Genomic DNA, 70,399 nt, shown 5'->3' with positions numbered 1-70,399 from the left:
GAGGTGATTCTGAAAAAAGCTGGTATCAAAAAAAAGCTGGGAGCTGTTTTTGTGTTTGGTAAACATTCAGCTTCAGCTTTTTTTCACAGTTTTGGGTGAAAAAAGCCAAAAACAAGAAGCTGCAAAACCCAGCTTTGAAAAACCGATTTTTTTTCACATCTCTTTTACATAAAAGTTTACCAAACACTATAATACTGCTTTTTTTTTTTTTTTTTCAAAAGCACTTTTACAAAAAAGTTTACCAAACACTCTGCTGCTTTATTTCACAGCTGCTTATTCTCACAGTACAGCAGAAGCAGTTTTTTTTCAAAGCACAGCAATATCAAACCAACTCTTAGTCTCATAATCGGCTAGTAATAATGTGGTTCAAACTCGTTTTTGGCAAAAACTAAACCTATGACCTCTTACTTACAAGTAAAGAGGAATACAATAGATTGTAGTACTAAATGACCTTGTATTGCAATTGTGTTATAGCAATTAAGCTCACATAAACCAATCTAAAATACCTTGTAAAAATAAGTGTTTGTTCAGATAGCATTCTCTAATGAAGTGCGTGATTATAATCACTGAAAAAAGTATATAAGTAAAGCTGAAGGAATAATCTCGGGAGGCTTAAAATTAATAAAAGCAAAGAAGACCCAGTAAAAGCGCGATCACCGAAACTGAATGCCGGAACTTTCTATAAAATTCACAGTTTGTGTATTTTGACTATTTTCTCTGCTGCAACAAAACGGAACGGGGAAAAGAAAAAAATGAAGAAGTAGGTAGTGGGGTTTTGAAATGGCGGGACGTGGGCTCTGGCAGCCGTGTCTGACCACGCGCGGACTGCCCATTAATGCAAAGTCCACATAAAACAGAATTGAGAATAGTATGTGGAACTGAACCTAACATGTATATGTGTATCTATTTCTGTTCTTATTCATATAGAGAAGATCCCTTTTCAACTTTTTTTTCTCCAATTTTTCTAATTTTGCCCTTCACTTTTCAATACACAATGTTGACATGTGGAGAGTAAAATAATAATTTTGTACATTTTGACAAAATGACAATCAAATCTCTATTTTTCCTGTTTTACCCTTTTTTATACTTATTTTTCCAATTTTACCCTCACTTTTGATACACAATATTTACATAAGAAAGATAAAACAGTAATTATGTAATATTAAAAAAATATGCACTTATTAAAAGAAATTGTTCACATACACACAAAATGTATGCTCTCTACTGGTAGATATTTATATACACATGCAAGCAAGGGTTTTCGTCATTTTTTGTACAAACAATAAATTATATTTACATGATTTTATTCATAACAAATTATCCAACCACTACCGAGCAACCTCATTAAAATATGTTTGTCTGACAATTTTTTATTCGACATATTAATACAATATGAATAATACAAAAATAAAATATTTCGGGTCAATCTTTTAACAAGTCATGTCGTTACCAGGTCATCTGTTAACGAGTTAGGTCGTTATCGGGTTAGTTATTAAAAAACTTGACAATATATCGTTTGTGAGATCTAAACATTAATTATGACAATTTCTTGCATGATTCATTAATCCAACACGAAACGACATGACCCGTAAACAAATCAAGTCGTTATCGGGTCACTTATTAAAATAACGGATTTGACACGACAAGACCCATTAAGATAACGAATATGATAAGAAGACGATACGAATACGACAAACACAACTTGTTTACCAAGCATAATAATATGGCAGTCACAATTATGTATCAATTCACACAAATATATATATATATATATATATGTTTGCATATTTTTTTTCTCTCGCTTTTGTATGATTCGAAGACTAGATAACAGATGCAAACAACTGATACAAGTTGGCTAATTGACCCCAAAAAAATACAAACAAGTTGATTATTAAATATATTATTCATGTACACATATATATCAGTAATATTAGGATGAGGCCACGAATTAGACTAAATTAATCTTTATATACACAATGTATTTATGACATATGACAGCAATTGAAGACTAATGAAGAGCAATTCGGTGGGTATGGTTACACATGAAGTTTATAAAGTTCAATGATTTTAAAAGTCAAACCATAATAATTAATATCATTATTCATGATCATTACAACCAAACCATGAAATTTTTCATTAATAAAACGGCAAAAGCACGCTTGATTAGGCTTAATTATGATATTTTTTCAACGTAATCACCTACATATCACTGTTGTACCATGTGGTAATTAATCAATAGGGGATTATAATATAAACCATATATCATGAATTCATGAGTGTAGGGCCATAGATATTATTTGAGAATTGATAGTCAAATTAATGAAAATTTCCAACTCTTACTATTAGTGTTGATTTTAATATGGAAAAATGCTAAAGAGACTCTCTTAAAGTTGGATTCTTTAAGGATTTTCTGTCACATCATAATTTAACGTCAATTCACGTACTAACGTTATAAAACATTGTGCAAAAAACATAAAGTAAAAAAGTATTCATTAGGCTATATGATGTTAGCTCTAGGTATGGATTCTTATCAAGCTACTTTATTTCATTTTATTACTCATGCTTATTCGAAGACATTGTTGTTCTTAGGATATGGATGTATTATCCATGCAAAGGAAGCTATTTTTAGATATTCTTCAAATAAAAGCCAAAATATGGTTCTTATGGGCGGTTTAAGAAAATAGGTACCGATACAAAAATTGCTTTTTTATTAGGTACACTTTCTAAAAATTTCAATTTTGAAAGAGCACCATTGACATTTCCCTTTAATATAATATAATATTAAGAATCAAATATCAACTCTTACAAAATTTAGACCCCAAGATGGATATAAATATAATTGAAGGTTTCAATTCTTTGAACTAAGAGAGAATGTTCAGAGTTTATTATTTTACTTCAAAACATAAATTAATTGTAATAAATTCTTACGAAATCCGATGAGAAGGTGAAATAGTGGACACAAACAAAAGGACGAGTTCGCATATAAGTAAGAGATCAGAGGACAGAGCGAATGTATTGGGGGGAGCTGCATGCCTGTTCCTCTACATTACTAAGCTACTATTAATAAATAAATCTAGTTAAACTGATTATGTACGTGTGTAATATGTTGAAAAATGATTTTTGCGCATTATTATTCTATGTTTATACACTAAGGTTATTTTTTACGTTTGATTTTTATTTGTTTTATTTAATTTAAAAGTTAAAAATAAACGAGACAGCGTGATAAGGAAATTAATGTGTGTGAAATTAATTTTTTTCATGATGTTGGAAGAAAGGTAGCAATATTATTGGTGCAAGGTAGCAATTAGGGTTTTGTGTGGTATATTATTGGTGTAAGGTAGAAGCGAGTTCACGAGATGGCTCAGGGCCTCAGACTCAAGGGTTTTGGGGGGCCGTTGGGGATATTGCAAGGTAGATCTGGTCACTCACTGGTGGGAGCTTTGACACCCAATATCGCTCGGATTTTTCCTGATTGTGGAATCTATTCTCTCAACTTTACCAGTCCTCCCTCCTCCTCCTGTCTCTGACACCATCTCAGAAGCAGCAATTCACCCCCCCCCCTCTCTCTCTCTCTCTCTCTCTCGCTCTCTGTGCATTAATATTCCCTCTGCTGCTGCGACCAGCGAAGGAGTCCTTGGGATGTTCCACTGCTTTTGTTTTTGTATGCAAATTCAGAAATCCATCACGGATATCATCGCTATCCAGTTTTCAAATTCATCCTTTTTAAAATAAAACAAGTTCTACATAATTCGTTTCAAATTTCTCCAAGTAAGATGAACATGACTTCACAGTTTTTGTGACAAAACGCATATCAAACTAAAGAAAGATAAATAACCCTAAAAAATCCAACTGATCCAAGCTCGATCTGGATTGGACAAACCTATATACACACATGTACATATACATACATATATATATATATGAAGTATTATTTCAGACTCATTGCGTACAACTGAGTGTCAATTGCCATACTGCATCTGCATGTGGTACGTATATATACGGTCAAACATGGTTTGGTTGTGTTGACCATGTGAGTACTTTAGCAAGGCAACGGCTAAATGCGTACACCACATGCAGTCACTCTCCGCAACATCACATGATTTTAATATGGTAAACGTAACTAGTTAATCGAGTGAAAAATGTTATTAATCAAGGTTAATTGCTTGGTTAAGTTCTTTAGGGTTTTATTTAACATTTCTAGCAACATGTATGTATGGAAGCCAAAAGGAAGATTATAAAATGATGATGGTATGTTTTATTGAGATTTCCAATTCATTCTCTGCACATATAGCGATGAGTTTTTGATCATGGGTAGTTGAGGGTGAAGGGAACATGCCCTAGTGCTAGTGGCCTTGGCCCATGGGCGTGCCCCTCGCTGCTGGTGGTGGTGGTGTTGGTGGGTGCACACGCACCACACAGTTTATTAATATATATTGTGGAACAGACCTTGTTTATTGGAACGGAAGCTCCATAAAGGTTCTTGCACGGCTCCTAAACTCCTCTTCTCTATAAATATGCTTTCTTAATCAATTTATATCTGACTACATTTGTATTACTATGAATTATTTTTAGTCTTTAGGCGGGTTTTAGGAATCATGGTTGAATCCAAAGTTGAACACGACGTACAATGGTGATAAAACATCAACAAATATTGAAAGAGTAATGCTAGAGAGATGAAATATATATATATATATCTACGTCGTCTTCTTCCTCCTCCTCCCTCTCTCTTATCCCCAACACATCTTCACCCTTCCTCTTTTTTGCTTAGCTCTTGTTTCATTTGTCTAGAACCTCATATCAATAGACAAAAATACAAAAAACATGCTTGACAAGGAGAATCCTTAAGGTCAAATTCATCTCCTCCAAAACTTCCATCATGTTTGACTCTAAAACCGACATTTGCACACCATACAAACATCAATCAATGTTTGATGTCGAACACATCATCTCCTCAAAAATTACTTCTCAAATTGAATATGAGCATAAAACGTTTATGGGACATCTTTCCGTCAGATGGCATGTGACCTTAATTAGTTTAGTATTTCTTAGTACGCAGTACATAATCTCACATTGCTTGGGCATTTGCCATTTTCGAATATTATACATTGACTCAATGAGTGAGGTTTTATGCCCGAGGCGGGGAATGCAAGATAGCCGTTCATGGCCGTTGGATTAAATCAAAGGACCAACCTAAATCTCCTCGTACATTACAATCAGGTTGCCATAACCCGTTTACTAAAACAAGGACTCTCGAATCTCGATCGACCCTTTCTTCTTTCTCCCTTCTATGCCATTCATGATGTCGGTCGGAGTTCATTGCCTAGACCAGGGCTCTCTCTCATGTTAGTGGTCGTGACTGTTGGTGGAAACCATTAGATCTGTAAACAGTAGAAAGATTTGGTGGAATTCATCATGAACAGAGAGATTGATACAGTTGAGAGAATGGGGACTAGGGACGAAGAGAGTCACAAAGCGTGGAATATGAAAAGAAAAAGAACAAATAACTTGCAATTGTTATAAATAGGTAAAAGTTAGAGAAATAATCTTTGCTAGAGACAGGAGCGAAATAAGTGCAAAATATCACACTATAACTTTAGTAGCTATAACACAAAAAGATGACAGATAAAAGAGGGAGGGAGATATGTTGATGTTATTGATCTTTTCTTTTCACATGTGTTTTGATTATAAATAGACAAAAGTTAGAGAAATAATCTTTGCTAGGGACAGGAGCGAAATGAGTGCAAAATATCACACTATAACTTTAGTAGCTATAACACAAAAGGATGATAGATAAAAGAGGGAGGGAGAGATGTTGATGTTATTGATCTTTTATTTTCACAGTGTGTTTTGATAACACACGGAGCGCTCTATTTATAGAGCAGCTCCAAACAAATATAATAATTACATCTTGAAAAGCATAACACACTTTTTTTGAAAGTATCACACAAATACAATCATCATTCTTTTCCCAAGTCCACACTAATGTGTGGGCATTCATTCATCTACCAATATTTACAACACTCCCCCTTGGATGCCCACATATCAACATCAGTTGCCTCGTTAAAACCTTGCTCGGAAAAACCAAGTGGGAAAAAACCATAGCAAAGGAAAAAGAGTACAACTTTACCTGGATTGTTGATATAGTGTTATGTATGCTTATGTTGCCTCGTTAAAACCTTGATAGGAAAAACCCAGTGGGAAAAATCCTAACCGAAGGAAAAAGAGTACAACATACATGTATCATGGATGCTCCCCCTGATATGTATCTCCCCATTATTCCGCATTCTCCAAATTTAGTTGATTGGTAAGTCGACGTAATCTGATACTCTACACTAACTTCTGAAATGCGTACTTTGGTAGAGATTTGGTGAATAAGTCTGCCAAATTTTCATTGGAACGGATTTGTCTGACTTCAATAACTTTAGCCTTCTGAAACTCATGTGCACTAAAAAACTTTGAAGATATATGTTTAGTCTTATCACCCTTGATGAATCCTTCTTTCATTTGGGCAACACAGGCTGCATTATCTTTATGGATGACAGTTGGAGTGTCTGTCTTTGAAGGTAAACCATATGAATTCTGGATATGATGGATCATTGATCTTAACCAAGAACATTCACGACTTGCTTCATGTAAAGCAAGTATTTCTGAATGATTTGAAGATGTAGCAACTAATGTTTGCTTTGTTGAGCGCCATGAGATTGTTGTATGTCCATTAATGAACACGTATCCAGTTTGTAAGCGGGCTTTATGCGAATCAAAGAGAAAACCAGTATCTGCATATCCAACAAGGATATGATCATTTGTGGATTTCTTTGAGTAGAAAAGACCCATATATGTTATCCCATGAAGGTATCACAAAACATCTTTGACTCATTTCCAATGAGGAATTGTTGAAGCAGAGTTATACCTTGCTAACAAGTTAATTGAAAGAGTTATATTTGGTCTAGTACGTTGTGCTAAATACAATAAAGCACCATTGCACTCAAATATGGTACTTCTGGACCAAGGACCATTTCATCATCGTCTTTTGGACGGAATGGATCTTTCTTAATGTCCAAAGAACGAATGACCATTGGCGTGCTGAGTGGATAAGCCTTATCCATGCCAAATCGCTTCAGGATTTTTTCAATGTAAGCTAATTGGTGGACCAAAATTCTACTAGAACAATGCTTGATCTGTAGGCTGAGACAATATTTTGCTTTTTTAAGATCTTTCATTTCAAATTCGCTTTTCAGATATTCAGCAATTTTATTGAGCTCTTCAGGAGTTCCAACTAGGTTCATGTCATCGACATATACTGCCATTATAGTAAATCCAAAATTGGATTTCTTAATGAACACATAAAGGCAAATAACATTGTTGGTATATCATTCTTTGATCAAATACACACTGAGACGATTATACCATATTCGTCCAAATTGTTTCAACCCATACAATGATCGCCTTAATTTGATTAAGAGTATATCTCGTGGTTTGTTAGTTGTTTCGGGCAACTTAAGTCATTATGGGACTTTCATATATATGTCAGTATCTAATTCTCTATATAAATACGCAGTGATAACATCCATAAGTCACATGTCAAGTTTTTCTGAAACCACTAAACTTATTAAGTAACGGAACGTAATTGCGTCCATTACAAGAGAGTATGTCTCCTCATAATCAATTCTAGTTCTTTGTGAAAAGCCTTGTGCAATGAGTCGTGCTTTATATCTCGCAATCTCGTTTTTCTCATTGCGCTTTCTTGTGAATACCCATTTGTAACCCACAAGGTTTACATTAGGCGGGGTTTAGACTACAAGTCCAAAAATATTTTGCCTTTCCAAGGAATTTAATTCTGCCTGGATTGTCACATCCCTGCCAGGGGGGGACCACTTCCCGGGCCTACTCCACCACCGTAGCACGATATTGTCCGCTTTGGGCTTACCATTCCCTCACGGTTTTGTTTCTGGGAACTCACGAGCAACTTCCCAATGGGTCATCCATCCTGGGATTGCTCTCGCGCGCTACTCGTTTAACTTCGGAGTTCCTACGGAACCCAAAGCCAGTGAGTTCCCAAAAGGCCTCGTGCTAGGTAAGGATGTGAATATACATTTAAGGATCACTCCCCTGGGCGATGTGGGATGTCACATGGATTGCATCTTTCCACTTAGGCCAATACTGTCTCTGTTTGCATTCATCAACAGAGCAGGGCTCAATGTCATCGCTTAATATGATTTCAGTGACTACTGTGAATGCGAACATGTCATCAATAATTATTTCACTTCGATCCCACAATTCATTAATACAAGCATAATTTATGAAGATTTCTTTGCTTTTATATACCTTTGTCTCTTCAGGGACATGTGTTTCATCAAGGAAATTTTCTTTTTTTAAAAGTACAGAATCATGAATTGTGGATTTGTCATTCATTTTCTCTTCCTGAATGATTTCATTTGGATTCAGTTGTGCCCTCATCTTTCTCTTTCGAGGGGCTAAATCTTTTGAACCTGGGGGTTTACCACACTTCAAGCGTTCAACAGATGAATCATTCGATGCCACTTTATTTTGTCTAACAAGGACATCAATTCTTGCAGGTGCATTTGCGGCTGGTATATGTGATTTTGTCACTTTCATAGCATCATTAAATGTATCTGGCATTTGATTAGCAATACTTTGAAGATGAACGATCCTTTTCACTTCATTTTCACATTGAGTGCTACGTGGATCAAAATGAGACAATGTGGGTACAACCCATGTTAGATCTTGCCGTTCTTCTGGAACGGTTTTTTCTCCCTCTAATGACGGGAAGATTGTCTCATCAAAGTGACAATCAACAAAACAAGCTGTAAACATATCAACTGTCAAGGGTTCCAAATATTTAATGATAGATGGTGAATCAAAACCCACATAAATTCCCAGTCTGCACTAAAGTCCCATTTTAGTGCGTTGTGGCGGTTCAATAGGCACATAAACAGCACAACCAAAAACTCGTAAATGTGAAATGTTTGGTTGATGCCCAAACACGAGTTGTATTGATGAGTATTGATGGTTGGCTATAGGTCTCAATCAAACCAATGATGCAGTATGCAAGATGGCATGTCCCCATGCAGAAATTGACAATTTTGTTTTCATAAGCAGAGTGCGACCTATTAATTGAAGTCGCTTGATAAATGTTTCTGCTAGACCATTTTGAGTATGGACATAAGGAACAAGGTGTTTAACATCAATGCCCAATGTCATGTAATAATCATCAAAGATTTGAGACGCAAATTTACCAGCGTTATCAAGTTAGATTGACTTAATGGGGGTAATCTGGGAATTGTGCTCGCAACTTAATTATCTGAGCAAGAAGTCTCGCAAATGCTACATTTCGAGTAGACAAGAGACAAACATGTGATCGTCGGGTAAATGTATCAACCAAAACCATAAAATATCGAAATGGTCCACAAGATGGTTGAATGGGCCCACAAATATCCCTTTGAATTCTTTGCAGAAATGATGGGGATTCAGCATCAACCTTTAGTTGTGATGGTTTAATTACCAACTTCCCTTGAGAACAAGCCTTGCAAAGGTTATCATTTGAGATAGCAATGTGTCTGCTCAATAATGGATCTCCATTAGAGTTGGTAATGATCCTATGCATCATGGTGGATCCTAGATAACCCAGACGGTCATGCCAAAACATGTAAATTTTTTAATCAATGAACTTCTGGTTCATGACAGTATGTGATTAATTGTCTTTGTGTATGTATAAAAAAACCATTCGACAAACAACGTAACTTCTTCAATATACACTTCTGGGTATCATTGGAGGTAATGCATATATACTCCACATTTTCTGCACTTTTAGTTTCAATGTGGTATCTATTTAAACGTATGTCTTTAAAACTCAACAAATTTCGAGTAGATCGAGTAGAGTACAACGCATTCTGTAAGGACAATATTGTTCCATTTGGTAACATGATCTGGGCTTTCCCTGAGCCTTCAATTATACGGATTGGCCTGATATTGTCGTTACCTTTACTTTTGTAAGCATCAAGCTTGAGAAATACTTTTGATCTTGAAGTATTACATACGTGGTTACGCTGTCTGCAAGACAAATATCTCTGTCATTGCTCTTGTTTTGAGAATGACCATAGTTTTTATCCATACTTTCTAAGTAAGGAAATCTTAGTTAATTTATGTATAATAAAAGGAAATTGACATGCCACTTTTATTGATGCAAGCATTTAGACTAAAAGTTCAAAATAATAAGAGTATATTAAACAGAAATGATTCAATCGAACCGATACACTTTATTCCCTCTTTCCATAGTGAAGTCCAAGACATCTAGGTATGTTGTGTTCAACTGCCCTTATAAGTCACACACTGGATTAGGTATATCCTTTGGTTTAACCTGGTCGAGGAAATTGGTCTTGACACCCTTCTCCTTGAGGGAGGCTTGATATAGATCCACCAGATGTTTTGGGGTACGACAGGTACACACCTAATGCCCATTACCACCACACCTATGGCAGGCTCTTTCAGAGTTTCTAGGAGCATTGTTCATATGAGCTTTGCCTTTGTGGCGATTTAAATTTTTGAAGTTCGGGCCTGAATTATACCTTGGAATCTGGTTGTGAAACTGAACACCATGATTCTTGCCTTTCCCGTTCTACCAACCTCGTATGTGGCCAAGTCCTCGTTTGTAATTGTTGCCATGAGAAGATGTGTTGTTCATTTCAAGGGAAACAACATTCACTTCTGGGAATGGTGCAGATCCAGTAGGTCAGAACTAATGATTCTTCATCAGACGCTCATTATTTTGTTCAGCTACCAGGAGCACAGATATCAGTTGGTTGTATTTAGTCTTTTCTAGCATATCTTCCTCAGTGATGTTTTCCTCACAGAGTTTCATCTGGGAGCTAACTCTGAACATTACAGAATTGTACTCAGCCACTGACTTGAAATCCTGGATCCTCATGTGAGTCTACTTATAACGAGCCCTTGGAAGAATCACCGTTTTGTGGTGATTACATCTATTTCTCAGTGCCTTCCATAGGGTTAATGGATCTTCAACCGTCAGGTATTCGCTCTTTAGTCCTTTATCAAGGTGGCGACGGATAAAGATCATGGTCTTCGCCCGATCTTGAGAAGATGCATTGTTCTCCTCCTTAATTGTTTCTCCAAGATTCCCTACCTCCAGATGGATCTTAGCTGTAACATCCCACATCGCCCAGGGGTGTGGATCTTATAAGCCTTATATATATATATATTCCCATCTCTATCTAGCACGAGACCTTTTGGGAGTTCACTAGTTTCGGGTTCCATTGGAACTTCGAAGTTAAGCGAGTAGCGCTCGAGGTCAATCCCATGATGGGTGACCCACTGGGAAATTCTCGTGTGACTTCCTAGAAACAAAATCGTGAGGGCGTGGTTGAGGCCCAAAGCCGACAATATCGTGCTACGGTAGAATCGAGCCAGGTATGTGGTGGGGGCTTGAGCCGGGATGTGACATTGGCATCCACTACCCAGGTAAGGTAGTTCTTCCCAGTAATGTCCAGAGCAACAAAATCAAGTTTTGCTAAGTTCGCCATTTTCTTTTCTAAAAGAAAAATGAGATGTGTAAAAACTTTCAATAATATGTATGCTGGAAGGATGTAGTGTTAGAACTTCTAGTTCTTACAAATTTTTCATTTTGATCTTCAGGCCAAAATGATAAGCACTCGAAACTTCAGGCTCGAGATTTACATGATTAATGAGGAGGGCGACTGTACCGAACCATTCTCATTGAAGCAAGCATAGGATGGGTGATTATTCCGCACCACTTAAATAACAGGAAAATTTAAATATACAGAGCAGGGTAGGCAACTATACCGCACCACCTAAAATTGTAATAAAATTAAATCTATAGCTCAAGATAGGCGATGATACCGCACCATCTTGGATTGCAGTAAGATTAAATTTGCAGTTCAAGATAGGCGATTGTACCGCACCATCTTTGATTGCAGTAAAATTAACATAAATAAACACCTGGTTAGTAATAAGGAACTACACCAAACAAGAAATCAAAGATATATGTAATCGTTATATTGAGAACTAGAAGTAGGCATGGTGCTAGCAAATCTTCACAAGGGTATATCAGGAAGATGAGGCAGATGAGGAAGAAAAACAGTAAAATCCTTGAAGGAAGTATTTTTCGGTGAACGGAGATGAGAACTGGTTAGAAAGTCATGCTGATAACATGTTATAAATAAGTAAAAGTTAGAGAAATAACCTTTGCTAGGGACATGAGCGAAACTGGTGCAAAATATCACATTATAACTTTAGTAGCTATAACACAAAAAGATGACAGATAAAAGAGGGAGGGAGAGATGTTGATGTTATTGATCTTTTCTTTTCGCAGTGTGTTTTGATAGCACACGAAGCACTCTATTTATAGAGCAACTCCAAACAAACATAATAATTACATCTTGAAAAGCATAGCACACACTTTTCGAAAGTATCACACAAATACAATCATCATTCTTTACCCAAATCCACATTATTGTGTGGGCATTCATTCATCTACCAATATTTAAAACATCAATCATATTTTGTGGATGTTATTGCTATGTCATCCATATTTGATAGATATTGATGATATGACGTTGATGTGGTACCAATACATCAATATAACATTGTTATTATGAGATTGTTCAAAGGGAGTTTTAACGAAAAGCCTACGGTACTGTTTTCTTTAACGAAAAATCACATTTTTACACTAAAAAGTCAATCCTGGTACTATTCACTTTACCCTTTATTTTGTCCTTATCATTAAAAATCAAAGTTTTCAAGCCCTTTTCATTAGTTTTCCTTTGTTCAAATAGCTCCGTATGTAACTATTTTTATTTGATGTTTGAGCTTTTTAATTTCAATTAAATAACACTTGCACAACCCGCATCTTACCTCCCCACAAAATTCACTTCTGTGAGATTATGTTTGGGCCTTCCTTTTTTCAGACCGGCATTGTCCTTGTGCAATTACTCTTGGGCTTGCATACTGTAAAGCCTGCATTCACGTAAATTTCCTATATCTAAGAAAGTCATCCAGAAAATAAGTTAATAAAACATAAAGATATTACGTTCCAATCTCTCATTTTCATATTACATTGATTAAAATTTTATTAAAAAATCTGACCCTAAAAATTAAACTTTGATGGAAACCTGTTCGGGCCTAACATGATAACTTGGGCCAAAAGTAACAAAATGGGCCAAGATTCTTGTTCCAACGATTTTCCGTGGGTATCATGGACCGGCTAGGTTCCAGGAGTTGTCTAGTCGGTTTTTCGGTCAAGTCCTTTTGCGAAAATGATTGATTCGGATAAGGGCAAAGGTTGAATCCTTGTACCACCAGGGGTGTTAAAAGCTGAAGGCATTGAAAATCAGGGAATGAATCTGGTTCATTATGGAGGTGGGTTCAAAGTCCCAATTGAATTAGGACTAGCCGAGTCCTAGTTAGATCAGGATAAGGAGTCCGAGTCCGGGTATGGTTCTAACTCGGTTAGGAGCAAGTTCATTACTATAAATAGAAAAGGGATCACACCATTCAAAGCCTCTCTAATTCAACACACAAACTGCCCTGCGCAAACTCTCGCTCTACGCGAAACCTCTCAACAACCTTGAGATTTTTATTTTCCTTTTTCGCCAACACATCTTTAGTTTGGATAAACAGCACTGTGAAGGCAACCGATGACATCTTCAGTTTGGATAAACAGCACTGTTGCCGTAGAATCAGCCGACCACGGAGCACCTTCAGTTTGGATAAACAACACTGCATCGAGGCCGACTGGTTATCTATCTAAGTCTCGGTCAAGAAGGATTTTCGAATCCTTATTGGCACAGGTCATCTCATTAGCCTTCTCGGTGAAGTGAAGTGTTACAGGTTACTACATTCAGCACATTGAAAGCCGAATTTGATATTGAACTTCGCAAAACTAGCAGCGTTGTCTTCGGCTCTAGAACCTGAAAACCGAGACGTGTTCCTTCTTCGGTCGTAGTCGCAAGATCAAGAAGTCAATATCGCGCTCAACGCAACATCAACACATTTTACTCCTTGGCCGACGAGTTAACACGCCCCACACACAACCAAAGGACGTAGTTAGCTTATTAATTACTCGACATGTGCGCTACATAGGCTTGGTAGTTTTTAGGGTCAACAAAACTTAATTTCTCTATTTTATAAAATTTTAATCTAACAATTAAGATGACTAAAGGCCGAACCAAATTGACCCTAAAAACTATATTCAAGGTTATGTGATTGGAAGGTAATTTAGATACGTGTGATAAGATTCCTAAGTGTAGACACATTAGTAAGAGCGAATTTCTTATGCAGCGACTTTGAATTTTCTTTTTGTAATTCAAATTATTTTATTAATCAATAAAGAAAAGAAGAAGACAAAAATAATAAAACTTTCATAATGTCAAGATTGTCTTCCTCTCATTAGAATTTCAAAAGAAAACGCGTGATGTCACGTAGAGGCAAGGCAATCAATGGAAAAAAACTTGGAAATTCATGTTTGGTGTCTACCTTCTAGAAGATATAAAAGTAATCCCTTTTGATAAAACAGCCCAATGGACATCCTGGTCTCGACACAGCTTTCCCTTGATTCCCTTCTCTTATAAGATCAGCCCGTTCCTATTCCAATCACCAGACCAGACCACTCACAAGATCGCGGGATTTCATCGCGCTCAAAACTCACCTGCAGAAGCAGAGATGTCGAAGGTCGAAGAACCGGCTATGGGAGTTCCAGTATACACGGTACAGAATCCGTACCAAGCCGGAATGATCCCGCCAAACGCTGTCTACGGCGACCCCAAGGGCGTCCCTATCCACCAGACCATTTACAGAGACACTCCCGCTCCCTTCAACTGCGCTTACTGCGGCGATACCGGACTAACCCAAGTCAAGTAAATTACAAATTTTGATCCTTTTGGGGATTTGGGATTTTGGGATTGATGTTATTATTCTTGATTGTTTGAAGTTTGGAACTTGAGATTGGTTTGTTGAATTGACAGATCAAAGCCGAGTGCGGCAGCTGTTGTGGCTTGTATGATGCCTATGATGCTTGGATGTTGTTTTCTTCTGCCTTCCTGTGACTGCCTCTGGCATAAGTATCATTACTGCCCAAACTGCCAAGAGAAGGTAACATCACTCTCTATATTCAGGAGAATCAGAAACCGTTTTGGGAAATGCTTCTGTAGGAATCACTTTTGCTAGACGTGCTTTTATTAGAAACATGTTAGAATATTTTACTCATAAGGACCTCTGCTAGGTGAGATTTTCTGGTAGAGCAGTGGCGCTTCTCCTGAAAACGCTTCTATGAACCATAAGCACTTTTAATTTTTGTACCAAACACAGTTGAAAACTCTTTTAGCCTATTTAGAAGCAGTTGTAAACAGGCCCTATGACTACTCTGTGTACACTCAATTATTTTTGTTTTCCTTATCATTGTTGCTTAGACATTTAACATGGATTTGTATTGTAGGTTGCTGATTTTGAGAAGTCGGACCCTTGTCTTGTTGTGGATCCTCCAAGCTGGACAGAGCGTAGCTATGCACTGCCTGCGTGATGATCTGTATTTCACACTTTGTATGCGGCTTCTTCTCTGTTTATTATACATTTTAAGATTTGTTAGTACATATATATTAGTTTTAAGATGTTGTGTTGAACCATATACGAGTTTGGAAAAATGGTGGCTTGGCTGCATAATAATACGGAGTGATAGTATTTTTCAGTATGTTCAAGCTTTTAATAAAATGCATTTACCAATCTCAAACGTGCATTTGATTGTATTGCAAGTACCTACGCTTTAGATGTTGCAAATGCACCTATATACACTATGTGAGAGTTGTGAGCTGTTTGAGGGGCCATGCTATACTGGGTTGATCAAATAAGGAATCAGTATTTAGTTATCTGGTTCCTAACCAAAGCATGGACACCTTTAAAAGTGTGGAATTACTTTTAACATTGGGCACCCTTTAGACGTGCATATGCTAATTTCATACGTATGTGCGATTGTACTGCAAATGTTTTTGTGGGAGTTGTGAGTTGTTTGAGGGGGCATGCTAGGTTCATCAATAAGGTTCCGAAATTTCCGTCATTAGGTTCCTAATCAAAAGTTTGGATGAAAACCCTTTTCCAGTGTGGTGCTTGTTTTGGTCTAGAACCAGGCCTCTGAGGTCTACTGTTGAGGGTCTAGTTCTCAGCAAGGTTCTGTTACACTTTTTGTTCAACCGTGTCGGCTCTCGTTTTTCAAAATGGTTAGGTTCCTCTTCGTATGAACTCTTTCAAACTGTTCTCTAGATTGGACGAGAAAATTTTAGTTGGGACTTATAGAATTGTTTGAAATTAGGCATACATGAAAAGCAATATTGTTTTTGGGATTTAGATTGCAATCATCATGAGTAGTGTCTAGTTCACGTTTGGATGCAATTTGTGATGCTGGATTATGTGAAACTTCCTGCCTCGTTCTGATGATTTGACTGCTGGATAAGCTATATTACCAAATTATGCAGCACCTTGTGCCAAAAAGATTCTCAATCATCAAAAGATATGTCTTGTTATGGCGTGAGTTCTGAATGTACATCAGTTGTGATTCAAGTGTTTATCATTTTTGCCCATGAATGTCTTGTTGAAACTTGCGTTTCATATCTTCATTGCAAACCGCCTGACAAAAGGGATTGCACTTGCAGGCATGCAGTGTAGGTGCTTAAACCCAATGAAATGTGTGGATGAACTTAGGGGCCGATAACATTTCGTTTTCAGTTAAAAAAAAAATGAAAATTCAAAACAAAATGGTTATCAAACGGTCCCTTAGAGTTTTAGGAAATATGACACACCCCGACCCGGGATGTCTACTAGGACTCCGAATCAAGCTGTGCTGGCCGATAGTTGGAAGGTGATGAAGCCATAAAGTGCACGTGATGTTATAGCATAAGTACAGTACAGTAAAGTAGGGTGAGAATTATATTATCGATGGTAATCATTTACACCAAGATTTGCCAATATTCCTCGTCGGTACAAAAACTCTGCTACTAGAACCTAGAGGGGCGCAAAAACAAGGGTGAGTGAGCCTGAAAATAAAGTTTTAATGAAAACCTTTTGAAAACGTTATAATCCCTCGCCGTAAAACTTGTATAGTTTCCAGAAAATAATACTACGTATATACATACGAAAACCAATGCACAAGGTCAGTAAAAACTGAAGTATGCCATGTCATACGTTTCAGCACTAAAAGATGTAAGTCAGGTGAAATCAATATAAAATAATATGCCAGTCGGAGCCACCTAATGTGACCTGTATGATTGGACCTATAGCTCATCAATACATGCTAGCACACCAGTCGGAACCACCTATTGTGGTCTATACGACAGGGCTGGGTGTAAATATATATGCTTAAGTGCTACGATCATGTGAAGGCTGTGCGAATAATCGCGGGTCACCAACGAGTCGGAATCACCTATTGTGGTTTGTACGACAAGGCTGGCACCAAACTTGGATCCAAGGTGAGCGTGCGGTGCGGGAGGTGAAGATCATGTGAAGGATTATACCCTGGCCTCGGGCGGGAGCACTAACACCAGGGTGCAGCAATGATGAGCTCTAAATGCATCCATGCATAACAATGTGCAATGCAACCAATATCATCACAATATACTCACCTAGAGCTGACCTGAACCTTCGCGGCATCGTTCAATATAAACATAATTCATACTAATGCAACATTTAAAGTATCACACATTTTAGACATGAAGTGCACAAATCAATTCACGAACATTTGTGGAAGCTATCATTTATGCGCACGCGCGAGCACACACACACACTAACTATAAAAAGGAAAAAACCCATTCACCTGGAGTCCGCGCTACAACTCTCTAGCACGAATATCGAGACATCACAAACGATCGACGCCTAGAACAATGATCAAATCACGTCTCAGACTTCTTATCAATAAAATACGTAACTTACATATCCTATTCGGGAAGATCCTTACATCAAATTCCCGATCCGTGAGTTTCTTATATCCTTAAATATTACGTACTATAACGTATCAAGGTTTGGTGACGATCCAACGGTCAGATCGTCGATTACTATAATAATCAAGTGGCAGACCTTAATGGAACTAGGTTCAAACGACGAAAATTCATCTATCAGACTTCACATACGGAATTGGAGAATTGGAGAATCAAATTTAGCCTAGGAAGGTCAAGGGATGCCTCGGCCCACATGCCGCCGTACACGGCGGTCGGCCGCCCCGACTCGTCGGAAAAAAATCAACTATTTCTAAAAATTACCAAATTTTACAGGAATGTATCTCAATGAGGGGAGTAATTTTCATACCTATGACTAAGGCCAATTTGGCCGGGAAAAGCTCCAATTTCCCTCAAACCCGCCAGAACCTTAGAATTTGGGTGTTCTTCAATCCGTCCTTAAGTCGAACTCCGACGCCTCAACCAATGCATGGGCTTTGTTCCTGACCTCAAGGAGAATCGACCCATGATGGTGATCGACTGAATTTGATTCGGGAACAGCGGAATTGCCGTTGTATACATCGGAAACCCTACAAGCTCACTCTTTGACAAAACGAAAACCAAAACCCATCAAATTTGGGTGAAGATACAAGCCAGAAGGTTACCAAGTTGTATGCAAATGATAGATGGAGGTGGTTCACCGAAAAAGCACTGTGAAAGGCGTCGGAAAGGTTGCGGAAAACCGGGTCAGAGAACGAGTCTCAGTTGTGAACGGGTTAGGGTCCGGGTTGACTAAACCTTCCATCCCTCCTTTCTCTTCCTTCTCTTCCTTCTGATTGGCCAGTCTCTTCTTTCTCCTCTTCTAAATGGGCGTCCCGCCCCTCATTTCTCTCCTTTATCTCTTCTCCCCAATCGTCCATTTCTTCTTTCTTTAAATCTGGGCCACACACGTGGCTTTCCAGATTAAGCTCCAAAAATCTAGAGCTTTTTAGAAAATAACCAATTTACTAAAATGCCCCCAACTTTAAACGTTAATATCTCCTTCGTTATAACTCCAAATCACATTCCGTTTTCACCCACGCATTCATAGCGACGAGTACTACTAGGATATGCCAAGAAAACAAGTCTTACGTGACACAACACGGCAGTTAGCAAAATTCAACACTTTGCCTCAAAGGGCATTTTCGTAAATTCACTTATTAAAATTATATAAACAGTAAAATTGGGAACGGGTTGTTACAAAATATTTTACGTGGGAACTACGAAAATGTTGCATGACCTTTGGATGTGATTGTACTGTTTATTAGGTCTCAGAACTATTTTTTTTATTGATTTTTAAAGTTGAAAAAATAGAAAAATAATATAAATCAATAGTGTGGCCCTCAAAGATATTTGTAGGTGTCGAAAGCCTTTGGAACGTCCTAAATTAATTTTAGAAAACATGTGGTGCGACTAAAATGACTCAAATTTTGGCTTATAATGAATCTTGTAAAAGAACTCAATATCGATTGGAAAACGTGGGTTATACAGTTTTTATGAAAATTTTGAAATTTTTAGTTTTAGGAAATATTTTGTGATGGAATTAACGTAAACGTTGCAAAAGCTTTTGGATATGATTTTATCCTTTATTAGGTCCCAAAACTATTTTTCATGGATTTTTAAAGTTGAAAAATAGAAAAATAATATAAACTAATAGCGAGGCCCCTAAAGAGATTTGTAAGTGTCGAAAATCTTTGGAATGTCCTAAATTAATTTTAGAAAACATGTGGTGCAACTAGAATGACTCAAATTTTGGCTTATAATGAATATTGTATAAGTTCTCAAAATCGATTAGAAAACGTGGGTTACTCACAATTTTTGTGAAAATTTTGAAATTTTTAGTTTTAGAAAATATTTTGTTTGGGAATTAACGAAAACGCTGCAAGATCTTGGATGTGATTTTATCCTTTTTTAGGTCTCGAAACTATTTTCATTGATTTTTAAAGTTGAAAAATAGAAAAAAATAAGGAAAACTAATAGCGGAGCCCCCAAAGAGATTTGTAGGTGTCTGAAATTTTGAGAATATCCTAAATTAATGTTAGGAAACATGTGGCGCGAATAGAATGACTCTAACTTTGACTTATACAAATGTTGAGTTCTCAAAATCGATTGGAAAACTGTGGGTTTATAACTCACAACTTTTCTGAAAAATTTTGACCTTTTAGCTTTAGGAAAAATTTTGTGTCGGAGTTAAGACAAATGTTGCAAGACCCTTGGACATGATTCTAATGTTTATTAGGTCTCGAAACTATTTTTTATTGATTTTTAAAATTGAAAAATAGAAAAAAAAATCTTTAAATTTGGGTTTTAAATCGTTGATTTCACATATTTAAATATGAATTATAGTTGAACTCAAAAAAAAAAAAAGAATTATAATATATTTTGCAAGGAAAAATATATGTTGAAGAACATGATTATGATAGTTTGTTGTTATGGTAAGAGAAATAAAAGAAAAATTAACAAAAAATAAAAAAAAATCGAACAGGGGTGGATCAATATAAAGCTAGTGACTCCCCCGAGAGGATTGCTATCAAAGTATCGATCGTATAATTTTCTATTGTTTTTCCTTTTTTCTTTTTCCATTTTTTTTTCTACTTACTTTATTTAGTTTCAAATACCCTTAGATTTAGATTTATATCCTTGTTTTCGAATTTTTTGACATGGATTATAATAAGGTTTTCGCTAAAAATGCATTTTGTAGAACATGAAGATGATAGTTTGGTCTGTACGGGAAAAATGAAAAGTTAACAAAATAAATAAAACATAAAATAAATAAAATTAATGGTTTAAGCAGAGATAGACGCACCCCAAACTCATGCCCTCGAGAAAGCCCTGTGGATGTGATACTAATTTTTAGTAATAGGAAATATTTGTGGAGGAATTAAAGAAAATGTTGCAAGACATTTGAATGTGATCCTACCATTTATTAGATCTCGAAACTATTTTTTATTAATTTTAAATTTGAAAAAAATAGAAAAATAATATAAACTAATAGTGAGACCCCCAAAGAGATTTGTAGGCGTCGAAAATCTTTGGAATGTCCTTAATTCGTTTTAGAAAACATGTAGTGCGACAACAATGACTCAAATTTTGGATTATAATGAATCTTGTAAAAGTTCTCAAAATCGATTGGAAAACGTGGGTTATATAATTCATATTTTTTGTGAAAAAAAATTGAAATTTTTAGTTTTAAAAAATATTTTACGTGGGAATTAACGAAATTGTTTCAAGACCTTTGGATATGATTTTATTCTTTGTTAGGTTCCTAAACTATTTTTCATTGATTTTTAAATTTAAAAAATAGAAAAAATAATGAAAACTAATAGCGTGGCCCTTAAATAGATTTGTAGGTGTCCAAAACCTTAGGAATGTCCTAAATTAATTTTAGGAAACATGTGCTGCGAGTAGAATGGCTCTAACATTGACTTATAATAAATGTTATAAAAGTTCTAAAAACCAATTGGAAAACTGTGGATTATAAATCACAATTTTTGTAAAAAAAAAAATAAAAATTGAATTTTTAGCTTTAGGAAAAATTTTGCATCGGAGTTCAGAAAAGTATCGTAAGACCTTTAAACGTGATTCCTAATCAAGTTACAAACTCTTTACATAAGTTCTTCACACTCAAAGCTTATTCGTTTATGTTTATCTTGAACCAAGAATTTTGGAATCAAAGAGTTCTTTGACACATGACGGATGGAATTAGGCCATGGGCGTTGTTGAAGGCCGTCAACTTCTGATGATGGAGTTCCAATGGACTTTCATAAACTTCACGTGAATTCTTAATCAATTTCTTCTTGCAGGGAGAGAGGCTGGATTTGTTAGGACCTAAAATGCACTATCAAATCTTCCGAACTCACCAAACTTCATGACTTTTTAAAAGCCTCCAAAATCATGCGTTGAATACATATATGAACTTGAATCCTTTAAATTTCTGATTAAAACCTATTAACTTTTTTTTATGTACAATGAGATATTTACACTAAGGAGTAGGATAACAAATTGGTTATGAACTTATCATCTACGAAATTCGAACTTGGGACCCCTCTCTTATAAATAAAGAGAAATATTACTGAACTGTAATATTAAGTAATCATATAAACTTTTAATATATGATATTGAGGTTTATATTTTAGTTCATCATATAAAGAATATTCTTTTAATAAATGGACAAATGTGAAACCAGTAGTAAGACATCTAGCTTTAGCAAAAATCTAACATGGTATTTCAAAAAAACTTTAAAATGACAACTATTGAATTTAGTGGTTAAATGGTTTTGTATTAGAGTGTTTTTGCAACAATAATCTATGAAGGAAGACCTAAAAACTTGTTATTTTGAATAATTGATATATGATGGACTTGATCCGACAAAAGTGTCCGTCAAATAAGCTTATTTACAGGAGGAGATGCTCAGTTGAAGCTTCCTCTAAGTTCGGCCTCTTAAATGAAGAAGGGGCATAGTTTAGTTTTTCCAAGGATCCATTTGGATGGAGTAATTTCCAATTGTAAGGAGCTCGATAACATTACATGGTAAATTTTTTATTTAAATCATTACAATTCATGTTTATCAAGATCTAGACTAGAAGAAAAGGAAGTAAATAAATGAATTTCAAATGATCCCGAGTTTGACTACAAGATCTTAAGAAGAGTAAGCCTTCCCTCTTGTCTTCACTGACTCTGATCGGCTCTTCGCCATCTAGGGTTGTACCGTTGTAGTATGTTCCACCGGTTGGATTGTTTGGCCATCATGACTTTTCATATACGTTGAACACAATGTTTTCAAGGTTTTTTTTAGACAATTTAATTAGACCTTTGATCAGATTTAAATCCTTTCTTTCAAATATCTCCAGTCAAAAGGAACACAGCTGAAGTAGAACAAAACTTGGATTTCTCAAAATTTAGTTTTTTGTATACCGCCTCGAATCTATAATCTATGCAAAATGGACCATATATCGGATACCACATTGCTGCTGTGGATCAAAAAATCACAAAACATTCGATAAGTCACCACACAAACAAAACAAGAATTTAAGCAATTTCTTTCTGAAAAATACTGGGAAATTAAGGTTGTGTTGCAGATTACAGCGACCCATGCTCACCATGGCTGTAGGAATGCAACGAATCTGTACGACCTGACCGAGTCTTAAACACAAAACAGTGATTAGAAACATAAATTCCTCCTACATTAGTTTTCAACAAATCAACAAAAATGTTCTCATTAACGTAAGAGTTTGAAATATTATAGAGACAAATTATTAAGAGAAATCGTTTTGAATTAAGAGGTGGTTAAAACCTCTTAGGACTCTATAATAGGAGGAGTTTGCGTGCACGATAGTTCTATTGAGAACAAGAACTGTAAGGAACTGAGAGAAGTGAAGATTGAAACAACACCTCATTCATGATGAGTTCTTCAGCAGGTACGAACTGACATTAATTAGGATTTACTTCTGATCAGACGTTCTGATAGTAATTAAAGTATAGTTTAATGGCCTTATTGATTTCGATAGTTGCTTAGTGACATCTATATATATAACGCTTTTAATTAATTGTCACAAAATATTAAGAAAAACAATCAAATACGTACCTTCTTCTTCCTGGAGAGTTCCTTAATTAAGAACCTCTTATCCTGGTGGAAAATGGCGTGAGATCCCATGGAAGAAAAGGTCCAGCGTGAGAGAAAAGAACCTGTCTCGATAGCCAAGGAGACTGCCTGTATACCACACAAGGATTCTTAATTAAACCTTAGGAAGCTAGCTAGATTGGCTAACCAAGCACCAGGATTCTTAAACCCTAGTTATCCTAGCAAGCTTGCTAGCTCTGCCTGTATATATATGTTGCATAGGCCTTTGGGAGGCTGCAGGCAAGTCATCCTTGGCTACAAAACACGGCTCTTTATCCTCATGTAGGACCTTTCTTCCCTCATCAGTCATCATATTATATAATTAAGCATATATCTATTCGTCTTGTCCAGTGCAAATGCTCCTGAGTGATGAGCCCTCTATTTATAGCCAATGAGCGTCTACTGCGGGATTCTTTTTTTTTTTTTTTTTTTTTTTTTTGGAGAAACACTGCAGGATTCATACATCACTATATCTACAGGTAAAAGTAGTATTCTGCATGATCCAACCTTCAAAGTTATACTGTCGTGGAATATATTCTCGTGGGGGGAAGGGGATTTGCATGGCCCAACGTAGGCCGCCCATGATGGGTCACATATATCTCTCTATCTGTTGATGATATGCAGATAATGGGATTCATCATTATTTCATGCCTCCTAAAAATGCTCTCCCCATCAAGTTCCACTCAATATCTCCGAAATAAAAAAGCACGGCTCACATGTCACTCTGCTATTGCTCAGACTACGCACTCTGCCTGCCTCTTGGCCATTTCCAAAGGCGCATGGGAAATTGATGTCATGTAATTTTGTGTTTAGTTGTACATCTTAATTTTTTTATATAAGCGATATTTTATATTGAATTTATCTAAATTATAATGAAGAAAATTTAAATTTACATGCACAAGAGGAACGATGTACTCTAATCAACTTAATTAATTAACATGAGTCTGCCACGAATTAATTTTAGATAATTTTAACGAAAAGCTCTCGATACTGTTCATTTTAACAAAAAACTACATTTTTACACTAAAAAGTCAATCCTGACCATTTATTTTGTTCTTATCGTTAAAACTCAAAGTTTTCAAGTCATTTTCATTAATTTTCCTTTAAATTTATGCATGCATATTTAACACTTTCTTTACCTTTTTAAATCTTCATTGTTCATGGTTGGAGCTTTTGAGTGAGAATGGCTTTGACCTTACTTTGAAGGGTTGGACTTAGGAGACGGGAATTTGAGATTATGAGGAACAAAATCTCGTTTTTTGGGGTTGCCAAGTTGATTCAAGTCCTAACATAAAATGTTGTTGGACTGAGTTACTTCTTCTTCCTTTCTTTTTCTCTTCCACTATTTGGTCACATTATTCCAAATTCCGACATTCAGTGTCAACCCAAAGCACGAAGCCACATGTCCACCCCATGAAAATTCAACCAGTCCATGTCTTTCCACTAAAGCAAACATGAAAGCACATCTCAATACCCTAATCTTTTGTGGGGTTGCAGCAAAGGGGCATGTGCAATGTTGTGATTGGTTTTGAGGCATGAGAAGCTTTTTGACTTGTATAGGTGTCACCGTCACATATTTGATATACGAATCCTTTTTGAAGTTCTTCTGGATTTCAACGCTTAAAGCTGGAACACAAGCTAAGTATATATATACCAAGCTTCCTCTATAAAGAAAGAACCCCATAATTCACATGATGTTCGTCTTTTAATCTTTCTGGCAGTCCTTTCCATGGAATAAAAGAAAAGTACAGTTCATGGAGCCTTGACGTGTCAAGCATATATCTTGTTGGCGTTTACAAGGCCAACTTGATTAGTTGCATTTTGGTTTTTTTTTTTTTTTAATTTTATTTTAATAATACTTGCATTCTCCTTAGGGAGGAATGTTTACAAATAATATATCTTTACTGCTGAAATTTCATAATCTTTATTTGAAGGTCATACTTACAAAAAAATTATTTAAAATAAAAATCGTTTAATCATCCAAATGTATCAAATAAATAGAAGGTTCATTACTAATATGTTTTTGGGTACCCACCGGTTAATTTATTTGATACATTTCACTAAGTAAATGATTTATGTTTCGAATAATCTTTCGTAAGGATGATCTTCAAACAAAGCTTAAAAAAGTGAACGGTCCATGCTATTAAATTTTTACGGTGATGAATGTTATTTACAAATGGAGAAATAGAGAAACACTTGTATGAGGCTTGACTTGCCACTGAATTTTGCTGAGTCGCATTACAATTCACTCAAAAATCGTCACGTGGCAAGTCCTAAATATAATCTTTTTCTATTCTTTTATATTTAAGATTCTCATAATCATTTTCCCTAATGATTAATATACATCAGTCTAATGGCTATTTTTTTGTTCGTTTCCCCTTTTCTTCCCAAATATTCCCTCTAGTAGTCCCCTTTATGTTTTGCTGGACTCTTCACTTTCTTCTTAGTAAGGCGGCTTAAAGTGTACAGATACGCACACTTTGTTCAGTTGCTAATCATATCTCAACATATCAGGCTATCTGCTGCTATTGCTTTAAAATGTGCGGGGCATGCCTGCCTTCTTTAACGTGCAGAGCTCTTGATCCAACCAAGAAAGAGGGAGGTTGGGACTAATGCGTAAGAACTATAGACAATACTATTAGACTAACCTAATAATCCTAATACGCCTATATACATGGGTTATTCATGTTAAGGTCACATGATTAAATCAACTACTGTATAAATAACGAAAAACGGTTCCAGTTCTTGATTGCTTCTCATTACAAAAGTTGGAGAAAGTGATTTTGTTTAGGGTGTAGATTTTTTTTTTTTTTGAAGAAAAGCAGGAGAAAAAAACATTGGAGAGAGAAAGAAGTGGGAGAGAGAAGAAAGTGAAAGAGTCCGGTGAAACAGAAACTGGAGGGAATATTTGGGAGTTAAAAAGGGGGGAAATAAACAAAAAAAATAGCCATTAGATTATATTAATTAGGAGAAAAAATAATTATGAGAATTTTAAATATAACAGAATAGAAAAAGATTATATTTAAGACTTGTTACATGGTAATTTTTGAGTGGATTGTAGTGCCACTCAGCAAAATTCAGTGTCAAGCCAAGCTCGCACAATTTTTTCTCGAAGAGATGAGCTTAACGTTTCATAAAAAGAATGCAAGTATTATTATTATTTTTTCTTTCCTGGATTTCCTTTTTGAGCCGAAGAATGGTGGGAGAAAAGCTATCGGTCCCTATACATTTGGAATTACAAGTAAAACAATTAGCCGCTTATCAAGATCTATGGTGGGAGAAAAGCCATCGTGATACTCACACTTCACTTAGAAGCTTCTTCTTTCCTTCTAAACTTTCTTTGATTGCGGCTTATCAAGATCTATTTTGTCGCCTAAATCATTTATGCCACATTTATGAAATTCCCCCAAAACTAGATTTTCTTCACTAACAAGCAAGTCTTCTCTACTTTCAAAATCTCCTGAGTACTACGACAATTGACATGATCATTAGACAAATCTCGTTAAATTTTGATTTCTTGAACCGATTTACCATAACATGTTCTTCAATCACAATTCACAATCACATTCTCCTCCTTTGATTTTTTGTCTAAGCGCACTTGTTGCCTCATTGATTGCTAAAACAACCCAATTGACACTTGGGAGCGTTTCATGAAAAAGTACATAGCATATGTTTCTTCTCACAAAAAACTTCAAGTGCCTTTTAATTTATTAGTATTTTAACTTTTTATTATTATTAAATATTGTCAAAAGTGTTGGAAATTTTGAGTAGAAATTTCATTGTTCCACATTGGTCATTCCCAAAAGGTTTCCTCACTTTATAAGGCTTTGTCCTTTATAAATAGTGATTGGAGTCAGTGGCGAAGCCACGTAGGGGCAAGGAGGGGTGGCCGCCCCTTCGGTTGCCGAAAATCAACACTGAAATTGAGGAACCGCCCCTTTGGTTCGTCTTTGCTCGTCGGAGAATCTAGTTCTGCAGCGGCTGCACTACTCTGTGCGGGGCTGCTAGGGTTCTTTTTTTTTTTAAGGTTTAAAATTAATTTGAAACGATGTCGTTTTACTGAATAAAAGCCTGAGACTTCGCTTCCTTCTTGGGTTGCAAACTTGGAAGCGTTTCCGTATCTTTCTATTTCTCAGACATTCCCTGCCTTCTTTCCTCTCTCTCTAGGATTGTTTACTTAGTCTATGACATTCTTTCTGCATCCTAAATCAGTTGTGATCAAGCAGATCAGAATCCATTGAAGGCGGTGCAGACATTGCTTATTTTGTATTTTGTAATTTATGTTTTATTAATTTTTCCTTCAAAAGAATTTGAATGAATACCAGACCCCTTCGTCTTCTTCTCCGCAATCTAGTGTAATGAGAACTATCATGGAGTTTTAATTGTTTTGTGTTTTCGTATTATACACTGTCACATATGTAATGGATAAGGAACCTGAAAGTAGTATGGATCCTACTAATTCTTGTTCATTGTTTTGGCTAAAATGCAGTACATAACACATAATTAAAATGAAAAACATTTACTCTTTTATATTTCGCCCCTCCTCCTGGTAATTTCTGGCTTCACCACTGATTGGAGTGATGGACCATAGAGAATGAAATTGGGTAATTAACATATAATTAATTATTAAAAGATGGGCCTTGGGCTCTGAAAATTAAATTCTTTAATTATTCATTTTTAATTAATTTTGAATTTAATTAATTAATTAATTTTTTATCAACAGACTCATCTTTTCAGATGAAGTCTATTGAGATGAAAGAACGCAAAGCAAAGCACCCCTCTGTGAAAGATGACTTCCAACAGACGTACCTCATTCTCATACCTGTTGAGAACAGGTATAAACTTATTATATATACATTCATCTGCATGGCATTTAGAATGCATAAAATATCAAATTCTTCTTATACAATCCTAAACCTTCTTATTGAGAGAACCACATAGAAACTCACCAGAAGTCAGTTTTCCAATGCTGGAATTCTAACTTAGATCGTTGAATCCTGGTGAGGCAGACGTTCGTAGAACTACAAGCACTGAGTATGGACGAAATATCTGTTTCAAGAATATTGCGGTACGCAAGCCTCAATCTTTAATCTGTTTGTTCAATATTAGTTCGCATTGTTAATACTCTGTTATTTATTTATTCGCATTTATTATTTATTAGCATATATAAAATTATCATTGATTGTTGATTTTTATCCAACAAAAAAAACGTTCTTAATTACTTTAAAAGTACTTCTAAACAGAAGGGACGAGCTTTGGGCAAAACTTGTTGCATGCACCCCGTCAATGTAAGGTCATCTGTGTCTCTCACAAGCAATCATAGCACCAACACCTTTTTGCAGTATCGCTACTGGTTTGAGATTTCTTGATTTTGTATTTTTGCGCTCTAGCGTTCCAAGATAAACCCTTTCCTACGACCATCATCGACGATATTGTTACCATTTGTGTATTTCTCATCGTTGCTTGTTATTAAGCGAGGAGGAAAATCCGAACAAACTGCGATCTTGAATACCACTTGACGCAGCACAAAGGAAAGGATTGTCAAATACAATAACATACACCACGAAAAGTGAGAAAATCTCAATTATTGTTTAATAATATGTAAATTGTCAAATACAATAACATAACTTTTTCTTATATAGCAATCAACTCCTATTCCAACCTAACGATTCTAAAACACACCAAACATTGTACCGAATTCTTACTAGGACACTACAAAAAATTTGGGCACTGCACGTAATAAATTATTTGTGCCCTTTGAGGCTAAAAGGCACCAACATATGTGCCCATAGACCAATGACAATAGTGCAACAACTATTATATTATGTGTGCCCTCTATAGGCGTGGCCTTTGACCATTGGGCACAATATGCAACAACCAGCCAAATTGAGTAAAAGAGCAAAGAATAAGTAAAAAAAACAAATAACCAGACAAGCACAAGCTAATAAATAAGTTTTTTGAAATCTAACCTGCTTATAATCAAGTAGTTTTCAGCTTTGATAATGTCTTTCGTGCTTCCACTCAGTAGGGAACTATACAACAATATGAAAAATTATTATAATTTATCAATTTATTATAAGTCAGAAGAGAGGAAAGGTAACTTATCAATTCTAATACAAAAAAAAAAAAAAAAAAAAATAAAATTTGTCGTTACTCTCCAATGATTTGAATAACTTCATAATATCACCTAAACAAAAGGAATCACCAAAGGGAAATAATAATGCACTTAGTGTAGCATATACAGAAAAAGTAAACTTTTATAATCCAATGCAACAGAGGAGAAAACATATGCCCTTAAAAGAATAAAATTTACCGGAAGACGAAAACCTAACCTGTTATGGGATGGAAAAATCTGAATCTCAGCGTAGTCTCAAGGTGCACTGGCATCAATTTCCCCTCCATTTTCAATGCGCTTAAAAATGAACCCAAGCAGAGCAACCTGTATGGGAAAAGAGGGAAACAGAGTTTAGGTTAAAAAAAATTCAGCATTTGAAAATGCAGATTTACAAAAATTCAGCACCTAAACAAACTAAAAGCCTACGAATTCAATGTAGTAGATACACATACATACATACATACATACATATACATATAAATATAAATATAAATTCAAAGATAAAGAAAAACCAAACAATTTACAAGAGCAAAGAAAATGAAGGGATAAAGAATGAAAGACATATCTATGTCATCTGTGGGAAGACTCATATTTGCTTTAGGGGCCTTTCCAACACCTACTTAAAGATGATTCTTATATAACAACTCCACCGTCCAAAACAACCAACAATGGAAACATACGATTAATAGGGGAAACAACAAGTACTCCTCAAAAAAAAAATACATTTACAAGTGTTCAAGATACAAAACAAACAAACAAAATTTCTAAGATTTTCCATAACACAATTCACACAACCAACAAGAGGGAAACTGCCACATATTTCCGGTGATATTCAAGGACCAAAAAACTTTCAAACATTAAAAACTTAAAAATGCATTACTAGGTTGTTCAGTCTCATAAGACTGCACAAGGTTACATGGCTAGTTGCTTAAGGTTTAGATTCGTTATAGATAAATATTATCATCTTTATTTTGATTCCAGTATTCAAGCATATAGTGTGAAATCCCATCCCCGAAATTTCACTATTCATTACGTATCTCATTATTTAAATTCGTATTTCATGTTTACATTCTCTTTATTAGTTAATATTAATTCCATTAATTTTAAATTAAATCATCGGATTTGAATTTTCGTAATTAATCTTTAAAATTCATTGACCTTTCGAGATCACAATCAATGTTTTCGATTAGATCTCAAAACCATAAGCGCATAGGCGAAAGCTGTTTGCAAGTCTGGATTATAACAGTATAGTTACAGACATTTGGAATCGTTTTACTAAACTTTTTAAATTAAATAAACTCCCACCTTGTGGGAATGAGGCCCAATCAGGTAAGAGTAATTGTGGACCAATCAGACTAAAGGCAAGGGACCAATCAGATAAAGGAAGGAGAACCAATTAGGAGAGGAGAGAGAGAAGGACCCTTCCTGTCTACCCATTCCCGCGCAGCAACCCGATTTCGACCCAGAGTGAATTCCGACCACTTCCACCATTTTTCCAGGCGATTTTTCCCCAGCCTTCACCTGCTAACAACACCTAACCTCTATGAAACCCTTTTCCCTTCCAAAAACAGAGCATTTTGGCTCCTAAATCATGAGGACGACGCACAGCGTCGTGGGGGTTCTCGACGGCGATTCACCAATCCGGCGAGTTACACCACCCAAAACCACCCTTAATCAACTCCCCTTGGACCCAGGAACAAGACCCAACCAGTTGTAGGGGCGTCGGAACACCGAGGAAGGAGAATCGAAGCTCACCCATTCTAAGGTTTTCGATGGGTGCGAGCCAATTTGGGGCCTTTCCCAGGAAAATTGGACTTGGTCACAGATATAAAACTTGCTCTACTTACTGAGATCTACTTGCCTATAAAATTTGGTAATTTTTTGAAATAGTTGAATTTTCCAATGAGTTGAGATGGCCGACCGCCACCAGCGGTGGCGGATGGGCCGAGACCCCACCTGCTCTTCCTAAATTAATTTGGATACCCTGATTCTATATGTGACGTCTGATTGACGAAATCTTGTCGTATGACTATAATTTTGATAGAGACTGCCACTTGGTCATTATACAAATTGACGATCCGATCGTTAGATCGGCACCAAACTTTGATATGTTATAGTACGTAATATTTGATACGCTCTAAGTTTGTAAAACCAAACGTTGACCGCCACTTGAATTTGTGATTGGCAGAGATCTGACTGTCAAATCACGATGAGATTTTAGTATGTTGTTCTATGAGCATAATGAGGACTTAGGAAGTTATGGATCCAAAATCCAATATGCGGATCTTCTGAATTGGATTACAAGGGTTATGGACTCGACAATTGACTTTTGATCAATGGATCCCAAATCCATCTAGCATGTCCTAGATGACGTGTACAAGCTACGATTACATGTTCTATCGATATAAATTCTGAGATGTGATATGATATTTGTTCTAGACGACGATCGTTCGTGACGCCTCGATATTCGAGCTAGGGATTCGTAGTGCGAGCTTCAGGTGGGTGACTTTAATATATGTGATATTGATGATTACCCTGTTTTCATAACTATTATCTTGTGTGGATATGAGTTGGTTTTATAATTATCTCTGTCAAAATCAACTAAAACTAAGATAGTTTATTCAATTAACTATAGCAAATAGATAAACAGTTTGTAATGCTTACAAAGTAAATTATAATATGAACGATTCTGACCATAAGCACAAAGTTTTATAAATTGATTACAAAATTTTAAGTTAGAATTTCTATTCATATTTAGGTAACCAGATATCATTCTTATTTATTTCGCAACCCCTCGATATTTGATCTGGACGGTGAAGATTAGTCTTCGTAGAATTGGACTGGTCAGCGAGAAGGCAAAATCGCTGTTATTACGATTTGAGATGGAAAAGCACGTGACTACGTTGTGCGCAGAATGAGGGACCAGGGTCCTCTCCTAATCTAAGGATGAGGATCCTTATGACCAAGAGATGTAGACCGTTGGATAAAAATCCAACGGTTATAATTATTATAACTTTAAAGGGATCCCCCTATTTGTAGCCGTTAGATAAAAATTCAACAGCCCACATCCCTTAGTCATGAGGATCCTCATCCTTAGATTAGGAGAGGATCCTGGTCCCAGAACGAGGACCCCCCCCTCTTAATTTAAGATTATTTCCCCTTTAATATAGGGTGCTTTTCCTATATGAGATTTTTTTTTTCGATAATTATTTTTTTGGAACAAATTCGATAATTATAAGTTTGATATAAACAATTTAAGAGTTAGTTTTTTTTTTTTTTTTTTTTAACTGTGATTTATTTTTTTGTGTGTACCCTATTTCCATTACAAAGTCACCTGAGTAACTTTTTTCTAAAATATTGGTTTTGATGTGTTTTATTTTTTGAATTACTAATACAATATAAATACTTATTAAGCTGCTCATGTAAGACATGTAAAAAGAGTTTATAACTCACTTATTAAGACAATTTCTCTTATACGTAATGTCTCAGGTTTGCATTCTCTCACCTCACTATCTCTTATAACTAGAAACTCATGTCATGCATGATAGACATTTTATGTATTGTCAGCCATATAGAATAGGAAATTGTTATTAGCACTCCAAAAATCTCATTTTACACTCCAAATTTTCTATATTAGAAAAGAAAATTACACATGTGAGGAGTGTAGAATGAGATTTTTAGAATGCCAATAACACTTCCCTATGGGATATGGCCATATTTCAAACATGAAAAATGCTACTGAAACTTTCTCAAAGTGAGACTCTTCATGAACTTTCTAACGTCTTACTGTTTAACGTTAATTTTCGAAAAAACTTTATAAAACCTTGTGCTCAAAACATAAGATAACAGAAAGTCTATAAAAAATCGTACTTTTGAAAAATCTCCTTAGCATTTCTCTTCCAAACGTACACAACATGATTATGTAATATCAACATTTTAACGTTCTTTCCAATTGTATTGCATGTAAGTTTTATATACCGATCAAATCATGAATGACGGTGATTGAGGATTCGGATTTAGATCCTCTCCTGAGCTAATAGAGAAAATCCTCCTCATCAATCATCGTGGGCTGTTGGATTTTTATCTAACGGCTACAATCATTATAACTTTAAAAGGACCTCCCTGTTTGTAGCCGTTGGATAAAAATCCAACAGCCCACGATAATTGATGAGGAGGATTCTCTCTACCAAATCCTTTTCTTGAGTCACTCTGCGGCGGTCATCACATCAACCCCACTGTCTTTGAGTCGCCACGTTGCAGTGCTACCCCGGAAAATTCACTTCGTTTGTAATTATCTTTGCTCCAAATATTATCACTTGCTTTTTAATTTATGAAGATAACATCGATTACATCATTTTTGGGTGACGATGTTCAACTTCACTCTTCAATTTAAGATTTGGACCCCTTTGTTTTTTTTTTTTTTTTAATATTCTTTTATATGAATTGAAAGTTCCCAAGTTTTTTTTTTCTTCTCTTGAATAGAAGTCCCGAGTATTTGTAAAAGGATAATATTTCCCCATGTGGGGATTCACATTTTTTTGGGTCTATTAGCGAATAATGTATCTTGGTCGCATAAAATTAACGATAAAAAGCATTCGATTTATTAATCTTTGTTGGAGATATATCAACAATTTGTAATAAATTTATTTATGCTAATAGATAATAAATGTGAATAAATAAATTAACAGAGTATGATCAAATGAAATAATATTAAACAGACAAATTGAAGATTGAGGCTTGCATACTACAATGTCTTTGAAACAGAACTTTCGTCCTTACTCAGTGCTTGTAATTCTACAGATGTCTGCTTCACCAGGATTCAACGACGTAAGTTAGAATTCCAGCACTCAAAAACTTTACTTCTGGAGAATTTCTTTGTGGTTATCTCAGTAAGAATGTTTGGGATTGTAGAAGAAGAATTTGATTTTTTTTGTATTCTAAATGTCATGCAAATGAATATATATATATATATATATATATAATAGGTTTATGCATGTTCGCAACAAGTATGAGAATGGGATGCGTCTGTTGGGAGACATGTTCTTAGAGGGGTGCTTTGCTCTCTAGCGTTCTTTCATTACTTCAAAGATGAGTCTGTTGTTATAAAAATTAATTAATTAATTAAATTCAAAATTAATTAAAAATAATTATTAAAGAATTTAATTATTAGAGCCCGAGCCCAAGACTCATCTTTTGATAATTAATTATATATTAATTATCAATTAATTAGTACATCCCAAAGCCCAACCCCAAGGTTGAGCCCAATTTTATTCTCTATGGTCCATCACTCTAATCATTTTTTATGAGGGACAAAGTCTTACAAAGTCAGGGAACTTTTTGGTAGTGACCAATGTGGGACAATGAAATTTCTACTCAAAATTTCCAACAATCTTCATTTGAAGATCATTCCTACAAAAAATCGTTCGAATTGAAAATCATTTAATTGTCCAAACCTATCAAATAAAGAGATGGTTAATAATAAATATGTTACTTGATACCTATGTCGTCAGTTTATTCTATACATTTGTATGCATGATGATCTCTGACTAATATGATTTTTTATGAGTGATCTTCAAGTAGAAATTAAGAAGTTAAACACTCCTGATTATGAAATTTGTATGATCAAGATACATTATTACTTATTTAAAGGAGAAAATGAGTTCATCCAAAAAAAAAAAAAAATGCAAGTATTATTTTGTTTTTCGTGTTTTAAAATTGGTGAAGGTAACATTCACATGTGTAATTATTACAATGTTAACCTCTCGATCAATCTCTCAAAACTATCCAATTTACGGAGAACAAAGGGGACATATATATATATATATATATATATATTGTTCTTATAAGGCCTACCACAATGGTTTATCGAAAAATTTGTTTGCCATTGTAGTGTGAGAATAATAAGGGTAAGCTTTATAATTACCCGAATCAAAGTCATGGTACTTAATTCTTATATATAAACATCAAACCACATAAATCACCGTGGAAGGCTGAAAGACCTCAATTCATGTATGCAAGCCTGCCCTCTGTATAATTACAACTCCAAATAACAAGAGCTAAGATTTTATTAGGCAAACGCACTGATATGTTTGGATAAGGAACTTCCAACTTTAAGATAGTCATTTGCAAATCCCTCTCACATGCTGTTTATAATGCTCATATGGTGCATTTTCTAATTACTCAAATCTCAATTTCTTCATCACCATTTACGTAAATCCTTTGAAATTTAGAAGTTTCTTTGCCAAACACACCTTCAGTTACACGAGTGAAGAGAAAATGAAAAAAATGTTCAGCATTATTGAGCACTCTCTATATGGTTAAGAGAAAAATTACATTAGTATATAAACAGGTGTGCCTCTGAATCTGTTGGAGTACTGAGTTTGTTTTATGTGTTTACATGTTTGGCGTTAGAAAATCTTGAATAGGTACGTATATGAGAACTCGGCAAGTGAGAATGCAGATGTTACTTAACATTAGAAGAAAAAAGCTCATCTATCACAGTGGATGCCCGTGATAAATTGCAATCTACCACGGGCATTGTGCCCGTTAGTATTCTGGATGTGATAGAAAGTCTTTGTTTCTACCACGGACTATGCACGTTGTTAAATGGATGCCCGTGATAAATTGCAATCTACCACGGGCATTGTGCCCGTTAGTATTCTGGATGTGATAGAAAGTCTTTGTTTCTACCACGGACTATGCACGTTGTTAAATGCAATGTAACCACTGATTGTGCCCGTAGTAAATTGAGATCTAACACCACATGCTATGGCCATTGTGAATTACAAATTGATCACGGCTAATGCTCATTATAAAAAAATTTCCAAAAGTTAAAAAAAAAAAAAATATATATATATATATATATAAAGATATTTATATACAAAATTGCAAATTTGACTTTATTAAAATTCATATATTCAAATATTAAACTAAAATTAACAACAAAATGAGTAGTTATATTAAGAAATATACCAAATCACCAAAATATGTAGAGACTTTGCTTAACACTCTAAAACAAAACTCAAGTCTTAGTTCCAACCTTAGTCCTCCAATGATATTCGTCTTCTCTGCAATCGTTTCTTCAAGAAGACACACATCTCCTGCAAGTCAATCACACTTTAAATTTGTAGGTGGCTGTAAATGTAGTTGATATTTGAGTTATAAACCCTCATGAATTAGACCCACCAACCACCTATGAGACAAACAAGGAAAAATATAAAGCTTAGAAATCAAGACCACCTACACCAAATGAGGACATTTTAATTCCTTCAAATTGTTCATGTAAAAAAAACACAAAATTAAATGAGGGGATCCATACCATAAGACAACGGAAAAACAAAGGGAAAGACTCTTTGTCAATTACTGCAGATCTCCCCATTCTCCCTCGTCCTCGTTCTTCTTTATCTGTGCATAACTACATAAAAACTGTAAATTAGTGGATAAAATAAAAATAGAATGAGCACCTATTTATCCAAACTTGAAAGTAAATGAACCAAAAACCTAACACAACTTTTAGGAAGGCTCGGTGGAGGGATAGTCTATAGTTTGCATGCTTTTGTACTTGCAGGGATAAGTAGCATATGAGAAAATATCAAACTTGTAGTGCCACAACTTATCATGATCAATAACCGAACTAAAAAGAATATATATGAAATTATTCTTATAAGATTACAGACTGAATAAGCAACATATGAAATTATTATGAGCGAGAGTGATAGAAAAGCAACACGTACGGAGAGAGAAGGGGAGGAAGAATATACCTTTTTGAGAGATATTTGTCATGTTCACGCAACACAATTTTGATTCTAAAAAACTGTCATGATTCATAAACAAAAAATAAAATCTGAGAATAATTTCAAAAGCACATAAAATTTGTGTAAACAAATTTACTCTCTTGATGACTTTGCTTGCTTTATGTTTCTGCAATGAACAACAATAAAAAAAATTATAAATAACTTGAGAGAAAAACCCAAAAGAAAATTAAACAATACCAGCAGTACTCCCTGCATGCGTTTTCAATCCCTCTACCCTGTTCTTGGATTGCTATGTGGACCATAATTGGGAGAGATAGTAATGGGTATCATTCACTCCTGATAATTTGAGTAAGAAAAGAACCTGAATTGATGGAAAACTTTGTAGAATGTGGAGGTAGTTTTGGATTTGAATCCCACGATTGGCGGTTATCTCTTTTCTGCAAAACTCCTTCCCTTTACACGCTTAACCGACATGGCTTTAATTCATTTTATTTAGTCTCTTTTTAAAAAATAAAAAAAAAATTTGTTTTTATTTTTTATTTTTTATTTTTTATGACAAAATTACCCATGAGAATTTGATTCTATTATTTTCAGCCAGTTTTGGGTTTTTTTTTTGTTTAAGGGGCTTTTTAGTCTAATTATTTTTGGTGAAGTCTTGAGACACCAAACTTGATTTCTAGCTTTCTAATATATATATATATATATATATTAGAGATTAGAGATACTAGTTGATTAAAAAATAAAAAAATTAAATTACATAGATAACAATTACAGTCTGTCATAAAATTAAAAAGGCATTGTTGTTAAAACTTTTTGCAACCACGGACTTTCCTCGTGGTTATATTTAGCTAAATTACAACGGGCTTTAAACACGCGTAGTTATTTTAACCATTTCAACCACAAGTTTGTTTATACCCATTGTTATAATAATTATTTACCACGAACTTCAAATGTCCGTGGTTAAATTTGACTTTTTATAACAGACTTTATATGTCCATGGTCAATTAGCCGTGGTAGATGTAGTGTTGTGGTGTAGGTATTAGGTAAACGTAAGACAAACCCGATGTGATGACAACTAACCCAATGGGGGCACATGCCCTTCACAAGTCCCCACGTAACTTCCTCTTTGTCTATATACACTACGATATACTACATTAAAGGGTGGAAAAGATAAAGCTAGGCCACATAATATGCGATTCATAATAATGAAGTATTAAATTTCTTATTTAAGTAAGTCGAACTTAAAACTTTTCATTATTAAAAAGAGGGAAGTGTTAGTGGTTAAGACTTCATAAATTCAAGAGTTTTTTTTTTTGTCGTGGACTAAGAGTTCTTTTCACTAAATTTCAAAACACAAGGACCAAATTTTTATGATTCATTAAGAGCAAAATTTATGGCTTGAAAGTGACTCTTCTAGTGTAATTATTGCTTTATTTCTGGTTCTTTTTCTCCTCCTTGGTCGCTCCAGATTCGTTGCAAAAATTGTATTTCTCGATTGCAGCACATGATTTTCTTTTGTTTTCATATATTTTGAGAATAGAATACTGACAAATTAGTTAATTTAGGGCTTCTCTTGTCTTCATTTGTTTAGCGTGCCGCTCCTCCTATAGGGATCCTTTCTTTTCAGCATTCAGATTTCTTAAGCATGCTAGCTTACATGTTTGTCTTCCTTTTTAATCTATATTCCCCGTCTTTTTCTCGTATTTAGAAGGAGTAGCTGGACATTTCTTTCAGTGATTTTTGGCCCCTAAGAGGCCTTATTAACTCTATTTGGTCTATCGAAGAAAATAGAAGAAACTATGGTCACATGTAAGAAGCAAAGTTGAGAACAACGTTAAGTGAGTAACCTACCTACCACCTAGGGAAGTTGGTCCAACTAAAACAGCAGTGGCTAACAAGCGAGCAAGTAACTTCCTCATTCACTCACACTAAGATATAAACAAAATATCCTCATTTTCAAGAGGATAAGGTTTATGAAAAAAAATCACACTTTGAAAGGAATGTATCCAACCTAAACGTAAAGACGGGCATATAGGCAGAAGCTGTTAACCTAGTAGAAAGCGTGAGGAGGAAGACTTCCATTCGGCCCACTGAATTTGACTATGTCTCCCTCTTTTTATATATTTTGTTTTTTTACTTTATGACGGTATCGTTTATGTCTTTTGACTATGTGCAAATTTTCTCACACCATCGATATTCTTTAAAATTAAAAAAAAAAATACCTAAAAAAAATACATTAAAATAATAATTTACCAAATTATTCATGCGACGTGTGAAACTTATGTCATTTTATCATCCGAAGCACAACGATAGTGTTCTGGGTAAATAAGTTAGTTGTTTTACTAAATCACAATGGTGCAAAACTTAATTACCAAAACAGAAAGATAACAGTAATTAACATGCTAATGCAGACGTCAGCACAGCAAAAAGGTTGACGATGGTGATGCTGATCACTAGTTTAATCGGATAAGCTGCATCCTTTACGATATTTTCTCCGAGACCTTTTAATAATAATTGAGCGTGTCAGCAACTTCCCAAGATAGTAAGAAAGATTTGCTCATACTCATACATACACTCCGCTTACCATTTACACCCCTTTCCATTTTAGCAACAAAAATAATATAAAAAGGTAAAAAAAATCAGCATCGCGATCAGAAGCCAAAATTGAAAAGCGCAAAACACACTCTTCCTTTTGTCATTTCTTGCTCTCATAATTTTCTGCTCCGGAACCTTCAAACTATTTTTTTTCAGATTCTTAAAAGGGTTTTGAAAATCTCTCTCAAAGTGAAACCTTGAATTTTTCTGCAAAATTTGGAATAGTTTGATACTGGTAGGTAGGAAATTAGGGATTTTGGAAATGGTGAACCCCAAATCTGGAGGTGTAGAGGGGGTGCCCTGCGATTTCTGCAGTGACCAGCCGGCGGTTCTCTACTGCCGGGCAGACTCCGCCAAGCTCTGCTTGTTCTGCGACCAGCACGTGCACTCCGCCAACTTGCTCTCCCGGAAGCACGTGCGCTCTCAGATCTGTGATAATTGCGCTTCCGAGGCCGTCTCCGTACGCTGCTCCACCGACAACCTCGTTCTCTGCCAGGAGTGTGATTGGGACGCCCACGGCAGCTGCTCTGTCACCGCCGCGCACGATCGCACCCCTCTCGAAGGATTCTCCGGCTGCCCCTCGGCGCTCGAGCTCGCGTCTCTTTTGGGTCTGGATCTCCAGGATAAGAGTCTACTGGCTCGATCCGACCCGCAGCTCCAGAACTGGGATATGGGTTTGCCGTCCATGGATTCGTCTTGGAATAGGTTTGGGATGCAGGACTTGATGGTGCCCATCCAGAACGGCGTCGTTGACCTGACTGGTGATATGAAGAGGCAGAATAGTGGGGGCATAAGCGGGAAGCAGAAGCAGGGGATACAGAAGCAGCTGTTGGACTTGCTTAAGAGGGACTTGGATGGCAGCGGTGACGGCCGCGGCGGAGGTGGTAGTGGCAGTGAGAATTTAGTGCCAGGGACGCAGACGAAGAATGGTTGGCAGGAGGAGAATGGGAATGGAAATGGGGATGTGGAAGGGCTTGCTTCGATTGATGTGAGGAATGAGAGAGGAGGTGTTGGTGGGGTTGCAGCTCGTGCTGCCTCTTTGGAGACGGTGTTGCAGCAACAAACGCCCTTTTCGACTCTGCTCAAGATGCCAGAAGAGAATCGTGACGGTGACATGTTGTGGGATAGCAACCCCCATGGTCAGAACACTCAGGTGCTGTCCTGAATTTGCTTTTGGTTTGTTGTCTATTTTACTTCATTACCGAATTGAACTTGGTTAAAACACATCGATAACGAATCAACATTGTTTATTTCATGACAATGGGAACAATGTTTAACCGAGATTTCACCTCTGCGTATTAATATGTGTTACGCGTTTCTCTTCCAGCTTATCACATTCTTCCTTTTATATTGAACAACTCTCATTCTTACAAGTTCCACTACTATAGACCACACAGTGTTCCTTATAATTCCTGCATCTATCTACTTCTAACTCGAGAACTTCGTATAGTGGGAATATGAGAGCAAAGAGCAAAGAAAGTATTTCCTTTCGTTGATAGGATTTCAGTTGTGAGCTTGTGCCACTCTGGTTCCCAGTTTGTTTTTGTTTACTTCCTCTGCAAGTTATCTTTAAGCTTTGATAGGGCAGAATTCTTTTCCAGTGTCAAGGGTTTGATATGCTAACTTGCTACTGGCTCGCAGATATGGGATTTTAATTTAGGACGGTTGAGGGATCATGAAGAGTCAGGTCCATTGGAAGTCACATATGGTTCAAACGTTTCGGGATTTATGATTAAAGATTTCAGCGAGCTTATGAAAGAACCATCTTTGACTGATACAAAAATGTTAAGAGATATCTACCAGATGAACTGCCCTGTTGGACAAGATGATACAAAATTCAATGTAAGTCCTTTTTGTATTCATTTTTTGTTAAATCAGTTCTTGTTTAAGTTCTCTGAGGCATTGTATATACACCAGTACCATTTTGTCCTTGTATGAAACCTGTTGTCATGTTCACGTATTTTGTATGTCAATCAATCTCGACAGTAGTGGTTGTGATTGGAAAATGTTACAAAATCAACATCCTCTAGAACCCCCGTATGCGATTTTTTGAACCTCACTTTCCGTTTAGAGATGTATAAATTCCATATGTGGTAATTCCTCTTACTTTTCATGCATTGTAACTAGAAATTTAAAATATTAATGTAGCAAGTGCTAAACCAACGTTCTATTACTGTGGCACAAAACGTTTGATGTTTAATGTAACAAGATGTTTGAGTCTTAACAAAATGGTCAAGATTGTAAACAAAACGCTGTTTGAGTGCTTTGCAAGTGGTTTTTTGATGATTGGAACTCGCATATTTGAGACATGGATATCAAAGCATCTGTGACAAGTTTTATGAATAACTTCTTGTATGTAAACTTTGGTTCTTGAACTGTGAGGCGGCAGTTGAATATTGTGATTTTTTTAACTCAAAAATGCAGATCACCTCTAATAACCCAGCAGGCAGTCTGGGTCCAGCAACATCCGAAAGCAACAACGTCCCTATTGGACAGCCTTCATCAGGGTCGGTGTTTGGCGATGACAAAGGTTCTGGTGCCTCTAATGACATCAATTTTATGGAACAATCTTTTCTTATGAGGGGTGACGGTATCAGTATGAGAACGTTAGGAACAAAAGCGGACATGGAGTTGCTTGCACAAAATAGAGGCAACGCCATGCTTCGTTACAAAGAGAAGAAGAAAACTCGAAGGTATGTTTCCTTTTTATCTTCTTTTACTTACCCCACCCCACCTTCACTGTATAACAAAACTTGTACCATTTTGTGGATAGATACGATAAGCACATAAGGTACGAGTCGAGGAAGGCAAGAGCTGATACTAGGAAGCGAGTCAAGGGTCGATTTGTGAAGGCTACTACCGAGGCTCCCGATGGTTAGATCCGCGTCGAGTTAGGCTTCTCGTAGCTCTATGTCTGTAAATATTTGTTACTTTCGTCGCAAGGCAAATTTATACTTATGCACTCTCCATGGAATCAGATATTATTATTTGGTCTATCTGTCTGGGACGTGCATGCGTGCATATGAACAGCTCCGCTGTTCTCCCAAAACAAAAACAATAAGTGGAAAATAATCAAAGCTATCCAATAAAACAAAACTTTCTGCAAGGTCAACACTTTGATTCTTGACAAGGAATCGAATGAGAAGGCGGACAATCCAAGTTGTCATGCTAAAGACAGAGACTTCCATTGAACTGGTAAACACATTCGGAATGTTTACCATATTTACATATTTTGGTCACACTTTCTGTTGAAAAACAAATTATTGGTTTACGGTTTATATCTGGGGGTTTGGCGGCTTCACTCTAACAAGTCGAAAACTCACGATGCATTATTTCAGAATTATTTAACATTTCTTCGTTCTAAGAATTAATTGAAACGGGGGCATGAGGTGATGGCGTCCAAAACCTATTGTGGGTCGCCAATCGGGAAAATTAAAAGATATGGTGACATGTTTTTTTATTTTTTGAACAAAAGATATTATCTATACGAAGAGGTGGGGGAGTAGGCTAAGCCTCGCAATGGGTCAATCAGAATAATGTGGTTCAAAATTGTCTTTGTGAGAATCGAACCTTAAACCTTTCACTTACAAGCGAAAAAAAATATCACTAAACCGTAGTAATAAGTGATGACGTTATATTTTGAATATCTCCACCTTTAAGTCTCGTTTCATGTACATCTCTCCCCTTACCCTTAGACTTCAGATTGATTGTGGACTTTCCCTCCGGTCAACCTTCACTCCCGAAGCATCCCGCTGGTCATTTATATAATAATCCTATCAACATCCGGTGTTGTTATATAATCCCTCATCATTACCATATTATCAATGTCAATGCTGGTTCATCTTCTGTATAAAATCTCAGTTCCTCAGCAAAAAAATAATGATTCAGGCTCTACTCTAACCTTATCGTTTAGACTCAACTGATTTGTGCGTAATGAGTTCTCGAGTTCTGCTTGGTTTGTTTCTTGCAGTAGTAGCAATTGCATCAGTGGATTGCAACTCGGAAAGTATGCATATTGACTTTCTATATTCAGGCAAATTCAAGCAAATTCATGCTGGCTAAGGCTTAATTATTTTCAATGATTTAATTCATGAACAGGAGATGCTCTGAATGTCTGGAAACATAGCTTGGTCGACCCAAACAATGCCCTCCAGAGCTGGAATTCAACGTTGCCAAGTCCATGCACCTGGTACCACGTTACTTGCAATTCCGAAAACAGCGTTATAAGGGTGTAAGCAGTTTAAACTCAGTTAGTTCATTACTTGTTGCTCCAATTCCTTCCACTAATTAGCCCCCGCTTGGAAGTTTGGTAACTAAATAAGATTCGTCTATATGCATCTGTATATATGAAGGGACCTCGGCGATAATAACCTGTCAGGAATTCTTGTCCCTGAGCTGGGAATCTTGGCCAACCTTGAGTACTTGTAAAACCATCTTCCCCAATTCTCAAACTACAAACTAGAGTAGTTTTTTTAGTAGAATAAAATAAGTAGGTAAATATGTTTGTTTTAATTAAATATTTTCACTGCAGGGAGGTATATGGCAATAACCTCTTTGGAACTATTCCAGAGGAAATTGGTAACTTGAAAAAACTCGTCAGCTTGGATCTTTACCAGAATAATCTCACAGGGACAATTCCGACATCTTTGGGACAGCTTAGTTCCTTGAGGTTTATGTAAGTACATATTCCCTCTATAAACAATGTTCTCTGAGTTGTTTGAATTCCATCAAGCCATTTGAATTGAATTTTTAAATGAGCTTTTTCTATGTAAATTATGTATCACTAAACCTGTTAACAACAATTCTGGCACTGTTGGTTCTACTGATGCATGGCTGTATGTTATTTATACTGACAGGAGGTTCTACAGCAATCGTCTGACCGGATCTATTCCTCCTAGTCTTGGCAATTTGACATCTTTACAGATCCTGTAAGTTTAAAAATGTCCATCTCATCCATAAGCCTGTGAAATTAAATAGAGCTGAGTGATTAGAAGCATTTTTATCGGATAATATGTTTTCTTACTCAGTCGTCCATGCTTGATTTCATTTTTAGGGAATTAAACAGTAACTTGCTTACTGGCACTGTACCAGTAGAGGTCATTAATCTCGTTCAGTCTGGCTCGTATCTGTGAGTTCACCTGGTCCTTGACTACATTTTAAAGTCTTAAAATTGTGCTTGTTTCCTCATTGATCTAACGATTAAAGATTACATGATTTATCATTTATCAGCAGTAATGTATCGGACAATATGTTGCAGGGGACTGCAGACCGTTCCAATTCAACAAGTAATCGAGCAAACTACTGTTGCGAGTTGTTATTATTTAGGATTAATTTGTTTGTTGCGCTAATATATATTAGCCTGTTTTAGTCTTACTGTAATTAGGTTCCCAGTAATTACTTGTAAAGCACTCATGTAAACCTTATATATACTCCACTTTGGAGAAGAGTAGTACAATGAATAAAAAATTCTCCGTATTCAATTTAACTTAGAATCAGAGCAGTTCGCTCTTGGTGACCTATGTGACGTGACGTGTCGTGTCGTGCCCTAATTTGTTGAACAATACTGTTTATGCTACATTTGTGCGATTTGTGATGTACCGGACTTGTGAACAATGTTTCTGCTACAGTACACGTGAACAATGTCTCTCGTGAGTGTTCTTTATATGCAATTTTGTTGTGTATTTCTTGAAATGGCACCAAGTGCGAGATTTGGTCAAGAAAAGGAAATTGTTCAAATATATTTACTAAATAGAAAAGAAGTATTCTATAACCTATACTAACTCATATTTATATTTTCATTGAAATACTAACCTATATATATAACCTAATTTGTATTCGGAAACCGACGTATATATATAACCTATATGTTGTGTTGGTTTCCGAAAACTTGACCCCAGGATCTAAAACGAACAGCCAGCATAATCGTTGAACTCCGAAGGAAAACTTAATTAAATTGCAGTACTCACAGAGTCATCACATGCATGTCTTATGATCTTAACGTATGATTTATATATGAAGGGACCTTGGTAAGCTGGACTATGGATCGGGAATTACTGTCCCTGACCCTGGAAACTTTTATGGCCATGAAAATGCATTTGCGTTCATCTTTCTCTCTATTTCTATTTCTGTTTCTGACATGAAATTGAGTACTGCTCAAAATTTCACTGACCGGACCAATTCCTTCGTCTGTCGGCAAATAAAAAAAATTACAGATCATTTAAGTAGTGTCTACACCTGTTTAGGATAGGTTCTAGAATAACTAAAAGTGTTTTTTTGAGAACCAAATAACGCTTTTAACTACACTTGACACAATAGTTCAGAAACGCTTACGTTATGGTTACGTGAAGGATTTATTGACTAATCTCAATTTGAATTCTAGTGCCTTGTTTGCTATACAGGTAAACAAACAATACCTTCTACATAGTCAACATTCTGGATGAATTGAAAGAGAGGACAATCCTGCTAAGACAAAAGAAACTTCCGTTGAACTGGTAAACACCCCTCGGAGATCTTATCTTCGCAATTTTTAGTCACAATTTCTCTGATTCTTTTATTGTTTATGGTCTTATATCTAGAAGTGGAGTTGCGGCTTTCGAGTCACAAGTCAAAAACTCGTGTAAATTATTTTGGATATAAATTCTGTATAGGACATGAAGTGAAGATATGTTGTCTGGAGAGCCAGTTGAAATAAATGACAATGCATGATCGGTTCAAAATGTCAAGTGTCTCAAACCTATTACTCATTGCCATGTGGAAAAGTGTTAAAACACAAGGCGAATTAAGTGTAACAGATTTGGGACATAACCAATTTGATATCTCTGTTTCATGTAAGTCTCTCTCCTAAACTTACAAAAGATTATGAGTTTTTCCTCCGGTCAACCTTCACTCTTGAAGTATTCTTCTAGTCACGAATTTAATAATCCCAACAACACCTCGTCTTCCTAAACTTTTCCTCCATCTATATCAAAATCACTGTCAATGCTGGTTTATCTTCTCTATAAAATCTCAGTTCCTCTGCAAAAAAAAAAAACAAAGATTCGAGTTCTACTCTAACCTTATCGTTTAGACTCTACTGATTTGTGCGTGATGGGTTCTCGAGTTTTGCTTGTTTTTTATCTTGCAGCAGTAGCTATTGCATCAGTGGAATGCAACTCGGAAGGTATGAAATTGACTTGCTATATTCAGGCAAATTCAAGCAAATTTATGTTGGCCAAGGCTTAATTATTTTCAATGCTTTACTTCATGAACAGGAGATGCTCTGAGTGTCTGGAAATCCAGCTTGGTCGACCCAAACAACGTCCTCCAGAGCTGGGATCCAACGTTAGTAAATCCATGCACCTGGCTCCACGTTACTTGCAATTCTGAAAACAGTGTTACAAGGGTGTAAGTGGTCTTTTTATTAACATTGACTCAACTCCTTACTATCTATTGCTGCAAATTACTTCCACTAATTACCCCGGGAAGTTTAGTATTTAAATTGGACTTATCTTTCTGCGTATGTGTATATATGAAGGGACCTCGGTGATGCTAACCTGTCAGGACTTATTGTCCCTGAGCTGGGAATCTTGGCCAACCTTCAGTACTTGTAAGATCATCTTTCCCATCTCTCGAACTACAAGTTGGAGTAGTTTGAGTACAATGAAATAACTAGGTAAATATGTCTGTTTTAATTAATTATTTGCACTGCAGGGAGGTATTTTCCAATAACCTCTTTGGATCTATACCAAAGGAAATCGGTAACTTGACAAAACTCGTCAGCTTGGACCTTTACCGGAATAATCTCACAGGGACAATTCCGACATCCTTGGGACACCTCCGTTCCTTGAGGTTTATGTAAGTACATAGTCCCTTTATAAAACAATGTTCTTTGAGCTGTTTGAACCATCAAGAAATTTTAATTTTTCAAAGATGAGCTTTTTCTATGTAACTTATGTGGTTCTAAACCTGTTAACAACAATTCTGGTTCTGTTGGTTTTTCTGATACATGGGCTGTATATTAATCCTACTGGCAGGAGGGTCTTTAGCAATAGTCTGACTGGACCTATTCCTCGTAGTCTTGGAAAATTGAAATCGTTACAGATCTTGTAAGTTTATAATGTTCATCTCATGTTGTCATTAAGTACAGCTTAGTGATCATAAGCATTTGTATCAGTTAATAATTTGTTTTCTTACACGGTCGTCCATGCTTAATTTCTTTTGTTAGGGAATTAAACAGTAACTTGCTCACTGGCACTATACCTGCTGAGCTCCTTTATCTCGTTCGATTTGGCAACTTGAATCTTTTGTGAGTTCACTTGGTCCTTGACTCCATTTTAAAGCCTTAAAAAGGTGTATGCTTCCTTGTTGATCTAATGATTGGGATATTATGATTTATTTGCAGCGATGTATCAGACAATCTACTGCAAGGGACTGTACACCGTACCAATTCAACAGGTAATCAAGCAAATTATTATTTTATTTTTACCAATTTACTGTGAGGTTTGAACTTAGAACTTAGGAAAGGAGTCTATCATCCTTGTTTAAAATTGATTCTTAATTAAATTCTATTTGAAAATTCAGTAATCCGCTGCTTAATCTTTTTTTTTTCTTTTATATTTTTGGTGTTTGCTATATACAATTTGCAGTTACCACAATAATACAAGATCCACAAGCTCGGAAGTAAGTGAAGATGGGGAAATGAATACAGAATCCCTACATAATATATCTATGGAGTGCCTATATGTTGTTTACTAAATAAGAATTGTGATTCCTAATTCCTACAGCCCAATAAACCTAAACAGATGTTGTATATGTAAAGCTTCATCGATAATCAATAAAGCCTATATATTGTTTTTGTTGATTTCAAACTTTTAAGGCAATATTTTCTCCTCCTGTTGCTTGTGTAATACTCAGTTGTAATGCATCCCCATTTAATTAAGGGCAATTGTCTAAAATGATAAAATAAAAAATAAAAAAACCATTGTTAAACTGATTAGACACCCTTGTAAATTAACCTATCATATTAACTTTCATAGACCCATCATATCACCCTTATAGATCCATGATTTTTTTTAATTTGATAATTTAGCAAACAAGTTTTAGTTTTCATTATTTTAATCAATTGCCCTTTAATTAAACTCGCTAATTGCATTGCTCGGAAGTTCAGTATCCTTGAACAAAAAATTTGTGAGTAATGATTTTGTCTTTTTAAATCTTTTATTTTGGATAGAAGTTTTAATGATGCTCCACAAAATGACCATATTGCTCCATATTGTGACAAATTTAGAGATCAATACTTACAGATTATTAGTTCACGACTAAATCTCCAATTGGACAAAAATCTTGAAACAATGCTCAATTTTCTTTAATAAGAAAAGAAGTTACCGAATAATAAAACAATTTGCTTTGTTGTTTTCCAAATACTTGACTCCAAGATCTGAAATGAATAGGCATAGCATAACTAATCCTTCACATACTTGACTCCAAGATCTTAAATGAGTCCAAGATCTGTTTTGGAGTCACTTGGAATCCCTATGCAGTGTTGCTAGCGAGAGTAAGTGGTTTAATTTTTCAGTGGCACTATACCAGGTGAGTGACAGAGGAGAGATCAAGCGTCATAAAGTATAGAAATCAAACTTGAGTAGGGAAGGTCAAAAGCAGCGGGAAGCTGTTTGCCTTTTTCATTAGCATGTCACTCAGTCAAATAATGCATTACTATGTTTTGAGTGAGAATTATTATTTGAATCATATTTACTAGCGGGAAGCTGTTTGCCTCGAAAATCAAATCCCTACTACCAAACATGTATCTTTACTTTTGAATCGAGTTGATAAATAGCAGACTTATTTGAGTGAGTATTATTATTTGAATCATATCTACTATTGATTACATTTTATACAAGTGAGTTTCACATATATAAATGTAATTCATTTTTAGGGTTTTTATCACAACTGGTCTCTAAAATTTGTCAAGTTTAATCCAATATCCAATATCAAATTCTACCCTAATTGAGTCAAGCTTAAGATGACCGGCTCAATGGTAACCTGTTCAGTCTCTTAGAGCAATGGGAGGAAGCTTTGTGACAATTTAAGGGCTCGTTTGGAAATACTTCTAAAATGATTAAAAGTGTGTTTGATGAAATTGATTTTGGGCTCCAAAGTGCTTCTTGAAAGAAGCACCATATATGTGCTTGCAAGAAGCACTTAAAGTTTTTTTTTCCAGAATCCAGTTGGATTTTTACTAATGATTGGTTTTAAAAATATTTTCATCAAAAATTCAGTCATTTTAAAACAACTTTCAAACGAGGCTTAAAACTTATGTGGTGGTGATCTTATGCACATAGAAAGCTTTTTCTGTTTGAAGAAGATTAATTGGATGGCTTTTTCTGTTACTTTGTTCCACCTTTTTCCAATTCTATGATGGAAGTGATAAAAAAGTGGGAGAAGATTTGCGATTTTAAGTGCTTTTGGGTTGGTCAAGTCACTTCTTTCAAGGAGAATGAGGTGACCATGCATGAATCATGTCTAATGTCTATTATACAATAAGGTATTTGCCTTGCCCCACTCCCTATATATTCTATATTGTATGTAATGAATGGAACCCTACAAAACACACATGCACATGTTGTGGATCAACCAAATGAGATGTCATGGACTCATGAAGATAGATAGAATAAGAACGAAAATTATAGTATGCTCAGAATCTATGTATAGTATCCATAGGAATCTTAAGTTGTTGAATTTTCGATTATTGAATATTTGATAAAAATAAATAAAAAAAAATCAACGTTTCAATTTCGATATATATGTACTATGTATACTCCAAATCATATACTAAAAATTTCTAGGATAAGACTACTAAATTTAGACTAGAAGATGGACCCCTATTTATAATATTACACTAGCCAATCCATTAAAAGACTAGTCTCACATGCATGCATGCCTACTGCAATCACCACACCTTTCTAATAATTCTTAGTCGTATATGGTGGACCTGATGGTCCATATATAATTACTAACTCCAAAACAAATTACTGCCCACTGTGAATCTGTGATCACATAAATGAATCGAAAACTAATCCATGTATATATGGGGTCTTTCTCTAACAGTGGATATTGGCTCAAAACTCAATCATCAATATTGTCATTGTTAGAATAGTTAGCAAGTAGGGTTTTTCTAGGGTCGATCTATGTGTATAACCATTGTTTCAATTAGCGTTTCTCTTTTTTTCCGGTCACTAACTAGGGCTTCTATAGGATCTACCGTTTTGTATAAAGCAATGTTTTTTGTGTTATGTGGACATTTGCAAGATGTAGTGTTTCATTATGTTGATGTGTTGCATGTGGCCGATTGTTCCAGTTGTTTCAGTGCACCTTTGTTGGATTTGTTTTTCTTTCTTAAGTGTAATTTAGATTAGAGTTATCGTTTTTAATTAAAAGAAATTATGTTGATGTCTTGTCAATATAGTCTTCTCCTTTCATTTCATTTAATAGAATATATATAAGAATCCCAACTCACAAATCAATTTTCATGATTCCTCTTTCTTTTAAGTTGTTTACAGTCACATTATTCTAACACCTTTTGCATACTTGAGAATCGAAACAGCTTCTACTGGAGTCGAAGATGGATCGAGGTCTTGGTGCAATTTGGTTGACTTTGGTAAAGCTAATGGAACTCAGTTCCTTTAAAAGCAGGCCTCTCAATGCCGAATCTAAGTATAAATATTATATGTTTTTATATTTATCCAAATTTGCAATATATATATAGTCTCTGTATAGAGGTATTCCCGACCACCACAGCTTTCCAAGTTGCATTATTCCCAATGCTTATACATATGCTGTTTATAATTGTCCCTATCTATGCTTTAACCTCGGGGAATAAAACAAAAATCAAATCAAAATTCAAATTACAAGATTAATACTTGTTTAAACAACAAAAAATAATAATTAAAGTTGTATAGAAAATTAGAAATGGATTAAGTATCAGTTTGTAACAAGTCTCCTGGTGCGGCATTAGTAATCTTAGATTCTTATTGATATTGATGCAACATATCCTTCAATACAATTATGCACTGCACTACTGTAAACAGTGTTTGTAACTTTATGGGGACGTCCCTGCAATTTTGTTGTTTTAGTCCGTCCTACAAGTGTTAAGCCCTTTCGTTTGGCTCCGACAGAGGTTCAAAAGATATGTCTGGATCCTCCCACCATCTCTCTTTTCAAAGCTGCCATGCACGCAAACCTCTACCCTAATATTTGTCCATTTTTATCGTCAGGTTTCATACATAAAAAAAATAACAAAAGAATGGAACAAAATCATATCGGGACACCTTTTTTCTTATGCCACTTTTACTACTTTCATTTATTCAATTCAAAAGTTAGAAATAAAGAAAGTGTATAGGAAAAAAAATCTTTAAAAATCATTTTTCATAGAATTTTGTATGTGACAAACATAAATTTATAACATAGTATTATACTATATACGTTTTTGGTTGTGCCACCACAATGGGCCGTCCATAAAAAAGGTATCTAACTCATCATACCTTACATTTGAATGCAACTATCACTAGATCAATAGTCTTTTGTCATCTTTAGTATAAGCAATATTTTCGAAATTGCATATATCACTTTTTAGTTTGGAAAGACACTTAGAAATTATGCGACATACAACACTTGATTATAGAAAATTAGAAATAAGTGATCAATTTCGATTGCAAATTGTGGCAAATGGGATAGGACAGAAGATTAGCTCCAAAATAAAACAAAAAAGGAAAAATGAGATGGGTAGATTTGTCTTATTGAGAAAAAGATATTAAGATAGAGGTAATGGACAATACGAGCAAGAATATAAAGCATTACAGAATAAAAAAGGGAAACCCAAACACAGTCCCACGCCATTTAGCTTTGGTAATTACCGTTTTCCTGCACAAGGAGAAGGGCAACAATCTTTTTATGGGCTCTATAAATTCCCCCACCAAATTTTGATTCCTTGCTTCTTTGCTTTGGAGAAAGAAGTAAAAACTCACTCTCTCATACATCAGAAGTCTCTCTCTCTCTCTCTCTCTCTGAATCTTTTTAGGTCCACTAAGCTCAGCTTTTAAGTTTCAACCCCAACTCTCAAATAATAAGCTTCTCTGTTGCAAATGGCGATCTGGGTTTTGCTGTTTCATCTTGTTACTGTTGCCCTTGTTCTACTGTCACCCACAACTGCAAACCTAGAAGGTAAACATGCAAAACAAATTTAACTGTTTAAGTTTAAGTTAATAACTTTCTTAAACACATGTTTTTAGACTATATATTCAGTATATATATACATATATATATTATGTTAACTACTAATTAATGTGTTAATACCTTTGTAATGGAATGATCAGGAGATGCTTTGTTTGCTTTGAGACAAGCAGTGAAGGATCCGAATAGTGTTCTGCAGAGCTGGGATCCGACCTTGGTTGATCCCTGCACTTGGTTTCATGTCACCTGCGACGGCGACAATCGGGTTACTCGACTGTAATCTACTCAATTACTTTTATTTTTTTCATTTATTTGTAACATTTGGTTCAAATTTTTTAATTAATTATTTTTTTTGCTAAGATATGTTGTGTACTTTTTCTTGTATCTGCTTGTTAGATTCTCTAAAGATTTCTTCTTGTTTTGCATTCTTTGCTTTTTCCTTTACTATTTAAAATAATAATTATTATTATGTTGGTTTGTATTCAAATTAGCATGAACTTGTTAAGCTTAATTTCTTGGTTACTTGAAATTTTTGCTTGGTTGTTGAAACTTTTGTTAGTACTTTAATCATGTAATTACTATATAAATGAATTAGTATAAAATAATGTGTTGCAGAGATCTTGGAAATGCGAACCTGTCGGGCAGTCTCGTACCCGACTTGGGGAAGCTCGAGCGCCTTCAGTATCTGTGAGTCTCACAATTTTATTCGGAAATTGCTTTTCTTAAATTTCTTGTTTCTTTGGAAGTGACTGAGTCTGTATGGACTCGGGAGTGTGGACCTGGTGAAGGTTGGATTGATTAATAAAAAGATGAATGCTAGCTGGACTCGCTCAAATAAAAAACTTGATATGAGGTTACTGATCAATGTCACCAACCCCACCAGCCATACAGACAGTCCACCACCGTCGGATCGTGGACCATCATCATGCATCTAGTTTTTGTGACTGATAGAAAGTATTGGTTGGTGTGTCTCTGATGTATGTATTAATATTATAGGGAATTTTACATGAACAACTTGATGGGATCTCTACCAAAACAGCTTGGAGGATTGAAGAGCCTTGTGAGCTTGGATCTCTACCACAATAACTTCTCTGGGACCATCCCACCCTCCCTCTCCAACCTCTCCAATCTCAAATTCTTGTAAGCAATAATTCACCGAGGCAATGCCCTGGTCAGTTGCCCATGCGTGAGTGTGCGTTTAGGTTATTCCAATTGTTGATCAACGGCTGGAATATCCACTCTTAGGTGGACAACTGCCCGTATCGAAAGATACACCTTTACTTAGTAGCTCATGTCAGTAAGTTCAATGCAGGAGACTGAATGGTAACAGACTGACTGGAAGAATACCTAGAGAGCTTACCAAACTTCAAAGCCTCAAGATACTGTGAGTCATCTGTCTATACAATCGCCACATTACCCCTTGACTACTTTCCTTCTCTTCTCCCTCTAACCTCATTAGGGTTACGTTAAATTAAATGACTTGTGCAGTGATGTATCCAACAACGATTTGTGTGGTACTTTCCCAACCTCAGGCTCCTTCTCCCAGTTATCTGAAGAAAGGTGATTAATTAACACATAAACATGATTAATTAAAGTTAAAAACTCTGTTTTTCTTTGTTTGTTTGGACTTTGGAGGTTAGTGGGGTTTGTGTCTTCATTGTTTGTTTGGATGCAGTTTCAAGAATAACCCAAGATTGGAAGGACCAGAACTGATGGGATTTGTGAGATATGATAGTACCAGAGGAAGCTGCAAATGATGTGAACTACTAGTACAACCAGTCTACTACTACCCAAAAGGCAACAAAAGCTTGCCATTTACCAATTAGGAAATCTCCACTTGTATTTAGATAAATCCATTTTTCTATGGAAAGGATTTTTGTGTTCCACTAATCAATGTCATTACTACAACTTAATTACTACATCAAGAGAGTCTTCACACTAATTAAGCACCAATATTCTCCGTTCTCCACTCTCCAATCTCCAAGTTTGGGTTCAATTCTTACTTGTTGAAGTGGTTCGATTTGAGTCTGAGTACTTTTGTTGATGACTATTTTTACTCGTAGAAAAATGAAACCGTTTTAATCAAGTTAGTCATATTCGGAATTCTCACCCCTACGATATTCTCCATTCTCCACTCTCCGATATCCAAGTTTGGGTTTAATTTTTACTTGTAGAAGCAGTTCGATTTGAGCCTGATGACTTTTGTTTATGGCTATTTTTCACTCGTTGAAAAATGAAACCATGTTAATCAAGTTAGTCATGTTTGAAATTCTCACCCCTACTATAATCTCCATTCTCCACTCTCTGATCTCTAAGTTTGGGTCTAATTCTTACTTGTTGAAGTGGTTCAGTTTGAGCCTGATTACTTTTGTTGATAGTTATTTTTTACTCGTTTAAAAATAAAACCGCGTTGATCAAGCTAGTTAGGTTCGGAATTCTCACTCCTACTGATAATTGTGTTAGTAGTGTCTAAAATTGTCACCCCCATTGCGGTCAAATACAGATCATTCTCAATCTACGATTATCTAAAAAGTGAGCAGATAGGGTTTCACTCGATCTACAATTACATAAAAAAATGAGTATTAAGTATTAATTGCTGGGGATGAATTACAAAATTCCTCGGATGATCGAACAAGATTGGCAATTGTATTACAATTTTATGCCATGTGCCCCAATAACACAAAATAACTAGCTACTAAAACTGACAAATAAACAAATTAACGAAAATCATCAACAGAGATATATTTACATCTGTGCACCTCTACATGTGGAAGAGAACGCAATCTTTTGAACCTCCCCACAACAGTTTGTTGCCTACTTAGAAAACAGTTTGTTGCCTACTTAGAAACAAATGTCGCCCAACGGTGAACTTAATCAATCTCCGCCTGCATTCAACGAAGTAAATTCGATGCCACAAAAAACAGTAAAGAGAAGAACAAGTTGCAAGATAAATTGATATATATGTATATACATTTAGTCCCCAGAGGTTGCTTTTCAGTCATGGTGTCAGTCTTACTAGAACACAACCTCAGCATTCATATTTGACGATATAAAAAAGAAAGGGTATACGAACATTCAAATTACCTCTGAATTGAACAGCCAGTGTGACAATCTCAGAGCTGGGTGACGGTGGCTTGGCTGTGTTAGGTAAGGTTATTGGCGTCAAAGGAGGTGAATTGTCTGGCACTTCGGGAATGGGGGAAGCTTCCTGTGGTTCAGTTACATGGAACTCCATCGCTGTATGATCCCTTGTAGGTATAGAGTAACTACGAGCAAGGACCCGAGGAGGTTTGGGCAGAGGAGCTGCTTTCGGTGACACCACTGGTTTATTTGTCGCAGATTGCATTTTAAGTCTGGGCACCAAGGGAGCTGAATGACCAACTAGACCCGCAGGTCTTGAAGCCTTGGAGGCTACAGGTGGCCTAGGAAGCTCATGAAGTTCACTTATTTTAGGAGAGGACATAAAAGTAGGCGAAGCATTTGGAGATACTTTAGGTGAAGTTGACAGAGGTTGAGACCCTGGATTGCGCAAAATAGGTCCAGAAAACATTGGGTGATGGTCCAAGGGGACAGTTTTAGAAGCCCAACGCTTACTTGTCAATGGACCTGAGAATGCTTGCCTTTTTATTTTTTTAAAGTCAGAAGCAACCAGTGGATCCTGCCCCGAAAACAAAACCTGACCTGTGAGAGGAGGGGGTAATCGATGTGGTGCAATATTATTGTTGCTCTCTTTGAGTACTGACTGCACATCTATAAAATTGGTTCCAGCAATTTTCTTCTCTCCCGTCTTTTGATTCCCCGGTCTCAAGGGTGACGAATGCCACAAATTCTGTGTTCGCTCACTTAAAGTTGTCTGTACGGTGTGGGGCACTGGCATACCTGATCCAGTAGAAACTGGACTCTTATCAATTGGTGTCGGTAGTACATATGAGTGGAACTTCCGTGAAAATGATGTCTGCCTATGTCTCATTTTATCGGCTCGACCTAAATTAGTTTCAGGAAACAGCGGAGCTGATTGGCTGACTCCTCTACCCTTAAATGAAAACGAATTCCTGCGGAGTCTGTCCTGGAAATAGGCAAAACGATGCGAGACATGTAAGCTACAACAAATTAGAAACGTGATGCATCTTCAAGATAAATTAATAAATAAATAGATAAAAAGTCATCCACATCGGAATTTAGCATAGTAAAATGTTAACAGGTTCTACAACTGCATGACGGGAGATGGACTGTGTTGTACATTCAGCATGTGATGGGCAGACGTGAAAACATGCAAGAACCAATCCAGTCAACAACTAAACTAGCAATAGGAGATTACTGTAGACTTAAGTTGTATAACCAAGATACCACTGCAGGCATTTACCTTCATGCAATCAATCAAAAGGATACGACAGAGAGATTGATTCCAAGTACAGTTTTATTTTTTATTTGGCCAACTTACAAAGTGCAGACCAGAATGTGCATTACACAAACCTGCAATATTTGTGAACAGATGAATTGATAACAGAGCAGATGTTTACCTTGAGAGCTTCCACCTGCGGTAATCTGGGAAAGGTAATGTCTGCCTGATCCAACTGCATTACAGATAAGTTTCATGTCAAAATAACATAATAATCATGACAAAATGTTTCAGAAAGAAACTTGAAAGCAGAACATGACAACAAGGTCACTATGTCCACAATAATAACTGCCAAATTGGGTTGGGAGTGAGATCTTTCTAGCTTACACCAATAGAAGCATTCATCATGACAAAAGACCAAAAAGAAAATCAAACTCTGGTTATTCCTTGTACCCTTTCCTTCCATATTCATCTGGATCATACACCATTATTTGCACGAATATACTTTGTAAAACTGCCTGTGAAATCACCGTTTTGCACAAAATATATAAGACCAATTTTTTGCACAATACACTTTAACAGTCCATGAGATATATAATTTTCCCTTCTTTTAGTTTCACATTAGTTTTAGTGGTTAAGAGATTCTGCACACTTTGGTGAATATGACAGAGATATATGTCTGTGTCTTGCCTTTGAGTTGTAAGCATGTACAGCTGGTTCTACCAGCTCTATTTTGTATTCTATTTTAAATGCCTTTCAAGGGAGCAAATGCGGTTTATCATAAGTAAATTCCACTGGAGTAATACCTCCATTGAGTTTCTTGAAGTAGAAACATCTTGATCTTGATCCTGTTGTCCAAAGTCAAAGCTCAATTCTCCATCATCATTCACATCAATGCTATCATCGTCATCATTCTCATCGTCATCGTTGTCACCATCCCCTTCATCATGTAGCCCATGGAACTCGTAATCAATATGCTTCTTCTCAGTTACCAGTTTCACATGTGGCTCTACTGACTCAACAGACCTAAGTGCTTTCTTGAAGAAGGACAACTGTTTCAAGAGGAAAATAAAAGTAGTATGAACAGTTTAACGATGATGAGCAACAATAAAACATGCAACAACCAATAAAAACAAAGCCTTTTCCCACTAAGTGGGGTCGGCTGTATGAATCCTAGAATAACAATAAAACATGGAAGAAAAAAAAACCTGAGCAGCATGATGGCGAGCTGCCTGCGTGAGAAGACTACGAGATTGTCCTTGCTTCAGAGATTTCAACCGGAAAACAAATAATGTAGCCTCCTCATCATATTCATCGCGAGCCAATTGTATTTGCTGCATAGAAAAGCTCTCTCTCTTCCCACCACCTCTTGACCTCCCTTTTTCTTTGTATCTCTTTATCATAAAATCATATACATCTCTGTAGATCATGAGCCATATGAGAAGACATTCGTCTAAAATCAGATATGCAAATGTAATTGTTTGGAAACATATAGTGTTTGGAATACCTTTTTTCATCACATTGTTGCTTCATCTCCTGCATCAACATGAAAGAACAAACATCACTTTAACATTAAGCGATACTATGTGCACACAAAAGCAATAACCCGCGTAAAATTGTTAATTAAAACATAGATTGGTAACACTTGTGCAGAATTTGTGCATGAGAAATGCATACAAAACACTTCCTATGAGCTTATCAAATGACCGAGTCCAAGCAAACACACCTCAACTGTTTGAAGTTCATTCAGAAGAGATTCTGATGGAACTGCAATTGTCTGGAATATATGAGAGCGCTGCAGCATGCACAGCAATGAATATATTAGTAAAGCAAACTCAATGAAAGGTTTCTTAAAATTATTTACATGAACGATAAAGCCTCACATAGCTATCAACGAGTTTATGGAGTTCATATTGCAGTTTCCCTAGCTTCAGCAGAACTGAACCTGCAAGAGAATTGACAGGTAAAAAAGGGTTAGTTACGTTTCCTCAAATTTATATAATGCCAAACAAACTTTTGATCTTACCACTTTCTTCATCATCATTTAGTGCAGTTTTCTGAAGAAGACAAGAACCCATTTCCCGCAGCGACTCCGAAAACTCTATAAACAAATTTGAAAGGTATAAGAATACTATTCTCGAAATTAGCATTATAAGAATGAAATTTAGAAACTCAATCAGAAGAATGTAGACACAATAATTATCAGCTAAAACTAATAAATGACTCAGTTTTCATAAAGAATACAAGGCATACAAATAAGTTAAACAATAACTAACAATATATCAAAACGAATAGGAAAAAAAAAAAAATATTGAAATACCATAAGCGCTATTAGCCGTGGCGGCAGCGGCAGAAAGTAAGCTGTCATAGCAGTCCCTCATATCGTGCATATCCTGCAATCAAAAACCCAATTTTCAACAACCAATTTCAGATTACGTCAACCCTCAGATCCACCACGAACTCTCAAACCCTAATTAACCAATTCTGCCCTTTTTTCAAACCATAGAATTCCAAATTCGATGAAATTTGGGGGGTTTACGCGTCGATCGTCGTAAAGTCGGAAGCTTGCTTTGGTTTTGGGTCGTCGTAAAATCTCCGAGCAAAGAAAGAGGAGGAGGACGGCGGCGTACCTGAGAAGCCTGGGCGAGCTCGTCCAATTGCGGCAGCGGGCGGAGATCTCTCCGGTCCTTGGCATCGTGCTTGTGAAGTGCGAAACCTCGCAGCCTTCTGAGAGAGGTTTTCATTTGCCCTTCCTCACCTCTCTGCGGCAATTCACGGAATTAAAATCACCCGAACCACCCACAAAGCTTTCCAAAAGCTCTGTGCTTTTCTTGCAAGTGCTTTTTCTGCGAATTCAATTCTACAGCCGACGGGAGGAAGAAGAAGAAGAAGAAGATGAAGGCTAAAATGTTGATCTGGCAAGTTCATAAATACACTTGAGGATTGTAATTGGGTTATGATTAATTTATTTAAATGTGAAAATTAGAATATTTTATTGGTCAATTCATGAAATTAGACCAACGGAAAGAAGGAAAAAGTTGGTCAAGTTGGTCAATTTGCAGAGAGCAATTAGAGGTGGCGGTAAATTAACTGCTAATCCGAAAATTAAGCAAGGTTGACCGCCTTTTCGTTGACTCGTCATCTTCTACAGAAGAATTAATCAAACCGGCATGGAATTTTGGCGACCAGATTGAATCCTTGGGCGTCAGCATTTGCGGTAGCTTTTGTTTTCTTCTTGTTTTTTCGTCGAGACACGATTTCAATTGATACGGCAACGTCCAATTATTAATGCACCGTGGTATTTGAACACTCACTCTTTTTACGGCCATTGAGGTTTAACTAAGTTGATCAGAATATTTTAAATTAATATCGATTGTATGAAAGAAAAAAAATGTATAAGTAATTGTATTACGCTACCAGCACTATAATATAGTGGTATGTGACGTAATTTTCTTACTTTTTTAGTTTCTCACGTATCTTTTTTTTATTCTGATCATGAATTTATTAAATTAGACAAAAACAATAGACGAGATTAAACAAGGGTGTGTAGAAAGAGAAGAAGGGTGTGTCCTTATTATTTTTTAATTGTATTTTCCTGCGCTTGCAGGTGATAAGTTTCAGATTCAACTCACATTGATAACGAGTTCGAAAAATATAATTATTATGCAATGATCATTTTGACTTAACATAAATTCTCAAACCCTAGAATGGAATACAAATGTTATCTCACATAAGTATAAAACCTTCTCGATTGAAACTTAGTGTGTGTGTGTGTGTGTGTGTATATTTTTTTGGGAGTTGCTAAGAAAAACATGAATTTATTTGTAGCATCTTTTCTTGATGAGGGTAAAATATTGTGCGTGTTTGAAAGCTACCCGAATAGCGGTGTCAAAGGTGGTGGGGGTCACTCCGTGTGACTCCGCTACCGATTCGAGGACGAAAAGCCAAATGGAAAGGAATCGGTGGTCGAATTTGGAAATACAGACAAAGACCTTGTTTGGGTCAACTGTCTATATATATATGTATGTGCGCGTTTCGTAAGGGGCAGGTCTCAAGTCTCTCGGGGTGTGTGTGTATATATATGTGTGCGCGTTTCTTAAGGGGCAGGTCACAAGTGGATTAGCATCCTCTCTTGAGCTAATAGAGAGGATCAATTATTGTGAGTCGTTGAATTTTTATCTAAAGGTTATAATTATTATAACTTTAAAGGAACTTCTTATTTGTAACTGTTGGATAAAAATCCAATGATCCACAATAGTTGGTCAGGAAAATCCCCTCCATTGGCTCAGGAGAGGATCTAAATCTGTCTCAAGTCTCTCAGTGTGTGTGTCTAAATATATATATATATATATATATATATATATATGTCTCAAGTCTTTCAGTGTGTGTGTGTCTAAATATATATATATATGACTCAAGTCTCTCAGTGTGTGTGTGTCTATATATATATATATATATATATATATATATATGTCTCAAGTCTCTCAGTGTGTGTGTGTCTATATATATATATATATATATATATATATATATATATATGTCTATGTATGTATGTATGTATGTGCGCGCGTTTCTTAAGGGGCAGGTCTCAAGTCTCTCGGGGTGTGTGTGTATATATATGTGTGCGCGTTTCTTAAGGGGCAGGTCACAAGTGGATTTGCATCCTCTCTTGAGCTAATAGAGAGGATCAATTATTGTGAGTCGTTGAATTTTTATCTAAAGGTTATAATTATTATAACTTTAAAGGAACTTCCTATTTGTAACTGTTGGATAAAAATCCAATGATCCACAATAGTTGGTCAGGAAAATCCCCTCCATTGGCTCAGGAGAGGATCTAAATCTGTCTCAAGTCTCTCAGTGTGTGTGTCTAAATATATATATATATATATATATATATATATATATATGTCTCAAGTCTTTCAGTGTGTGTGTGTCTAAATATATATATATATATATATGACTCAAGTCTCTCAGTGTGTGTGTGTCTATATATATATATATATATATATATATATATATATATATATATATATCTCAAGTCTCTCAGTGTTTGTGTGTCTATATATATATATATATATATATATATATATATATATGTCTATGTATGTATGTATGTATGTGCGCGCGTTTCTTAAGGGGCAGGTCTCAAGTCTCTGGACCATCTCACCGTTCCATGCATGGTTTTGACGACGTGCTAAAAATTCTCCAGTCATGATGTTGATGCCATGCACCTTCATACGAAACAACAAAATCAATCATTATTTGTTGGGTTTTTGGCTATGTAGTACAGGGAGATAATTGAATTGTGAATCACCCATATATATACGCGTCTGTGAAAATTATTTTTAAACAGCAAGTTTCAAGTTCGACTCTCATTATAAGTAACAAGTTCGATATACCTAACTAATTTTGATGATCTAGCTCAAATTCTCACATCATTGTCAATCTATCAAAAGAGTAATGTTAGGTCGACTAACCTTTTAGACCAAATTTGTAAATCATGTAATGTGTCACTAATAAGAAATAAGCTTGTTAATGAACACTTAAGTAATAATCCAATTATCAATAATCACGTCATATAATTTATAAAATTTAGTTTAGACAATTAGTTTCCCTAATATTACACATTAAATTTAGTGGTTGGTGTGTACTTACTAGGCTACATCTCCGCCGCGCCGAAAAATCATCTAGGTCTGTCGCTGAGCATTGTAGTCAGATTTTCACGCAACTATTATGATTTCCACACTGTTTTGGTAGGAATTATGGGTCCAGTTGAAAATTAATCATCACATTCTTTATAGACGAACGAAAAACTAGCCTTGACGAAATTCATCTGCAAGATGCAGTCTCGCAAAGCAGCTGGGAATGATGCTATCAGGTACAGAAATTCATCGTAGAAAATTAATAAAGCAAATTAAGACATTTCACGTAGAAATTTCACTTTTTCAAACCTATGAATCACGTAACATCTCTCCGCATGATAGATTTTCTCCCCTATTGAGAGTATTTCTCACTTTTTTGTGTGAAGTTCTCAATTTTGAGCAAATTCGGGGAATTGGACCCTAGCTTCGGTTGAGATCGGTCGTTGTTCCTGTTCCCCCTTTTCTTCCCCTTTCTTCTCTTTTCCTTGCTTCTATTGTTTTTTTCCTTTGCTTAACATCCCAATCTGTTCTGTTCTTCTTACCCACTGGTATCCCTTCTCCTTATCCATCCATATTCTGATTTTCAGCCATGCATCGGTGTTTCCACTAGATCAAATGATTTCACTGGCTCGGGTGTTTCCAACACCACCACTTTCTTTATGTTGTTTGCCTGTACTAGCAGTGTTACTCGTGGGTTTACACGTGCTTCATCTTGATAGATGGCTTCTTTGTTTAGTTGTTGGCTATCCTTACTTTGTGGTTATGCTCAAGGAGCAAATCGGGGTTAGATGTTGCGATTGATGAGGCATTGCTCGGTTGTGGGCGCGAAATTGGACGGATCGAGAAACATTACAGTAGCGGGGGTAGCAGTAGATTTTTTTGGTTTTTGTAGTTTTGTTTTTGTATTTTGGGCCTCAACTGTTGGTCGGCCTCTTTCAAAAACACTTAAAAACGCTCTCTAAAAGAATTACCAGTTATATATTTTTTATAGGAAACAGTTAAAATATTTTTCCACGTCTTATTAAAAGTCAAATAGATAATTTCTGAAAGAGAAAAGTCAATCAAATAGATAATTTGCGAAAGAGAAAAATCAAGTAGATTATTTGAATCCTTAAAAGAATCAAACAGAGAATAATCAAGCAGAGAATCCTCACTACAATCTATATCAGCAATGCATGCAGTAGCCAGCCTTTTTTTTTTTTCTTTTTTTTTAACAAACGATATTATCGATATTAAGAAAAAGAGGATTGGCTTAACTTCACAATAGACTGGCAATAATATGGTTCAAATTCGTTTTTGGTGAGAATCGAATCTAAGACCTCTCACTTATAAGTAAAGAAAAATATCACTAAATCGTAGTATTAAGGGGCCCGCCATTTTGAATTCTTACATCACCCACCACCCTTTTTAATTAAGTGGGATATTGTTTTGTAAGTTAATTTGTAGCCAACACGGTACCTATATTAATTAATTAATTAATAATCAATAAATAAACAGAATTGTCTTGCATTTGGGAATTGATAGAGAGAATCTTTAGACTGCGTTTCTTTTGGATCTAACGACCAAATTCAATACATACAAATAGAAGGTCTAGTAATATTCTTCTTCACTTGTAAATGAAAAGTTTTAAATTCAATTCTCGCCAAAAATAAATTTAAACTGTATTATTGCTAACCCATCATGAGACTAAACCCACCTAATCCCCATTAGTATAGATAATATCGTTTGTTCAAATAAAAAAAAAAATACAAACAGACCTCTTTATTTTTTACAGTGATGCATCAGTTAAAAAGCTAAAATATAGGTGTTATTGCTTAAATAGTGTGATCTTAGTTTACTCTAATTATACTAGTCCGACTACGGAACGGAAGTCCTGCACAGAATTTCTGCTAATTCTATAGCCATTGGCATCGTGTTTCTACAAAAAAAATCAATCATAATAACTGACCGATTAACTTCAAAATTCAAATATTTCCTTCTCCTTTCTAATTTTTTTATCCAAATGATTCGTTTCGGTTCTAACAATCATAAACCTCTGCAGTGTACATCGATCACGGATAGTTAAACTGAAATTCACCAATTGGGACCAAAACCACTGGAAGGAAGGAGAAGACTGAAGCAGGTCATTGACGTTTCTGGAAATCAAGTACATGAAACCCAGAAAATGGCCTCCAAAACACATAAGGTTTAATGCGGACAGCGAAAAATAATAAACGACAAAAGTCAAAAAAATTCTCGCCCTTGTCTATGTTCTCCCAAGTTATTTGACAAGCAGTTCTTACCCGCACGGGATGATCTACCAGTTATTTGACAAGCAGTTCCTCCCAACACGCGATGAGGAGAGAAATAATTTACAATTTCTACAACTCCTGAAAGAAAAAATAAACAACAAACTCACACACATAAGAAACTGGCATAAACTTAAAAGTCAAAAGGTTCTATGAATCATACCATAACCTAAAACGTAAGTGAAGAACGTCGGTAAAGATATGTAGTGCAGATAAAGTACCTGTGGCATCAAATCATTCTATGAAACATAAAATAACTTATAACTAACCTCAATCCGGAGAAATTTCTGCATTGAAGTGGTAAAAATTAAGCACTTGCAGCCAAAGAGGAAGATTTGTAGCAAGCTCTCTTTGCTGCACGCACAATATCTTCGACCTGTAAAAACAGTTAACCAAGATGTTATTGGCATACCAACCTATAGCCGAGTTAATGGGAAGAAGCCAGCAACTGAATAACTTTTACTGACCAACTACACGGCACTTATTGACCAAACAATAAAAATCTGAAGGGAAACTCACCTGAGGAACAGCCAATCGCTCCAAATTGGCTGCATAAGGCATGGGAACATCAGCCCCAGAAATTCTCTCAACCGGTGCATCAAGATAACCAAAGCTATCCTCAACAACAGATGCGCTGTTAAGAAGTAAACAATGTTAGCATACGTGGTGTCTGAAAAGCACTCAGCAGGGAACATTTAAGAGTAAAGAGACAGACCAGATTTCAGCGCCAACACCATGCTGAGGAAACCCTTCTTCAACTGTCACCAGTCTGTTGGTTTTCCTGACTGAATCATTGATGGTTTTCCTATCGAGAGGACGAATTGACCGCAAATTTATGACCTACAATATCACAAATGGTCAAACCGTCTCTATTACTAAAGTACTAACAAGATTGTGCTGTTACACAAATTTACCTCAGCACTGATTCCTTCCTTAGCGAGTATCTCAGCAGCCTGAATACCAAATAACAGAATAAATCCACTACTATAATGAAGGGAGAGAGATTCTGACTGACATCCAAAGACTATAAACAATTTTGCAAAAGTGGCTAGAGAAAACATCCCTCTTAGGACTTTTTTTTTCTTGGTCCGTGCCAAAGAAAATGTAAAAATAAAAGGAAAGTGTGGGACAAATCAAGATCCCCATTATTCATGTATTAATGGCAATATATTTAAAAAGATGAGAAATAGGCAGGCAAAAGACTAATGCAATGATGACCAAAAATAAGTAACAAACCCAACAACTTGACCAATACAAAAACAAAGTTTTCACAGTTAACTCAAACAATCCAGTGACCCAGGACAATTGCACATTGATAAAGTCGCAACAACTTTGGTTGGAAAACAAGTCTCCTCTATGGAAGCCCAAGCATGAGATCATTGGGCCAACTCTAAAGCTAAAGCCCTTTGAATCTAGAGAAAAGGTATGGATAGTTGCAAAGAGTCAAAATCAAGGTTTATTAAGAGTATTATCAAGTATCTAGTTAATTGGGTCTTAGGAAAATGCAACGCCTTTGAGTGGTTTTTGTACACCAATTTTTATCTTTGGACAACCTATCTTCTTCTCTCTTCTTCCAAATTCCTCTCCTCTTCCCCGTTTGACTAGAGATTACAGCAACCACAACCTGCTTTGTTCTCTAAATATCCTATTTCTTCAAATTTCTATCATTATAAGCCCACCATACGTATATCCTAATCACCCACCCCTACTTTGACTCGCATCACATAGTCACAGCAGCAGATAAGCCTTTATTCTCAAAGCCATGATCAAGTTTCCATGCAAGAACCATTTCAATTTTTTTCCATCAGTGTATCAAGTATCAATGAGCATGAATTTGTCATATGTCAATCCATCCTGGCAGCAGAGGGAGGTATAGTAAACAAACCTGTAGAGAATAGCCAACCATTTTCGAAAAAGCTGTAATAGTGACATCCTTTCCTTCTCTCTCAATCTGTGTTATATTATATAATAATTAGAAGGCAATCATCAATGATGGATAACATAAAAAGTTGGAAATCTGAGTGGAATTAACAATCATTTTCCTATAGAATTCCATTAGCTGATGATCACCTTAGCTTTTCCAATTGGGAGGCAAAAACTGGAATCAAGAACTTCAGCTGAAACAGGAAATGACTCGCCATATCTGAAACAGAAAATTACATCAAGACATTAACGTTTTACTTGATAACAAACATAAGCATCACAATATCCTTGCAGTGGATTACTTACAACAACTCATTTTCAAGGAAAACAACAGGATCAGGGTCCCTAATGGCAGCTTTTAAGAGTCCACGAGCATCTTCAGATGAATAAGGAGTCAAAACTTTCAACCCAGGGCAGGCTGCATACCATGCTGCATAACACTAGACCAACAAGCATATCATAAAATTGTAAAAATTCATTCACTACTTACATAGAAACGAAGGCTAAATATGCTGTGGATGTGGGTAAATGGTAGATCAGGAATAAACAAAAGGTAACATATGAAAGATTGCAATGCAACAAAGTAGTAAAGAGACTTAAAAGAAGGGGCGTGGGGAACAGTACTTGAGAATGCTGGGCACCAACACCAGCAGCCGCACCATTTGGTCCTCTGAAAACAATGGGTACATTTATTTGGCCAGCAGACATATAATTTGATTTTGCAGCAGAATTGATGATGTGGTCAATTGCCTGCAATAAACACCAGAACAGAATCCTTTAATGAAAAATAAATTGGACCAACTGATCTAGAAGGATGATAAGAATCTTTCAATTAGCATTTAGATAGCAATAGCTTCAGAGAATCGGAAAGAATATTCAGTGTCAAGACATCAACTATTAGTTATAACATTAAAACTCCGGTATAAAAGTCAATAACAGAAAAAAAAATAAAAAAATAAAAAAATCCTCCAAACCTGCATTGAGAAGTTAAAGGTCATGAACTCTATAACAGGTCTCAAACCATAGTAAGCAGCACCAACTCCAATCCCAGTAAACCCAGCCTGCAAAAAAATTTCCAAATAAATAAGGTCAGCCAGCTACTATCACTAATGTATATAAACGAATTGGCCCACATAGCCTCAAATTTAGGAGACAGGGAGAAAAAAGGGAAGAACGTTTATGATGTTACTGAAATGCGGAAGTAAACAAAAGAGAAGCAGCACGGCACGTCAAGTAATAGGACTAACCTCTGTGATTGGGGTATCAAGTACCCTGTCAGGACCATACTTGTCCAGAAGTCCTTTTGTTATCTATATACAATGGAGAACAAAGGGCAACTGTTAAAGACGTCAATGTTCACATGGGTTCTTGATAAAACGAAAAAATTGAAGTTTCAGTAAATAATTCTAACCTTGTAAGCACCCTGATATTCCCCAACCTGCATAACAGAAAGAGCAACGATCAATGTTACGGAAATAAATTCTGTTGGTTTCTCAAATCACAAAAAATACAACCTACCCATGCATCCTCACCTCTTCACCCATCAAAAACACTTTTGGGTCCGCGGACATTTCTTCATCGAGCGCAGAGTTTAGAGCATCCCTCACTGTCATCTGTGGGCATAATTTCATTGTCAAAAAATATTACGTGCCTCTGGAATTCACAATATTCCACTGAGAACAGATACGAATATGAAAATAGCATGAATGCAACAAACATGTAGAGAAAACCAATCCCCAAAAACTGGGAGTCTAATAATACAGGTTTTTTTTGAAGCATATGAACAATACGAACAAGTGGAAATCCAGAACCAACATTACCTCTTTCGCAGAAGATGCGAAACCCCTCAATGCCGAAGCGGCGGGGCAGATCCTCTGCCCCAAAATCTGAATCATCACAAATATTAGCCAATAACTCACATAAAAAATAAATTAATCAATTGTTTCACATAACTCAAATCGTAAATTGCAGAAGTATTAGGGTGTACCATAGCTGACGAGCTTCCAGCTCCCACTTTCTGCCTTAAAATCCCCAACATCTTCGTTTCTTTCCCAAAATATCACACTGAACGCCGATTTCAGTGAAGGGACTGAGAAAGATGAGGAGGAAGAACAAACGATTTACTGGAAATATAGAAATAAAAAAATCAGATCAAAATTCATACGGAAATAAATCGTAGGGATTTGGGAGGAGGGCGAACCTGTTTGGCGGATTGGAGCGTGGATCGGATCGGCGATGCGATGTGTAAACAAATGAGCGTTGAGGGAGCAGCAGCAGCAGCAACCACTTTCTTTCAATTACCTAATATTCTCTATTTTTTCGACTTTTTATTTCTCTGATTTTTCTGTTTTTCATTATTCTGGAATTCAACCAAGTACTGCGGGTTATAATATTACAGGACAAGGATTGTCATTTGTCAACTTTCTCAATTTCGGTGTTCTCTCGTGCTCTTCTGTTTTGTGTATTCACGGTTAAGTCATGTCAACATTATATATTGCTTTTTTATAAAAATAATAAGATAAAAATAAATAATAATATAAATTATTAACATGGCTTAACAGTGACCACACAAACAAAGAGTACAAAAGGGCACTGGAATCCTTGTCCATATTAAGAGGGATAGGGCAATTTATTTGATTTTCCTTGCTGGCACCAAAATTAATTTTAAAAGGGTAAAGGCGTAATTGTGCAGGAATGCAGGGTCATATACGGAAGATAATTCAGGGTTGGCCGGCAGTTTTGGAACCCGACGCTTGGAGGCGCGGACGGCCGTGAAAAGCACATGGACACTTACAAATGATTTGTTATGTCGAGGCACGTTGTACGTGTCGTATTAATTAATAAGTTAATTTAGTTGAATGTTGGTTATGTGTATTAATTGTCACATTACATGGTATATGAATGTAATC

The 70,399-nt window shown here is 36.0% G+C and overlaps 7 protein-coding genes across 9 annotated transcripts; 5 read left to right on the top strand and 2 right to left on the bottom strand.

Annotated features, from left to right (window-relative positions):
• Positions 1 to 14,552: 14,552 nt before the first annotated feature.
• Positions 14,553 to 15,739, top strand: LOC103929044 (GSH-induced LITAF domain protein). The gene is made up of 3 exons (XM_009338195.3): positions 14,553 to 14,909; positions 15,018 to 15,144; positions 15,488 to 15,739. The coding sequence occupies exons 1-3, from the start codon at positions 14,716 to 14,718 to the stop codon at positions 15,569 to 15,571; spliced, it is 405 nt and encodes a 134-aa protein (XP_009336470.2). The 5' UTR covers positions 14,553 to 14,715; the 3' UTR covers positions 15,572 to 15,739.
• A 24,340-nt stretch (positions 15,740 to 40,079) lies between these two features.
• On the top strand, positions 40,080 to 43,088 carry LOC103929042 (zinc finger protein CONSTANS-LIKE 15). The gene is made up of 4 exons (XM_009338193.3): positions 40,080 to 41,245; positions 41,734 to 41,934; positions 42,517 to 42,785; positions 42,866 to 43,088. The coding sequence occupies exons 1-4, from the start codon at positions 40,355 to 40,357 to the stop codon at positions 42,969 to 42,971; spliced, it is 1,467 nt and encodes a 488-aa protein (XP_009336468.2). The 5' UTR covers positions 40,080 to 40,354; the 3' UTR covers positions 42,972 to 43,088.
• A 937-nt stretch (positions 43,089 to 44,025) lies between these two features.
• Positions 44,026 to 45,522, top strand: LOC103929060 (leucine-rich repeat protein 1-like). Its single transcript, XM_009338206.2, has 6 exons — positions 44,026 to 44,098; positions 44,191 to 44,323; positions 44,445 to 44,516; positions 44,624 to 44,767; positions 44,949 to 45,020; positions 45,146 to 45,522. The coding sequence occupies exons 1-6, from the start codon at positions 44,026 to 44,028 to the stop codon at positions 45,222 to 45,224; spliced, it is 573 nt and encodes a 190-aa protein (XP_009336481.2). The 3' UTR covers positions 45,225 to 45,522.
• Positions 45,523 to 46,818: 1,296 nt separating this feature from the next.
• Positions 46,819 to 48,931, top strand: LOC103929041 (leucine-rich repeat protein 1). Its single transcript, XM_048571974.1, has 8 exons — positions 46,819 to 47,251; positions 47,343 to 47,475; positions 47,606 to 47,677; positions 47,782 to 47,925; positions 48,105 to 48,176; positions 48,296 to 48,376; positions 48,473 to 48,525; positions 48,717 to 48,931. Exons 1-8 carry the CDS (start codon positions 47,179 to 47,181, stop codon positions 48,752 to 48,754), a joined length of 666 nt encoding a protein of 221 aa, XP_048427931.1. The 5' UTR covers positions 46,819 to 47,178; the 3' UTR covers positions 48,755 to 48,931.
• A 4,011-nt stretch (positions 48,932 to 52,942) lies between these two features.
• Positions 52,943 to 55,217, top strand: LOC103929040 (leucine-rich repeat protein 1). The gene is made up of 7 exons (XM_009338187.3): positions 52,943 to 53,289; positions 53,442 to 53,574; positions 53,914 to 53,985; positions 54,295 to 54,438; positions 54,611 to 54,682; positions 54,787 to 54,858; positions 54,974 to 55,217. The coding sequence occupies exons 1-7, from the start codon at positions 53,211 to 53,213 to the stop codon at positions 55,053 to 55,055; spliced, it is 654 nt and encodes a 217-aa protein (XP_009336462.1). The 5' UTR covers positions 52,943 to 53,210; the 3' UTR covers positions 55,056 to 55,217.
• Positions 55,218 to 55,861: 644 nt separating this feature from the next.
• On the bottom strand, positions 55,862 to 60,664 carry LOC103929039 (uncharacterized protein At2g33490). Of its 2 annotated transcripts, XM_009338186.3 has the most exons (11): positions 60,268 to 60,653; positions 59,958 to 60,030; positions 59,664 to 59,738; positions 59,521 to 59,582; positions 59,364 to 59,432; positions 59,145 to 59,173; positions 58,846 to 59,056; positions 58,444 to 58,689; positions 57,819 to 57,872; positions 56,383 to 57,364; positions 55,862 to 56,183 (listed from the first exon to the last, which is right to left on the bottom strand). In XM_009338186.3, exons 1-11 carry the CDS (start codon positions 60,379 to 60,381, stop codon positions 56,173 to 56,175), a joined length of 1,926 nt encoding a protein of 641 aa, XP_009336461.1. In that variant the 5' UTR covers positions 60,382 to 60,653; the 3' UTR covers positions 55,862 to 56,172. The 2 variants fall into 2 exon arrangements, with proteins under 2 accessions (XP_009336461.1, XP_048427843.1); XM_048571886.1 differs by having other exon boundaries at positions 55,862 to 57,364; positions 60,268 to 60,664.
• A 4,717-nt stretch (positions 60,665 to 65,381) lies between these two features.
• LOC103929038 (pyruvate dehydrogenase E1 component subunit beta-1, mitochondrial) lies at positions 65,382 to 69,853 on the bottom strand. Of its 2 annotated transcripts, none has more exons than XM_009338184.3 (16): positions 69,691 to 69,853; positions 69,478 to 69,613; positions 69,311 to 69,376; positions 69,023 to 69,103; positions 68,902 to 68,928; positions 68,738 to 68,800; positions 68,465 to 68,551; positions 68,115 to 68,240; positions 67,797 to 67,930; positions 67,638 to 67,710; positions 67,453 to 67,518; positions 66,482 to 66,520; positions 66,283 to 66,407; positions 66,087 to 66,201; positions 65,837 to 65,943; positions 65,382 to 65,648 (listed from the first exon to the last, which is right to left on the bottom strand). In XM_009338184.3, the coding sequence occupies exons 2-15, from the start codon at positions 69,526 to 69,528 to the stop codon at positions 65,875 to 65,877; spliced, it is 1,122 nt and encodes a 373-aa protein (XP_009336459.1). In that variant the 5' UTR covers positions 69,529 to 69,613; positions 69,691 to 69,853; the 3' UTR covers positions 65,382 to 65,648; positions 65,837 to 65,874. The 2 variants fall into 2 exon arrangements, with proteins under 2 accessions (XP_009336459.1, XP_048427568.1); XM_048571611.1 differs by having other exon boundaries at positions 69,478 to 69,579; positions 69,691 to 69,851.
• Between the last annotated feature and the right edge of the window lie 546 nt (positions 69,854 to 70,399).

This window comes from the organism of the source record quoted next, unplaced genomic scaffold, assembly GCF_019419815.1.
Source record: "Pyrus x bretschneideri cultivar Hongxiangsu unplaced genomic scaffold, Pyrus_bretschneideri_v1 Contig6, whole genome shotgun sequence".
NCBI lineage: Eukaryota > Viridiplantae > Streptophyta > Magnoliopsida > Rosales > Rosaceae > Pyrus > Pyrus x bretschneideri.
The sequence above is the reverse complement of the archived record's forward strand: the minus strand, read 5'-3'. Positions and strand labels throughout refer to the sequence as shown.

Excerpts from the sequence above, each read along its gene's own strand:
- LOC103929044 (XM_009338195.3), top strand. The coding sequence starts at position 14,716 with ATGTCGAAGGTCGAAGAACCGGCTATGGGAGTTCCAGTATACACGGTA. Across the intron at positions 14,910-15,017 it reads ACCGGACTAACCCAAGTCAA|ATCAAAGCCGAGTGCGGCAG; the intron begins GTAAATTACAAA and ends TTGAATTGACAG. Across the intron at positions 15,145-15,487 it reads GCCCAAACTGCCAAGAGAAG|GTTGCTGATTTTGAGAAGTC; the intron begins GTAACATCACTC and ends TTTGTATTGTAG.
- LOC103929042 (XM_009338193.3), top strand. The coding sequence starts at position 40,355 with ATGGTGAACCCCAAATCTGGAGGTGTAGAGGGGGTGCCCTGCGATTTC. Across the intron at positions 41,246-41,733 it reads CCCATGGTCAGAACACTCAG|ATATGGGATTTTAATTTAGG; the intron begins GTGCTGTCCTGA and ends ACTGGCTCGCAG. Across the intron at positions 41,935-42,516 it reads AAGATGATACAAAATTCAAT|ATCACCTCTAATAACCCAGC; the intron begins GTAAGTCCTTTT and ends TCAAAAATGCAG.
- LOC103929060 (XM_009338206.2), top strand. The coding sequence starts at position 44,026 with ATGAGTTCTCGAGTTCTGCTTGGTTTGTTTCTTGCAGTAGTAGCAATT. Across the intron at positions 44,517-44,623 it reads TTGGCCAACCTTGAGTACTT|GGAGGTATATGGCAATAACC; the intron begins GTAAAACCATCT and ends TTTTCACTGCAG. Across the intron at positions 44,768-44,948 it reads CTTAGTTCCTTGAGGTTTAT|GAGGTTCTACAGCAATCGTC; the intron begins GTAAGTACATAT and ends TTATACTGACAG.
- LOC103929041 (XM_048571974.1), top strand. The coding sequence starts at position 47,179 with ATGGGTTCTCGAGTTTTGCTTGTTTTTTATCTTGCAGCAGTAGCTATT. Across the intron at positions 47,252-47,342 it reads AGTGGAATGCAACTCGGAAG|GAGATGCTCTGAGTGTCTGG; the intron begins GTATGAAATTGA and ends CTTCATGAACAG. Across the intron at positions 48,526-48,716 it reads ACACCGTACCAATTCAACAG|TTACCACAATAATACAAGAT; the intron begins GTAATCAAGCAA and ends TACAATTTGCAG.
- LOC103929040 (XM_009338187.3), top strand. The coding sequence starts at position 53,211 with ATGGCGATCTGGGTTTTGCTGTTTCATCTTGTTACTGTTGCCCTTGTT. Across the intron at positions 53,986-54,294 it reads CTCGAGCGCCTTCAGTATCT|GGAATTTTACATGAACAACT; the intron begins GTGAGTCTCACA and ends TTAATATTATAG. Across the intron at positions 54,683-54,786 it reads CTTCAAAGCCTCAAGATACT|TGATGTATCCAACAACGATT; the intron begins GTGAGTCATCTG and ends TGACTTGTGCAG.
- LOC103929039 (XM_048571886.1), bottom strand. The coding sequence starts at position 60,381 with ATGAAAACCTCTCTCAGAAGGCTGCGAGGTTTCGCACTTCACAAGCAC. Across the intron at positions 59,739-59,957 it reads CACGGCTAATAGCGCTTATG|AGTTTTCGGAGTCGCTGCGG; the intron begins GTATTTCAATAT and ends ATTTGTTTATAG. Across the intron at positions 57,873-58,443 it reads CTTCAAGAAACTCAATGGAG|TTGGATCAGGCAGACATTAC; the intron begins GTATTACTCCAG and ends TCTGTAATGCAG.
- LOC103929038 (XM_009338184.3), bottom strand. The coding sequence starts at position 69,528 with ATGTTGGGGATTTTAAGGCAGAAAGTGGGAGCTGGAAGCTCGTCAGCT. Across the intron at positions 68,552-68,737 it reads TTGATACCCCAATCACAGAG|GCTGGGTTTACTGGGATTGG; the intron begins GTTAGTCCTATT and ends ATTTTTTTGCAG. Across the intron at positions 68,241-68,464 it reads CCTTTAACTTCTCAATGCAG|GCAATTGACCACATCATCAA; the intron begins GTTTGGAGGATT and ends TGTTTATTGCAG.